Source organism: Rhinatrema bivittatum, chromosome 2 (genome assembly GCF_901001135.1).
Source record: "Rhinatrema bivittatum chromosome 2, aRhiBiv1.1, whole genome shotgun sequence".
NCBI lineage: Eukaryota > Metazoa > Chordata > Amphibia > Gymnophiona > Rhinatrematidae > Rhinatrema > Rhinatrema bivittatum.
The window spans coordinates 322,017,658-322,089,746 of NC_042616.1; the positions used below are offsets into that span (position 1 = coordinate 322,017,658).

General features: G+C 44.1%; 1 long non-coding RNA gene across 1 annotated transcript; it reads right to left on the reverse strand.

Moving 5' to 3' along the window:
• Nucleotides 1-30,163: 30,163 nt before the first annotated feature.
• LOC115086127 lies at nt 30,164-57,253 on the reverse strand. Its single transcript, XR_003855093.1, has 3 exons — nt 57,077-57,253; nt 41,558-41,816; nt 30,164-30,600 (listed from the first exon to the last, which is right to left on the reverse strand). It is a non-coding gene; the product is annotated as an uncharacterized LOC115086127 (long non-coding RNA).
• Between the last annotated feature and the right edge of the window lie 14,836 nt (nt 57,254-72,089).

The window sequence follows — 72,089 nt, forward strand, 5'->3', positions numbered from 1 at the left end:
GTTGTATTCGCTTTCAATTCCCATTAAAGTCAATGGGGGAAGTATTTGCAGCCTATTTTTGGCTGCAGAATTGGGGTTGTATCATCAATTCTGATGAAACTTCTAAGGAGCAATCATCAGAACAAGAGCTCCAAGGTACTTAGACTGTGGCAAAGTGGCACCAAAGTGGCATAAATAACCTAAGGCACTGTAAAGGAGCAAAGGGTTATCAGAATTGGCAAGCGTACCTTAACAGAGGCACAAAGCAGCAGCAAGAGTGTCAAAAACTCACCACAGCTTCAAAAAAGAGCACCGATAATAGATGCATGAACCCTCAAAGGCAGCATGACAGGCAAAGCGGCAAGACAAGTGGCATCAACATCCTACAGCACAATGAAGGGGGAACACAGCAAGCAGAAAGACTAGCACCAACACACTGAGGAACCATGATAGTGGCAAGAACACCACAAGGAATTGACTGAGTCATCTGGTGTATGGCAGCAAGGCAGAGTGGCAGAAACTGATGGGGGCAAGACAGGCTGGCAGTCTGGTCCCTGTGGTTTTGATAGGGGCAAGACAGACTAGCCCTGAGGAGAGTTCCCTTTCTTTTGAGCAGGAAAGGGCTCCCTAGAATGGGTTCGCCCCTAGAGTGGGGTGTTTCCATTGGCGTCTAGTGAGCTCTCGTGGTCTTTTAAAATCTGGTGGACGTAGCAGATATACAAACGAGAATTTTCAAGGCCGAGGCGGAGGAGGGTGCATGGGAACAGCGGTTCAACATGGGTCAGAGGGTAGATACAGGCTGGCTACATCCGGGGAGAGTTCCCTTTCCTTTAAGTAGGGAAGGGCTCCCCGGAGTTGGTTGGCCCCTAGAGTAGAGCACGACCCTTCAAAGCATGGTGACGTGGAGCAGGGTGCATGTGAACAGCGGTTCAACATGGGTCAACCGGTGCTAAGAGATAGGCTGCTACACCGGGGAGAGTTACCTTTCCTTTGAACAGGAAAGGGCTCTGCAGAATGGGTTGGCCCCTAAAGTGGAGCATGAGCTTTCAACGCATGGCAACGTGGAGCAGGGTGCCATGTGAACAGCGGTTCAACATGGGTCAACCGGTGCTAAGAGATAGGCTGCTACACTGTGGAGAGTTACTTTTCCTTTGAACAGGAAAGGGTTCCCTTGGAATGGGTTGGCCCCTAGAGTGGAGCACAAGCCTTCAAAGTGTGGCGACATGGAGCAGGGTGCCATGTAAACAGTGGTTCAACATGGGTCAACCGGTGCTAAGAGATAGGTTGCTACACTGGGGAGAGTTCCCTTTCCTTTGAGCAGGAAAGGGCTCTGCGGAATCGGTTGGCCCCTAGAGTGGAGCACGAGCCTTCAAAGTGTGGTGACGTGGAGGAGGTCTCACTGTGAACAGCAGTTAAACATGGGTCAACAGGTGCTAAGAGATAGGCTGCTACACCGGTGAGAGTTCCCATTCCTTTGAGCAGAAATGGGCTCCGCGGAATGGGTTGGCCCCTTATGTCCCTATGAGTCCAAATTGTTAGAATTTAAGCATCTGCAAACAGATCATGACACCATGAGCAAGATGCAGGAAATTCTCTTCTCTGCCCTGAAACAAAAAGAAAATTGTTTGTTTTATTTAAGGATCCATGCTGTGATGGATTAGTATTTTGAATTGCCGGAGACTGAGGTTTATTTTTGCAATGAGGGTTCAGCCATTAGGACCAAAAGAAGCACTGACATCATCTCCCACCCAAATCTACAATATCAATCTATGTTGACTTTGTACCCTACAGTGCCTCTGTAAACTATGGGAACACGGAGGATGAATTAAAGTGCAACTACCACCAGTATTCGATAGTACTAGAAACATTACTGTTGGCACCTAAGAAAGATTTCGGGAACATGGCCCATATTATAAAGGTCAGGAAAACTATTAATCATATGAAATATGCAAGCTCCAAACATCTGAAGTCATCTTTTTATGTTTTTACATTCCAAATGTGGACGGACAGGTACAGCAGTCGAGGTCAAGCCATATTAGGAACATAAGGCCTGGACGGACAGGCACAGCATTCGAGGATAGAGGTCAAACCCTTTTAGGAACATAAGGTCTAGACAGATAGGCACAGCATTTGAGGATAGAGGGCAAGCCCTTTTAGGGACATAAGGCCTGGACGGACAGGCATAGCATTCAAGGATAGAGGTCAAGCTCTTGTAGGAACATAAGACCTGGAAGGACAGGCAGAGCATTTGAGGATAGAGATCAAGCCCTTTTAGGGACATAAGGCCTGGACAGATAGGCACAGCATTCGAGGATAGAGGCCAAGCCCTTTTAGAGACATAAGACGTGGATGGACAGGCACAGCATTTGAGGTCAAGCCCTCATAGGGACATAAGACCTAGACGGACAGGCACAGCATTCAAGGTCAAACCCTCATAGAGACATAAAGCCTGGATGAACAGGCACAGCATTCGAGGTCAAACCCTCGTAGAGACATAAAGCCTGGACAGAAAGGCACAGCATAGGAGGTCAAACTGTCATAGAGACGTAAATCCTGGACGGACAGGCACAGCATAAGAGGTCAAACACTTTTAGGGACATAAGGCCTGGAGAGAGAGGCACAGCATTAAAGGTCAGACCCTCATAGAGACATAAATACTGGACGGACAGGCACAGCATAAGATGTCAAACACTTTTAGGCACATAAGGCCTGGAAAGACAGGTACAGCATTAGAGGTCAAACCCTCATAGAGACATAAATCCTGGACAGACAGGCACAGCATTAGAGGTCAAACCCTCATAGGGACATAAGGCCTGGACGGACAGGCTCAGCAATCGAGGATAGAGGTCAAGCCCTCTTAGGGACATAAAGCCTGGATGGACAGGCAGGCACAGCATTTGAGGATAGAGGTCAAGCCCTTTTAGGGACATAAGGCATGGACGAACAGGCACAGCATTCAAGGATAGAGGTCAAGCCCTTTTAGGGACATAAGGCAAGGACGAACAGGCACAGCAATCGAGGATAGAGGTCAAGCCCTCTTAGGGATGTAAATCCTGGACAGACAGACAGGCACAGCATTTAAGGATAAAGGTCAATCCCTTTTAGGGACATAAGGCCTGGATGGACAGGCACAGCATTAGAGGATTTCCTTTGTGCAGGTATGTTGTGGTTTGACATGTCACTTCTTCCTGAACTGGTTCACTGCCAGAAGAAAATGGCATCTTTTTCATTTCTGAAAGATAATTCAACAGAGGATGCTTTTAGAGCAATAGAGACTACCATTTGTGAAGCAAGAATTGAACTGGAGATTATTGTGAATAACCAGAAGCTATTATCTGTACTTATGCACTTCAGCTGATGACAAAGGAACATGAAGAGCTCTCAGAAATAAGAAAACCGTTACTCAAGCCCAAATCTACAATATCAACCTATGTTGACTTTGTGGTTTACACAGTGCCTCTGTAAACAATGGGAACACAGAGGATGAACTAGAGTGCAACTACCACCAGTTTTTGATACTACTAGAAACATTACTGTTGGCACCTAATAAAGATTTAGGAAACATGGCCCATATTATAAAGGTCAAGAAAAATATTGAGCATATGAAATATGCAAGCTACAAACATCTTAAGTCAGCTTTTTATTTCTTACATTCCAAATGTGGACAGACAGGCACAGCGATAGAGGTCAGGCCCTTGTAGGGACGTATGGCCTGGACAGTGGATGGACAGGCACAGTGTTTGAGGTCAGGCCCTTGTAGGGACGTACAGCCTGGATAGTGGATGGGCAGGTACAGCGTTTCAGGTCAGGTACATGTGCTGCAGTGCTTATATTATCTGGAGCATAAGAGGCAGTTGGAGATGCTGCAAGGCTTTCAATTGCTTTTATTCATCTTGCCATTCACAGGGAAAATTTGGAAACAAAAGCAAAGGCAGGTTTACTTTCAAAAACACTACATTTCCATCAACTCTGGTGCCAGCCTTGAGCATTGAGGGATCATGATATCTTCTGTCATTGAAAATACATGTTCACTGGGCACACTAGTTGGTGGACATGGCAGATATCACTGAACTATTTTGGCTAGGTATGGCCAGATAGTGGACTTGTGTGCCCAATATGTCAGCTGATCTGTCTGCATGTCCTCTGTGGGCTCTGAGAGATACGTGTCACTGACAGTTGTGCTGGTGTCTCCTTTGCTTGGGTGGCCTCAGAGTCACTCATGCCAGCTGCTTTCTCTCTAGCCCATATCACAAAAGATGAATCTTTATGAGCAACATGCCTTTGGTGTACTGAAGTGGAGGAGGAGGAGGTACTAGCTGTCGCTGACAGAGTGCTGCTCCTACTTGGGCTAGCACAACTCTCTGAAGTGCCCGCTGATTACTCCTCTGCTTCATGCCTAATCTGTCTTTTCCTATGGCGCTCCTGTTCACGGACGTTTGCTAACAGCAGGTCCTTCACCAATAGGAGACAATCGTACTGTAGGGCGAGTTTCCCTTTCACACGGGGATCACAGACTATGGCGAACATGTATGTGTGCTCTTCTATTAAAAGCCGTAATCTCTCTGGCACTTGCTGCTGCAAAACGTCCAGACAATGCAGCACCTCATCTGCCATTCCCTCTTCCTGTTTAAAGGCCTCTAAATTTTCATCCAGGAAATTAACTAAGAACATAAGAACATAAGAAAATGCCATACTGGGTCAGACCAAGGGTCCATCAAGCCCAGCATCCTGTTTCCAACAGTGGCCAATCCAGGCCATAAGAACCTGGCAAGTACCCAAAAACTAAGTCTATTCCATGTAACCATTGCTAATGGCAGTGGCTATTCTCTAAGTGAACTTAATAGCAGGTAATGGACTTCTCCTCCTCCATGCATAAACTATAGGGATGATGTCAGCCAAGGTGGCACTTCTGGAACTCAGCTCCTCCGTGACATCCTTGAAGGGCTGCAGGATTTTTACCAGCTGACTCATGACTAACCAATCATGATGCCCTAGGGGATTTTGCACACCTATGTCCATTGAACCAGAAAGTTCATGAAGAGGTTTCTGCAGTTCCACTAACCTCTGCAGCATCATATAGGTGGAATTCCACCGGGTGGCAATGTCTTGAATGAGACGCTTGTGAGGCATCTCCAAATCAGTCTGCTTTTGTTGGAGAACCTGCCCTGCCTTTACACTTTTGTGGAAGTGCCCTGCTATGTCCCTGAACTTGTGTATTAAGTCCTGCAGGAGTCCTCTTGGTGCTTGGACTCCAACCTCAGAGCTGACTTCACTACTAGATGCAGAGTGTATGCAAAATCACGGATGTTCTTAAAGCGCCCGTCAATTATTGCCTTAACCATGTTTGCACCATGCCCTAGGATTCCTGTCTCGCTGGTGTAGTTGCCAACCCTCCAGCAACTGTCTGATGCATGCTAGAATAGTGGCTGCGGTATGGCCCTGATCAGTCAGGTGGGTGTGCAGTAAAGCCCACCTCCACCCTGATACTTGTTTACTAATAGAGCTGCTGCCTGCCCCTGCCTCAACCAGGTCCCACCAGTGTGCTGTCAGGGAGAGGTAAACGTGTGCAGCATTCATGGTGGTCCAGATATCGCAGGTAAAATGCCCATTCCCCTCTGCCTTAGCTAATAGTGCTTAGATGCGACTGCGATATTCCTTGTACAGGCTGGATATGACCTTTCTGCTAAATGTGGTTCTGGAGGGGACTTTGTAATTTGGAACTAAGACCTTCAGCAAATGCTTGAAACCCACATTCTCCACTATCTGCAAAGGTGGATCATCAAGGGCAATCATTTCCCCAATGCTCCTGGTTACATCATTTGAGGCTGCCTGCCTCCTACCCCGGGATAGCATTACTGAACTCAACCCCATTTCCTCCACAGTGGGTTGTCGCTTCTGCCACATGTCAGGGGGTTGCTGACCTGCCGCCTGACTGCTAGAAGGTGTTGAGGGAGTGCGGTGACTCTGCTCCTTTTCAACCACTTTACGCTGCTTGGAAGGGGTCCCCTGACTGGTACTGCCACCATCCCCAGATGGTAGTACTGTTGTTGGGTGTTGCCTCTTCATATGATGTGTCATGCCAAAATTAGATAGATGTCCCCATTTGCTTGCCTCTGCTAATAGCTCTGCCACAGTAATTACACCGAGTAAAACGCTGGTCCTCTGTCACTTTAAAGTGGCTCCAGATTGCAGATGTATTTCGTGATCCTCCCTTCTGTATAGCCTTAGGGGTGGATGCTGGCACTGGAGCTGAAGTAGTGGGTGCAACCTGAGAAGAAATGCCAGGGGCATCAGTCACACTCTGTGCTTGTGCTGACTGCTCTTCATCTTCCTCCTCCTCATCATCAGATTCATCTCTCCCCTGCTGCACTGAAGTGGAGGCTGACAGGACTAACGAATCCTCCTAAAACTTTGTCAGCTATTACTTCTTTTGTTTCTGATGAGAATCCCACACAAGATGATTCTTCATCGGAATCAGAAGCAAACAGAGCCTGCGGTACATTGTCAATGCTAAATTGAGTCTGCTGTCCCACTGCTGCTTTTGGATGTTGACATTTTGTCTTGCATGACTCAGCCTCCCCTTCCCACACCTCCAAAACTACAGGGTCAGAAACAGGAGTGGCGATGTATCATGTTTAGATTTCATTTTTTTCCGGATGGAACTGCCTGCCCCTCCAAAGAGTTTAGATTGCAACAGATATCTTTTTATCTTTAATGGGGGACTGGCACTCCTTTTTGAGGTGTCTCCTCTCCCAGTCCCAATCACCCAACCACATCTAGCTTTCCCTGACATTATCTATTTAATGCCACTGCCTAATAGGGATTTCAATTAAAATATTTTTTCCAAAAGAGGCCCACTGGGGATTTGGCTTCACACACCACCACTGTCCCAATATACTTGAGTCTGAAAAACTGCCTGCCCACAAGCACAGTGCCTTCATGTACACTAATGTAGTGTATGTGCACACACCGAGCTTGTAAGTACAAAAGAGGCCCACTGAGGATTTGGCTTCACAGACCACCGCTGTCCCAATATACTTGACTCTGCAAAACTGGCTGCCCACAGACACAGTGCCTTGATCTACACTAATGTAATGTATGTGCACACTACAAAGTGGCAACTACAAAAGAGGCCCACTGGGGATTTGGCTTCACAGACCACCGCTGTCCCAATATACTTGAGTCTGCAAAACTGGCTGCCCACAAGCACAGTGCCTTGATGTGCACTAATGTAATGTGTGTGCACACACCGAGCTTGTAACTACAAAAGAGGCCCACTGGGGATTTGGCTTCACAGACCACCGCTGTCCCAATATACTTGTGTCTGCAAAACTGCCTGCCCACAGGCACAGTGCCTTGATGTACACTAATGTAATGTATGTGCACACACCGAGCTTGTAACTACAAAAGAGGTCCACTGAGGATTTGGCTTCACAGACCACCGCTGGCCCAATATACTTGACTCTGCAAAACTGGCTGCCCACAGACACAGTGCCTTGATCTACACTAATGTAATGTATGTGCACACAACAAAGTGGCAACTACAAAAGAGGCCCACTGGGGATTTGGCTTCACAGACCACTTCTGTCCCAATATACTTGAGTCTGCAAAACTGCCTGCCCACAAGCACAGTACCTTGATGTACACTAATGTAATGTGTATGCACACACCGAGCTTGTAAGTACAAAAGAGGCCCATTGGGTATTTGGCTTCACAGACCACCGCTGTCCCAATATACTTGAGTCTACAAAACTGGCTGCGCACAGGCACAGTGCCTTGATGTACACTAATGAAATGTATGTGCACACACCGAGCTTGTAACTACAAAAGAGGTCCACTGAGGATTTGGCTTCACAGACCACCGCTGGCCCAATATACTTGACTCTGCAAAACAGGCTGCCCACAGACACAGTGCCTTGATCTACACTAATGTACTGTATGTGCACACAACAAAGTGGCAACTACAAAAGAGGCCAACTGGGGATTTGGCTTCACAGACCACCGCTGTCCCAATATTCGTGAGCCTGCTAAACTGCCTGCCCTCAGGCACAGTGCCTTGATTTTATTTTATTTATTTATTTAAGAATTTTTATATACCGGGGCACGTTAAAAAACATCACCCCGGTTCACAATGTAACGTAACATAGCAACAGGCTTTACAATAATTTAAAATAGATAAACATAGATAAACATTATCTAGCTTTACAATAAATTAGAGTGGATAAACATTATGACAACTAATTCAACTTGGGACAGGTGGTTACATGATAAACTCTTAAGGAGAGTAGAAGAACTAGGGTTTTTTTTGTTTGTTTTTTTTTTTAACTAATCAAAGGTTACGGGGCGGTTATAACAGGTAGAAGGATGATGGGGAGGGTGAAAGGGGAGGAGGATGAGGGAGGAATAGGGATGTATGAGGGGGAGGGTGAAAGGGGAGGAGGATGAGGGAGGAATAGGGATGTATGAGGGGGCGGGGATGAGGGAGGGGGTCATGGTTGTTAAGTTCAATAGGGGCGTGTCAGTCGGGTATGTAATGTGTGTGCACACACCGAGCTTGTAAGTACAAGAGAGGCCCACTGGGGATTTGGCTTCACAGACCACCGCTGTCCCAATATACATGAGTCTGCAAAACTGCCTGCCCACAAGCACAGTGCCTTGATGTGCACTAATGTAATGTGTGTGCACACACCGAGCTTGTAAGTACAAAAGAGGCCCACTGGGTATTTGGCTTCACAGACCACCGTCCCAATATTCTTGAGTCTATAAAACTGGCTGCCCACACAGTGCCTTGATATGCACTAATGTAATGTGTTTGCATACACCGAGCTTGTAACTACAAAAGAGGGCCACTGGGGATTTGGCTTCACAGACCACCGCTGTCCCAATATACTTGTGTCTGCAAAACTGCCTGCCCACAGGCTCAGTGCCTTGATGTGCAATAATGTAATGTGTGTGCACACAAAAAGTGGTAACTACAAAAGAGGCCCACTGGGGATTTGGCTTCACAGAGCACCGCTGTCCCAATATACGATTATACGCGAGTCTGCAAAACTGCCTGCCCACAGGTACAGTGCCTTGATGTGCACTAATCTAATGTATGTGCACACACCGAGCTTGTAAGAACAAAAGAGGCCCACTGAGGATTTGGCTTCACAGACCACCGCTGCCCCAATATATTTGAGTCTGCAAAACTGGCTGCCCACAGGCACAGTGCCTTGATGTGCACTAATGTAATGTGTATGCACACACCGAGCTTGTAACTACATAAGAGGCTCACTGGGGATTTGGCTTCACAGAGCACTGCTGTGCTGTCCCAATATATGTGAGTCTGCAAAACTGCCCAGTACCCACTATCACTGATGCCCAGTGCACTCCCTTCTTTGATTAAAAGAGCACAGAGGAACAGTGAGTTCAATAAAAAAAAACTACTGCAGTTAACAAAATATCCTTGCTTGGCACAGCAACAAAATCGATGAAATATCTTATCCAATAGCAATTCTGTCAAACTAGCTAGAAATTGAATATATCTCCCACCCACAACACCCAAATGATGCTTACAACCGACCCCAGGGGGTAAAATAAGGAGCAAAAAGCCACTGCTAGTGCTAGCAGCTTCTCTCAGTGGCAGAGAGATACCGTCTCAGATCAATAAGAATATTTGCAGTAAAAACAAACAGGGCTAGTAGCTGGCACTGCAGCCAAATGCAAAACAAATATGTTTTTCTATCAAAGTAGCTAGCCTAGCTAGCAATTGAATACAGATTTGAGAACTCAGACTAGCTTTGAGTGCAGCCACCTTCTGCAAACCAGACCACCTCCCCAGACCACCCCTGCAAAGAAAGTGCGTGGCACGCCATGTGCTTAAGTATATATAGTGCTGGGTCATCAGCAAAAGCAACACCGACCACTAAGTGAGAGCACGATTGGCTGCATTGCCAAAATTCTTACTGCTGATACATTGCATTCTGGTCTCCTTGCAACCTATCTGACCCACTCTATGACAGGGCTGTGAGGTCACTGATGACTCACAGGAAAGGGCTGGTTTTTGGCTATCGATACACCCAAATGGCGTTCTCCCATTTCAAACAGCTGCTTAGCAATCACTGCGAGTGCGCCAAAAGCATAAAATGTATGATATGTTATATTCGTGGGGGATCGCAATATGTTTCACGAACCCACAAATACAACGAATATGGACCTATACAATGCGGATTGCCAATACGTTGCAAATGAATGCACACCCCTGCAAAACCTGTGCAGCTGAAATCTGTACAAATCTGTCAAGCAAACATATACAAATTGTGCTGCAATAATCAACATGACCAAGCACAAGGGATTGTAAAACAGTAGGAAACATATCTATTGGAGCAAATATTTCAATGGCCTAAGCTGTTTTAGATTTTAAGATGCCATATTTGCTAACTACCTAATATGAGGCTTCATACTAAGCTCTGAATCTATATATACCCCCAAACGTTTTATCTCTGTTCAAATAAGCAGATTTATCACTTCAATGTTTATAGTTAGGGAATTTCCTTCCAAAAATGTTCTTCCTACTCACCAATAATCTTGCCTTCAAAACATTTAATGCTAAGCTATTATCACCTATCCAATTTCTTATTTTATACATACTTTTTTTGAATGATTTTATGGGAATGGTTCCAATCACTTTACTTGGAATAGATTTCTGCAGATTGTCAGCATATGGATAATATATCACTCCCAAAGTCTGACATATAGAACACAAAGAAGCAAAGCACAAATTAAAAAGAACTGAAGTAAGAGCCGAGCCCTGAAGGACCCCAGTAGATAACTTCCACCAGGATGAACTTTGGTCCTTTACTCACACAGACTGCTTTCTATTATCAAGAAAGGACGCAAACCATTTGTATACTGTTCCTGCAATCCCAATAGTTTGTAACCAGGACAATAATATGCTATGACTCACTGTATCAAATGCACTGCAGATATCCAATTGCACCAAAATTCTAGTCATCCCATGTTCTAAATTACACAACAGTGCTTCAAACAATGATATCATCAAAAACCTCAGTATTATGATTCTGTCAAAAACTAAATTGGTTTTTATCGAGACATTCATGTTCCAGAAAAAAAATCCTCTAACTGTATCAACACATTTTATTCTAATAATCTTTGAGAGAGTAGGAAAATTTAATATAGGCTGATAATTAGTAACATTATCTACAGGCATTGAAGATCTTTCTGTATTGGCCTTGTAGTAGTTTGTTTTAACATATTGGGAACAATGCCATCCCTCAGGGAACAATTGACCACTCTTTGTATAATTTTTAAAGCATCATCTAGTAGATATTTTATTAAATAAAATGGACATGGGTCCAATGGTGATGAAGTACTCTTTAGTACGTTTACAATTGTACCTAGTTCCTTCAAAGATAAGGGCAAAAAAGCTGACCATTTAATTCCTATTTCATCAACTACTTGCTCTTCTCTAATATATATGTCCTTATCCTCCTGACTTGTATACACCTTAATTTTTCTTGAAAATAATCAGCTAATTGATTACTATCTAGCATTTTCTGTTCAGACTCTATGGTTATTTGAGTTAAACTTCTTTCAATAGAAAACAACTCTAATGGCTGGTTAAGAGAATTAATTAAAGACCGAGAATAATAAGTATGCTTTGCCCTACGGCAAGATCTCCTGTACTCTAACAGTAATATTTGATAATCTTCTCTCAATGTATCTGTACAATACTTTCTCCTTTTCATTTCAGCCCTACGTAGATCTCTTCTCATATCTCTTATGACCTCAGAGAATCACATGGCTGATCTTTCCTGAATACAAATCCATTTTTCAGTCACTTGGGCCAAATTATTATATATCTATGATAAACTGGTATTCCATCTACCAATTGTTCCTCCCAGTTTTGTGTTTCTACAACTTGTTTGCATCAACAGGAGGAGAGCTTATCTGTTTCCTTTTTCCTTTTTCCACCTCTTTCATGCTTCTCTAAGCATATAAATGAAAATGTTATCAGACAGTGATCCATCCATAATATTTCCTTAAGATTAAGGTCCAACATTTGTTTAACAAAAGATTGAGGACAAATTATTAAATTAAATACATGACCAGCATTATGTGTTGCAGTAGCTATTATTTGTTCATAACTCATGGTAGAAAGGGCTTCTAAAAACTCCTTGGTTCAAGAACAAGTGGGCCATGTATATGTATATTAAAATCCCCCATAAGTAATAGTTTCTGAAATCAAATAGCTAAAGACATTATAAAATCCAACAAACCATGGAATTCCTTAATTAGCACATTGGGCAGCACATAAAATAAACAAAAAGCCCAACCCCATGCTCTTATCAAACATGCCTTTACGCATTCAGAGGTATCAATCAGAATAAGAACATAAGAACATGCCATACTGGGTCAGACCAAAGGTCCATCAAGCCCAGCATCCTGTTTCCAACAGTGGCCAATCCAGGCCATAAGAACCTGGCAAGTACCCAAAAACTAAATCTATTCCATGTTACCATTGCTAGTAATAGCAGTGGCTATTTTCTAAGTCAACTTAATTAATAGCAGGTAATGGACTTCTCCTCCAAGAACTTATCAAATCCTTTTTTAAACACAGCTATACTAACTGCACTAACCGCATCCTCTGGCAACAAATTCCAGAGTTTAATCGTGCACTGAGTGAAAAAGAACTTTCTCTGATTAGTTTTAAATGTGCCACATGCTAACTTCATGGTGTGCCCTCTAGTCTTTCTATTATCTGAAAGGGTAAATAACCGATTCATATCTACCCGTTCTTGACCTCTCATGATTTAACCACCTCTATCATAGCCGTCTCTTCTCCAAGCTGAAAAATGTCCTAAACTCTTTATTCTTTCCTCATAGGGGAGCTGTTCCATTCCCCTTATCATTTTGGTCACCGTTCTCTGTACCTTCTCCATCGCAATTATATCTTTTTTGAGATGTGGCGACCAGAATTGTACACAGTATTCAAGGTGCGGTCTCACCATGGAGGCATTATGACATTTTCTGTTTTATTCACCATTCCCTTTCTAATAATTCCCAACATTCTATTTGCTTTTTTGACTGCCGCAGCACACTGAACCGACAATTTCAATGTGTTATCTAGAGATGTGAATCGTGTGCCCGATCGTTTTAACGATCAGGTTCAGATGGAGGGAGAAAAAAATCGGATCGTTAGAGATGTGAATTGAAATCGGTTCCGATTCCAATTCACATCGTTACTTTTTTAGTGAGGCCTGAGCAGATAAAAAAACCCCCACCCTGACCCTTTACAAATGACCCCTTTGCTCTCCCACCCTCCTGAACCCCCCCAAAATGTTAAATTACCTGGTGGTCCAGTGTGTGTGTGTGTGTGGGGGGGGGGGGGGAGGTCCCGGCACGATCTCCAGCTCTCGGGCCATCGGCGCCATTTTGGCTACCACTGATAAAAATGGCGCCGATGGCCCGATAAAAAAAAACCCACCCCGACCCTTTACAAATTACCCCTTTGCTTCTCCCACCCTCCCGAACCCCCAAAAACCTTTTACATGTATCTGGAGGTCTAGCGGGGGGTCCGGGAGCCATCCCTTCATTCATACCCTCGGTGCAGGACTGGTTTCAAAATGGCGCCGATCGCCTTTGCCCTCACCATGTCACAGGGAGCGACCGTCGCTCCCTGTGACAAAGCGAGGGCAAAGGCGATCGGCGTCATTTCAAAACCAGTCCAGCACCGGCACCGGCACTGGCACCGGCACCGAGGGTATGATTGAAGGGATGGCTCCCGGGTTTAGGGGTTGTTTTGGTGTGCCGGTTTTCCCCGCCCTCCCCGCCCTCCCCCCAAATAATTCCCGTACTCGATTTAATGATTTTTCACTATAAATCGAGGGAATTCCTATTGTATCGAGTTCCTTACCGATTAATGACGATTTTAAAATTTTCGGACGATAATTTAAATCGTTAAAAAACGATTCACATCCCTAGTGTTATCCACTATGATGCCTAGATCTCTTTCTTGGGTGGTAGCACCTAAAATGGAACCTAACATTGTGTAACCATAGCATGGGTTATTTTTCCCTATATGCATCACCTTGCACTTATCCACATTAAATTTCATCTTCCATTTCGATGCCCAATTTTCCAGTCTCACAAGGTCTTCCTGCAATTTATCACAATCTGCTTGTGATTTAACTACTCTGAACAATTTTGTATCATTTGCAAATTTGATTACCTCACTTGTCGTATTTCTTTCCAGATCATTTATAAATATACTGAAGAGTAAGGGTCCCAATACAGATCCCTGAGGCACATTCTACCTGTCTCCTCGTGACTTATTTATATATGTATATCCATTTGGATAAATGGTATTCAGTAAAATATAATCAAATTCATATAACCAAGATTCATTTATAAATACAATATCTAAATTGACTTGAGTTACTGTCTCCTGCAAAAATTCCTCTTTATTGCACACTGAACTTGCATTAATGCATCCCAGCTTTAATGAACTATACTCTGAAATTACTGCATGATATGTACTTGAAGACGCTGGTGCTATAGTTGACAAAACTTTTCCCCTCATCATATCTTCTTTTGCATGCAGGTAGATCAGCATACCTGCTCTTTCCCGCAATAGTTAAATTCTCACATATTATAAAACATTATCAATATAGTACGTGTAACTTAGTATTACTTACTATTTTAAATGATTCTATTCACAATTTCATTGTTCTTACTACATGAAGAGATGATCATAATTCTTAATTATTTAAAACAGGAATCAAGTCCAAGTTCAAAGGTCTCACTAAGAGGCTCACAAACGGGCAAGACCTTCTAGGCAGAGGCCCACCTAAGCAGTCTGCCTCTTCTTCCTCATCTTATGTCCCTTTTTGATGATGTCATGACACGTCTTCCTAGAAGCAAGAGCGCTAGCAGGTATTCATAGCCAATTTCTAGGTGCAAATGGTAAAAGTGCAGCTTGCTACAGTTCCAGGAGAAAAATATAACAAAGTATTGCTCTCAATGTCCTAAGTGGTCTGCCTCTTATAAGGGATCCAATGTTCCTATTTTGATGATGTCACTGCTCGGCTATACACTTCCCCAGTAGTGAGAGTATGAGAAGGATTTGTGGCCAATTTCAAGGTTAAAATGGTAAAAGTGCAGCGTGCAACAGTTCCAGGAGGCATCATGCATTATTTTTTCTGTTTTTATATACCAGCTTCCTGTAGCTGACTCATTGAGGGTGTGTCAGAAGTGGGAAAGAGAAGAGAGGACGTGAGTTCTTGGAGTTTAGAGATTGGAGTAGGAGTTATTTAGTGATTTCTGAGTGAGTTGTTCTGTTGTTTAGTGTTCTCATTTGTTTACCTTTGTCTCTTGTCTCTTGTCTTTATGTGTATGCAGGCCCGGCACCAATGGATGTACAAATTATGCATTTGTACAGGATGGCACACTTGGGGTGGGGGGGGGCATGTTTGGAATAGGGAGAGGCCCATGCTACCACTGGTGGACTCCATCCCACCAGTGGTGAAAGAAGCAGGAGGCCTGTGCAGCCGCAGATGGACCTCATCCCACCAGTGGCAGAAGAAGCAGAAGGCCACCCAAATAAGAAGATGAAGCCCGTTCTTCAGCTCCTCTTCAAGTGCTTGCCCCGGAGTATTCAACACTTTTGAATCTCGAGCTGAGAATACAGGAAATGCTAGCACCATGAATGTTGAATTACTGCAGTGCCGGCATGCAGGAGGAGCTGCAGAACAGCTGTTTTCCCCGAAATACAGGCTGGTGGTAGCAGTATCAGAGGAGGAATGACTCATGAACCCTGAATGCCTGGGTTGCATGTGTGTATGAGTGAATGGGAGACTGCCTGTGATGGTGGTGTGTGTGTGTGTGTATGAATGAGAGGCTGCCTATGGATGAGTGGGTATGTGATTGGGAGCCTGCCTGTAAATGGATGTGTGTTGGAATGGGAGCCTGCCTGGGATGAATGGGTTGTATGAATGGGATCCTGCCTGGAATGAGTGATTTTACAAATAGGAGCCTGCCTGGATTGCATGTGTGGTGCGAATGGGAGCTTGCGTGGGTTGGGTGTGTTGCAAATGTGAAGCTTTCGGATCCTATTGTGAGTCGCGGAGATGTGGTCGCTTCAGAAAGGAGCCCCAAGACACACCGTGAGAGGTGAGTGAGTACAAGCACAGGTGGAGCAGGAACGAGGCTGGACTGAAGACAAGACAAGGAACAACCGGAACAGGAGCAAGGCAGGCTTAGGCCTCCACTGGACCTACACACACCAATGAGACCCAGCAACGAAATGCTGGTCTCGAGAGTAGCCCTAGGGCCACTAGATAGCCCTTCCGGACCCGCCGCTTGGGAACGACAAGTGTGTGAGGCCATATGGAGGCTGAGGGCAGGAACAAGAAGACTCAGACGAAGACTCAGGATATTCAGAAGACTCAGACAGAGACACAGGTTACTCAGAGGACTCAGAGGTAGACCTGGATACTCGGACTCAGACAAGGATTCAGGTTGCTCAGAAGACTCAGACAAGGATTCAGGTTACTAGGAGGTCTCAGGCTAGGATTCAGGAGAAAGTACTGGGTGAGTGCTGCATCGCGGCGTGCCCTACACAGCCACCCATGGCTGGTCACGGAACACGCCGAAAGCGAAGCAGACTCTAGACGAGGCAATGGAACTTGAAGCCTGGACATGATGAAGCTTCAGTAGAGGCCTGCACTGGGGTGTGCTCTACACAGCCGCCTGTGGCTGGTCGTGGACCACGCTGAAGCGGAGCAGGTTCTAGCAGAGACTTGGGCATGGAATGAAGCAGGCACAAGGAACTCCAAAGACTAGGACAGGATTCTAGATTCAGGATTCAAGACTCAGGATTCAGAAGCTGGCATTAAAAACAGGAGTCTTCCGGAGGCTAGCGCTGCTGATGAGAAGAAGGCCTTGTACCACAAGGCACCCTACACAGCCCCCCCATGGGCTGGTCATGGACCACGACGGTAGCACGCAAGGAAAGGTGGACAGATGAAGAACCTTGGAAGTGGACGAAGGGCTGATGAAGAGACGGACGGAGTCAAGACAGGAACATTGGACATCAGGAACATGGAACATGGTACCTCTGGACATGGAACATCAAGACATCTGGACATGGAACATCTGGACATCAGGAGAACTGGACATCTGGAACATCAGGAACATGAAACAAGCGTCGAGGGAGTTCCAAAGAGGGACGAGACCAGGAACATCAAGGTGAAGAAGATCAGGAACACGAAGAACATGGAATGAAGATCCATCAAGGCATAGGATGACCACGGAAGACCTGGATCGGAAGGAAGATCACAGACACTGTGCAGACCAGATCCGAAGGCCCTGAGGGAATGAAGCAGAGTCCTTTTATAGGGCTGATCCAGGAACACAGAGATGATGCCATACATTGGGGCCACAGCCCATTAAATAGAAAGGAGATGCATGCACCCGCACATAGAGGGAGCCAGGAAGCAGGGGCCTGCAGCTGCGTCCATGCCACGTGGGAGGCCAGGCTAGAGGCATGAGCACTGAGAGAAGAGGATCACCTTGCTGGTGCTGAAAGGAATCAGTAAGTTTTTACTTGGGAAATCTTTTTTAAAAGTATTGGGATGAAGTTAACTATTTGGGAATATTATTTTGTGTGTTTCTGTGTGTGCTTTTGTGCTTTTAATAGTAAGGCAGGGAATAAACTGAAGTTAGACTGTTTGTATTTTTAAATAGTCAGTCAGTAAGGCAGCTAGTACGCAGTAGTTAGTATGTTTATTTTTAATAGTCTGTAAAGCAGCTAATAAGCAGAAGTTAGAGTGTTTGTATATTTAAAAAAACAAAACAAAACAGTAGCCAGAAGCTAGAAATAAGCTAGGGGCAGTGTATACCTATGTAAAAAGGTTAAAAAGTTCAGCACTCACCTTGGAAAGGTGTTACAGAAGTGTGATTTGGTATAAGTACATAACAACATAAGAAATTGCCATGCTGGGTCAGACCAAGAGTCCATCAAGTCCAGCATCCTGTTTCCAACAGAGGCCAAACCAGGCCACAAGAACCTGGCAATTACCCAAACACCAAGAAGATCCCATGCTACTGATGCAATTAATAGCAGTGGCTTTTCCCTAAGTAAACTTGATTAATAGCCGTTAATGGACTTCTCCTCCAAGAACTTATCCAAACATTTTTTGAACCCAGCTACACTAACTGCACTAACCACATCCTCTGGCAACAAATTCCAGAGCTTTATTGTGCATTGAGGGAAAAATAATTTTTAATTTTTATTTATTTTTTTAATTTTTATTTAACATTTTTATAGACCGACATTCGTTGGAAACATCATATTGGTTTACATGGAACATTAATGTAGTGTAACATGGATTTACAAGGAACAGAGATTAAAACATATAGGGGTAGATTTTCAAAGGGTTACGTGATTAGGTTACACGCGTAACCACCAAAAACCTACCCCAAACCCTCCCTGTGTGCGCCGAGCCTATCTTGCATAGGCTGCCGGCATGCGCAAAGCCCCAGGACACGCGTAAGTCCTGGGGCTTTCCTGGGGGGCATGTCGGGGGTGTGTTGGGGGGGGCGTGTCACGGCTGGCGAATCATCGGGGGGGTGTCGGGGGCATGTCGCGGCCGGCACGTCATCGCGGGCGTTCAGGGGGTATGGCCGCGGCCTCCGGACCAGTCCCCGGACCGGACCATGGCGCGCCGGCTGCTGGCCTGGCGCGCGCAAGTTACGCCTGCCTCGGGCAGGCGTAACTTGTGCAACAAAGGTAGGGGGGTTTAGATAGGTCTGGGGGGTGGGTTAGGTAGGGGAAGGGAGGGGAAGGTGTGGGGGGTAGAAAGAAAGTTCCCTCCGAGGCCGCTCCGATTTCGGAGCGGCCTCAAAGGGAATGGAGGCAGGCTGTGTGGCTCAGCGCGCGCAGGTTGCCAATTTTGGGCAGCCTTACGCGCGCCGACCCCAGATTTTAACAGATACGCGCGGCTATGCGTGTATCTATTGAAATCCAGCATACTTTTGTTTGCACCTGGTGTGCGAACAAAAGTATGCGCGCGCATAATTTTATAAAATCTGCCCCATAACAGAAGGATTATATAACAAAATCAGAAATATTATATAACAGTAATTAAGGTAATAATTAGGATATAGGGGAATGAGGTAATGGGAAAGTTAGTTAAATATAAGGTAACATTGCCTATGATTTAAAGTAATGAGGATATGGAAGCTTGATAATATAAGTAGATTAGGGTAGCGCCATTGTAGTTTTGACCAGAGACATTATAACAGGATTGTTAGAAGCAATAAAATATAATATAGGGGATTCACAGGGGGAATTAGTCTTAAATGTGCTACTTGCTAACTTCATGGAATCCCCCCTAGTCCTTCTATTATTAGAAAGTGTAAATAACTGATTCACATCTACTCGTTCAAGACCTCTCATGATCTTAAATATCTCTATCATATCCCCCCTCAGCCATCTCTTCTCCAAGATGAACAGCCCTAACCTCATCAGCTTTTCCTCATAGGGGAGCTGTTCCATCCCCTTTATCATTTTGGTTTCTCTTCTCTGTACCTTCTCCATCGCAACTATATCTTTTTTGAGATGTGGCGACCAGAATTGTACACAGTATTCAAGGTGCGGTCTCACTATGGAGCGATATAGAGGCATTAGGGGTGTGCATTCATTTGCAACGGATTGGTAATCCGCAACATATAGGGCCATATTCATTGTATTCGTGGGGAAGTGAAACGTATCATGATTCCCCAAGAACACAACAAATCTTCACCAAATTATTTGGCTGTCTAAAGGAGCAAATTTAAACAAACTCACCACCCTCCTGACCCCCGCAAGACTTACCAAAACTCCCTGGTGGTCCAGCAGGGGGTCCGGGAGCCATCTACTGCATTCATGCCATCGGCTGCCGGTATTCAAAATGGCGCAGATAGCCTTTGACATTACCATGTCACAGGGGCTACCGGTGCCATTGGTCGGCCACTGTCACATGGTAGGAGCAATGGATGGCCGGCACCATCTTGTGCTCCTACCACGTGACAGGGGCTGACCACACAGGGCCCAGCTGTGCATGGTCATGTACTATGGCTGCCTCAGGGGCTTAATTGTACGTTCATGGACTCTTGATTATGGAAGAGATATTAGTGTCTGTCTGATCCGCAACAATATTAGATCTTATTGCTTGTACAGTCAATCATATTCTCGTGAATACGATATATCTAATAGCTCCTGTTACAAGTGGAGACCCGTATCCATAAGTGGACTATAAGGAGTATTATTGATTGCTGCTGCATTATATGACCACTGTGATGGTTTAATCCAGGAGCTATTAGATATATCGTAGTACACGGCGAAACTCAGCCAGAGTCTGGCTATATCATTCTTTTACGTCTCTACTTCAATAAAGGAATTGAAAAAGACTAAAGGCATCTATCTCTTTTGTTTTTCCTAATGGCTTTCATAGATCACCTACCATTGTGTTGGTGGTCCTGTATGAATGCTATGGTGAGACATGACTCTTTGGAACAGACCATCATTATGAATACATTAAGCCTATCCACATATTTTTGGTGTTAGCTTTATTTAGTGTCTAATTTGTCTACTACTGACTATTGCACCTATTGCTCCATTATCATGATGTTGCCTAACTAGGCCTAATTGGTTTCTGTTACACACTGACCCAGAGGACCTTTGAGTAAAAGACAGAGATGAGACCTGTTAAAACCACTCTGCTGGGCTTTCTTCCATGGAAGGAAAAGGAGTAGATGAGAGCTAACCAGCAAAGTAGCATTGTGTGATGCTTTGTGAAAGCTGGCTACCAGTCCGTGTGGTCTCCCTGTCTTCTGCAGGAGGATATGGGAGAACCTCGGGTAGATCTGGAATGATGTCTACTGGGATACCATACTGTAGAGTCAGTTTAATGAATACACACAGCAGAGCAGATTGATCTCAGGGACTCTGGGTAGGACATACATTAAAGATCCCCCCATCTTTTCCAAATAGCAAAATTTACTTTAAAGAACGCTGAAGGTGTGTTCTATGACACAGTGTGTAGAACATAAAGTCTCGTTATATCCTGTCTCCGCTGATGTTTTGGGAATAGCGATGGGTATGAGAAGCCAGGTCTGCAAACATTTCCCAAATCTCCTGCGGCAAAGAGAGAACAGCTGCATCACTCACACCATCATGACTTTTTGATATCACTGCCAACCCCCAGAATGCTGGTACATACTAGTAGCTAAGCTATAGCTTGACATGAGCTTTAAAGGCTATTTCTGAACCCAAAGTCCATGTCGCCTTTTACTATGACACTATGGGGTGGATTTTAAATACTTGCGCGATCGCGTACTTTTGTTCGCGCACCAGGTGCAAACAAAAGTACGCTGGATTTTATAAGATACGCGCGTAGCCACGTGTATCTTATAAAATCTGGGGTCGGCGCGCGCAAGGGGGTGCACAGTTGTGCAACCTGTGCGCGCCGAGCCCAGCGCGCGCTGCCTGTTCCCTCCGAGGCCGCTCCGATTTCAGAGCGGCCTCGGAGGGAACTTTCCTTCGCCCTCCCCCCACATTCCCCTCCCTTCCCCTACCTAACCCACCCCCCGGCCCTATCTAAACCCCCCCCCTACCTTTGTCGGCAAAGTTACGCCTGCTGAAAGCAGGCCTCCGGACCAACCCTTCTTTCTATCCTATGAATCAATGTTCTATGGCCAATATAGTAAATGCCTCTTTGTCTGAAGGACAGATGCCTGCCACTTTAAAATAAGCTTCTATTCATCAAATATTTTAAAAAATGATGAATTATCAGCCAATTTTATTTCTGAAATTTTTAACCAAGGTGAAAGAAGCTGTAGAAATTATAACAATTGCAGAGTTGAATCAATGAACATGAATGCCTTGCCCCTTATCAATTTGGATTTAGACCTGCTATAACAAAGAAATGCTATTGGTTTCAAGTTCTGAGGCCTTTTTAAGGGGCTTTGATACAGTGGACCATTATTTTTTTTTGTATTATTGGATCTTTTGGCAGCATTTGGTACTTTAAATCATACAATTTTGATATCTTGTTTTAGCTGAATTGGGAATTGTATCATCTGTTTTGTCTTGGTTTACATCATATTTGGCTAATCAGAGTCAGCAGATTGTTTTTGCTTACACTGTCTAGTTGAAATTCCCATTACGTTCTGGGGTATTGCAAAGTTCTGCCTGGTTGGATATGCTCTTTAACTTTATCTTTGTCCTATCAGTTTTTTTTTTGCTGGACTGGAAGTCGGCTATCATTTATATGCCGACAATATCCAATTTTTCTCTCAGTGATTTCATCATTTGATAATGCTTTGCTATGAGTAAGCAGATGTTTGGCTCTGATTAGCTCTCGGATGATGGTAAACAGATTGATTTTAAACATGGTAAAACAGAATGGCTATAACTAGCTAGATATCCTTCCCCTGACTTGCTGGCCATTCTTAAAGTGAACAGTTAATATTACTATTTCTCTTCAAGCTAAGCATTTAGGTATCATCATTGATTCCTCCTTGTCGATGCATCCTCACATTAGATCTGTCATCAAATCCTCCTTTTTAAAGCTCTGTTTATTACATAGATCAGGGGTGACGGCCCCCCTGGGGGGATATAAACAATCCTGAAGGGAGCATGCTACCTAACCAATAAGGGATGAAAAAAATGGCTGTGCTGTTGAGTCTTGGTGCAATTGAAGAACAACAAGCTTATGAGGGAGAAAGCTGGCAGAGTGTAGTGACATCACTATGGGGTAGATTTTAAGACTTGCGCACGGGCTTACATGTGCTCGCGCTATCCGGTGCGCGCAAGTTATAAAATCGGGGGTCTGCGCGTGCAAGGGGGTGCATACTAGTGCACCTTGCTTGCACCGACGCCCGCGGGCTTCCCCCGTTCCCTCCCCCTAACCTAAGCTTCCCATCCTTTCCCCTAACCTTCCCCCAAATTCTTATCAAACCTTTTTTGCCTGCCTGGAGGCAGGAGCAGGTTGTGAGCACCAGCACGCGATCCTCCGACACAGCGGCAAATGGCCGCTGTGTCGGAGGCCTCTAGTCCTGCCCCCCAGACCGCCCGTGGATCGCCCCTTTTTGCAAGCCCTGGGACTTAGATGTGTCCTGGGGTTTTACGCGCTTCGCCGGGCCTTTATAAAATAGGCTCGGCGTGCGTAAGGTGAATTACGCGTAGAGCTTTTAAAATCTGGCCCTATGTGTATGAGAATGTACGTGTATGTGTGGTATATATGAAGGCTTTTGTCAGTCTGCTACACTGTCATGTCTGTATTTGGCCACCAGGTGGCACCCAGAACAGTAGAAAGTGCATACGCAACAACAGTCATACCCCACACATGAAGGCACACACACACACACACACACACACACACACACAGTCACAGGTACACAGACAAACAAACAGGGTTGCATGCACACCCCCACACACACACACAGACAGGACCTCGCACACACACACAGGCACATGCCCCCTCCTCCACATACACACAGGCAAAGGCACCCAAACTCACAGGCACAAACACACACACACACACACACACACACACACAGGCACATTCACACAGGAACACACACAGAAGCACACACAGAAGATGTTAGTGAACAGACCAATCCAAGCAATGCTAGGTACTGTTCATTAATAAGCTCTATCTGCGAAGTCCTGTCTCTTACCCTCCTACACTCAGGGACAGACAGGCATAAGCACATACACATAGGTGCATACAAGCTCATGCAATTGCACACATGCACGCACAAGCACACACCCTGGTTCACCACCCATGCACACAGGCGCGCACATGCATATGCACATACACAGGCAAGCACAGTCATTCACACATGTAGACACAGACAGACGAAAATACACAGAAGCACAAGCAGACACATACATACAGTCTCCCCCAAACACACACACAGGCGTAGGCCTCCACATCCATAGGCACAGGCACACGGATGTGCACACACACACACACACACAGGCTATATATATATAGCCGTTACAAACTAGCTCTTAGGCAGATATCGGTCTATCGGTCCAACATTTCTGAGTGGCAGCATATGGTTTAAAAATTAATTCACTCTTTCATTAAGGGGTAGATTTTCAAAAAGCGCGAATAGGCCTACTTTTGCTTGCGCATCAGACTCAAGCAAAAGTACGCCTGATTTAGTAGATACGCGCGGAGCCGCGCGTATCCACTAAAATCCCTGGATCGGCGCGCGCAAGGCTATTGATTTTGTATAGCCGGCGCGCGCCGAGCCGCGCTGCCTACCCCGTTCCCTCCAAGGCCGCTCCGAAATCGGAGCGGCCTCGGAGGGAACTTTCCTTTGCCCTCCCCTCACCTTCCCCTCCCTTCCCCTACCTAACCCACCCGCCCGGCCCTGTCTAAACCCCCCCCCTTACCTTTGTCGGGGGATTTACGCCTCCCGGAGGGAGACGTAAATCCCCGCGCGCCAGCGGGCCTCCTGCGCGCCGGGCCGCGACCTGGGGGGGGTACGGAGGGCGCGGCCACGCCCCCGGGCTGTAGCCACGCCCCCGTACCCGCCCCCAAAACGCTGCCGACACGCCCCCGAAACGCCGCGACGACCGGGCCCGCCCCCGACACGCCCCCGACACGCCCCCCTCCGAGAACCCTGGGACTTACGCGAGTCCCGGGGCTCTGCGCGCGCCGGGAGGCCTATGTAAAATAGGCTTCCCGGCGCGCAGGGCCCTGCTCGCGTAAATCCGCCCGGTTTTGGGCGGATTTACGCGAGCAGGGCTCTGAAAATCCGCCCCTAAGCGTGGAACATTTGAGCTTGGGAAATGTCTACACTGTGTCATCAGTGGAAATTTATGAAGTAATTATAATCTTCAAATCAACTATTGTAACTTTGTTAGTTTGTACATTAAGGAAATTGAGATCTCCTGACGAAGCCTGCTGATGGGTGAAACAAAAGCCTTTGTCAAGATTGGCATCTAGCATGTGGAGACTGAAATTTAGTAATTGTAATTATGTCAGTTGTGTGGATACCATTAATACTTGTAGAAAAATTTGTTATGTTAATGTCAGAGATTGGGATCTAGCAGTTGGAAATTGTAATCTATTATCGGTCATTATACATTTTTGTAGAATTGTGGTGTAAAACATATAGTATATCTATATGATGCAAACTTGCTTTCTTTTCTTTTGTTTTTCTTTAGATTATTTCCAGTTAGCAATCTAGTTGTTTTTAATAGTGAATTTGAATGCTTTTGTCATGAGTATGTGTGACTTAGTATGTTTGATTGGTTTGTGTGTGATTCTACGGTGAGCATTATATAATTGACTTTATCTAGTAGGGCGGTGTCTTTTGCAGTATAAGACAATTTAAAAAATATCTATAAATAAACTGTAACATTTTGATAAGTATCACATTGTTGTTTATTGTATGGGTATATTCATATATCTTTACATATATCCACACGGATAGAAGAAACAATTTGGTGAGCTTTGTTGCAGTACAGATTTTTGTTACGATATACTGCATATATATATATATATATAAAATTAAGTAATCCATCTGAAGGGAGGGCCCAACCAATTGCAAGAATGCAAGGATGGCCAAGGTTCAACAAATGTATTCACCCCTTACATAGATTAAGGCCATTTTTTGTCACTGAGCAGTTTCATATGGGCTTTCAGAAACTTGTGCTGAATGATCTAGATAATTGCAATTCCCTTATCTTGGACTCCCTGCTTCTACTTTACAACTTTGCACATGGTCCAAAATACTGCACTTTACATCCTGACAAGCACTTCACTGAGGGTATACATTTCTCCTGTACTATGTAGGTTACATTGGTTACCTATTTAAAATGTAATTGATTTTTTTTAAGGCATTAAGTAAAGCATCTTCAATGTATTTAAATACTGTTCTCAAACTATATAAACCTCGGACCATTATATGCACTGGGTAGAACTTACTAGATGTGCCTTTTTGCAAATGGTTTGGCTAGCAGAGTCCTGTGAATGAATGTTCTCAGTGGTTGGCCCATTATATTTAAATACTCTTCTTGGTGAGTTAATAACTGAGCAATCATTTACAATTTTTAGAAAAAAGCTTAAGGCGATATTGTTTACACAAGCATTTGGTACATAGCTACTGGCCTTTGCTTAGTCTGAGTTTATGCCATGCACTGCCATTTGGGAAGCATATATTCTCTGGATGTATTGAGTGATACAGTTAGAAGAGTAATAACCTTTATATAATAACCTCTGTAATGTGTTATATGTATTGTTTAAATTTATTAAGGATGATTTATGTTTTATCCATTTAAATTCGTAGATAAGTGGACTATAATTTTGTTTAAACAAATAAATGCAAATGAAACAAAGCAATGAATGCACATTCCTAACAGGCCAAAGATCCAAAATAGGGGTAAATGGCAGCAACAAGACTGGCAATAATTCCACAAGGCACCAGAAGAGGGGCTATTGGCTCTAGCAACAGCTACAAATACACTCTATGGCACCAAAAGAAGGACAATTCTGCACAGTTTACAAAACATAGTACAGTTCTGCTCTGAAAGTATGAGCGTATATTTCAGTATGCATGAATATTTGAAATGGAATGAAAGTGCTTACTTTATCTACCTATTTATAAATATGTATATGTATATTTTGGGGTAGATCTTAAAAACATACGCGTGCATGTACTTTTGTTTGCGCACCAGGCGCGAACAAAAGTACGCTGGATTTTATAAGATACACACGTAGCCGCGTGTATCTTATAAAATCCAGGGTCGGCACGCGCAAGGGGGTGCACATTTGTGCAACCTGCGCGCGCCGAGCCCAGCACGCGCTGCCTGTTCCCTCCGAGGCCGCTCCGATTTCAGAGCGGCCTCGGAGGGAACTTTTCTTTGCCCTCCCCCCACCTTCCTTTCCCTTCCCCTACCTAACCCACCCCCCCCGGCCCTATCTAACCCCCCCCCTTACCTTTGTTGCACGATTTACCCCCCGGGCCCGCCCCCGCAACACCGCATCACGCCCCCGAAATGCCGCGTCATTCCGCATTGCCCCCCGACACGCCCCTTTTACGAAGCCACGGGACTTACGCGCGTCCCGGGGCTCTGCGCGCGTCAGCGGCCTATGCAAAATAAGCGCCAGCGCACGAGGGCCCTGCGCGCATAAATCCGGCCGGATTTACGCATGCAGGGCATTTAAAATCTGCCCCTTTGAGTGCAGAAAAAAATACATGAACACATAAAACCCTGATTTATACACAGAGGCAGGTACATGCACGTACTTGAAATCACCAGTTTGCCGATACTGCCACTAGTCCATCTCCAGTTCACCTAGACCCTCCAGCACTTCATCCTGAGCCCTCTACCAGTTCACTCAGACTTCTCACCCAAAATTGCAGACAACAGACAAGTCCAATATTAATTGAGTTAGTTAATTAGCAGGAGTAAAATTGCAAGGATAAGTTAGATAATTTTTACATAAATGTCTTATAAAATAGCAAATTCCACACATACCTCTTGATTCCACCTGAACAGCCCTAGATCACTCCTTTTGTATGCCAATAAATGTGCATGTGAGACTGAAAATACATGCATACTTTCAATGTTTATTAAATCTTATAAATGCAAATGCAGGCTACTTAAATGTATATATGCTAATTTTCCATGTGTAACCCCTTTGAAATATTTATTCATAAGTGATGGTAGGCAGCAAGAACATTGCCATTAGAAGTCCAAGACACAGAATGAATGGTCAATTGTAACCAACTTAGAATTGTATATTAGTGGACTATAAATATTTTAAATAAATATGGGCCTGATTTTAGAAAGCATTTATTCAAATACAACTGTATTTTACTTGAGTAAATGTACTTTACTTGAGTAAGTGGGCTTTTGTAAACTGCTACAATATATGCCATTGAATTGTCCATAGGATTCACTCAAGTAAGTGCACTTTACTTGAGAAAATGGCTTTTGAAAATTGCTGTGATAGTATGTCACACATATACACGAAACTCATTTGAAAATTACATTCTAAGGTAACAAGTACAGTGGTATTAAACACCTCAAGGCATACAGTAAGGACAGTCCCCAAAAACAGCACGGTAGATGGTCAAAGCCAGGAAGCAAGCAAAGTAGGAGTTGCCCAATCGCCTTAGGTGATTCCTTTATTTGTTTAAATACACAGAGAGAAATATGCCTGACTCAGGCAGAGTTTTGCCCAAGAATTGGGCTGCGACAGGAGCTGCAAAACATTAAATTATCGACTAATTAAAATTGAATCAAAATTAAAAAAGAAATTAAAAACAAATTTGAAAACAAATATGGTCTAGCTCATGTAAAAAGTATTTAATAGTATTGTAATGACCATTACAAATTGGACATATAAAAACAAAACATGGCAAAATATATATATAAAACAGCACAGATACAGATATGGAAAAAAATTGCACATGTATTCATATTGGGGTAGATTTTAAAAGGGTGCGCGCAGACAGCCCCCACCCCCAGACCTCCACCCCCCCCCCCCCCCCCCCCCCACATACACACGTCCCGGGGCTTTACGTTTTTAAAATAGGCCCAGCACGTGTGTAACCTTTTTAAAATCCGGCCCATAATGCATGCATGCATTTCAGGTTTATATATGTAATATACAAAAAGGAGATCACTGCTCTTCAAAGCATTAACCACACATGAAGGTACAGAGCAGAAAGTATTAAACAGTCCAAACACTGGGACCTGGTTGAAAACTACTGTACTGCATTTATGACTTTTGGAGTAGCCGTTTTGAAAAATATATATTAAACAACGAAATATATATTAAACTATATATTAAACTATATATTAAAATATATATTAAACAACAAAATCTGCTCTCTACCTTCATGTGAGGTTTATATAAGTAAAAATAATAAAAAATATGTGTGAAGAGAAAATAAAGAAAGAGAAAGAAATTAAAATTATATAGAGTATTGTTTTGATATCTTTGTCCACTAAAAATCCACGAGTTCACACATAAGTATTATTGAAATATTACCTTGCAAATCTTATCAATTACTAATAGATACAGAAAGTTTCTCTTCAAAAGAACAGCTTTCCTGAAGTCTGGTAAACTTCATCCAGGGTTTGTCTCACCGTCGGTATCACCAGAGCTGGAACTGGAACTTTTTTTTCTCTTTCTTTCTTTTCTCTTCACACACATATTATTAATTTTTATTATTTTTACATATGTAACTCGGCCTGAGTCAGGTATATTTCGCTCTACGTATTTAAACAAAGAAAGGAATCTTCACACCTAAGGCGATTGGTCAATTCCTACTTTGTTTGCATACAGTAAGGACAGGGCAGCAATTATGGTGGCATCAAAATCCCAAGGCATAAGGTGAGGGAAAAAGAACATGAATAACAGTGGCATGAAAAGTACAAGGCACCAAGAAATCAGAAAAATAGCACCAACATTGCATGAAAATCCTAAGGCACTATAACAGGGGCAAAACAGTACCAGTAGTGCCAGGAGTTTTCAAAGGCATCTTGAGAGGGCCAGAAGCAGGCTGGACCTTAGTAGCAACAGAACTAAACATCAGGGAGATGAACCAGGGCATGAGAAGTGGGTCGTACAGCAGTGGCAAGAGTGGCAACTGGCAACAACATGGCAAGGCGTTGATAGCAAAAATTGTGGATATTGGTTCCCTGTGGCCAGTCTTCCTGCCACATGCATGGAAATTCAAGGAAACCCATCACAAGGATGTCTATTTTAATAAAGACCAACCTTTCCTCCAACTCTGGCACCAGACATGAATGGTGTGGACTCACAATGTCCCTTGCCAAAGAAAATACCTATTCACTAAGCACACTGGTTGGTGGGCAGAGATGAAATTCCATGACACCTTGGTCAGGTCTAGCCAGACCATAGTTTTGTGTGCCCGATATGCCACTAGATCTGTGGTTATATCCTTGGTGAGATCTATTTGCCAAAATTAATTTGACAAAAAAAAAAAGAAAAAAAGGCTCCTGATGAAACATAATTTAGTCAAAAAACACCCCTATAACAAAATAAAAGAAAACTAAATTGTTTGGCCTGCTTACCAATACAATGGGGGTGGCAGAAACCTATTGTGGTGTACCCTAGAATCAAAATGAGGCAGCTGGAAGAATCATGCAGATAATTTATTATTAATGTAAAAACATTAATTTCCCGCCTATATCAAACCAGTTGTGCTAGGCAGGTAACAATACAATATACAATATAAACACAATAGAATATAGAATATAAACAAAATATAATCAGACAAAATAAGTGTAATACATCTCATAACATAACAAAAAAATAAAATAAAATAAATAAATCCTGTGCATTAATATAAAACACTCTAAATGATTACTTTAACACCCATAAGTTTCCAAAAATAAAAGTATTCAGTTGTTTTGAAACAATTAAAGATCAGACAACTCACATAATTATCTGGGCACATAATTCCATACTATTGGACCAATAACTTAGAAGGCCTGTTTTCTGGTCTCTGATAAATGAGCCTCTTTGATCGAAGGAATCTTCAAAAAAAACATTTTCTGCAAGCGAAGAGAGTAGCCTGGAACATAAGGATTCAAAAGACTCTTTAAATATGACCCATCCATTTTCAAAGTTTAAACAATTATAACCAAAAGTTTAAATTGAATATGGGTAACCAACATAATTTGCATAAAAGAGGAGTTACATGATCCCAAAGCTGGCCCCGCGTTACTAGTCTCGCTGCAGAATTTTGTAATACCTGCAATGCCCAGATGCTAGCTCTTGGCAAACCCATTTATAAACCATTGCAATAGTCTACTGAGGAAAGCACAAATGACTGCACCAAAGTGTGAAAGTCATTACAATACAAAATATACCTCCTATGACGTAATGTCCATCATTTGAAAAAGCCTGATCTTACTATGGACTTTAGTTGTGGGGAAAAATTTAAACTTTCATCAAATAACACCCTGAAATTCCTTAATCTTCAGCTTCTCTAGTAGTTGGCTGGCTGCTGCACAGAGAAAAAGGTAGCACAGCCTGAGCCTCGGAGTGTGGTGGCGATCTCCAGAGCAGCTATGAGAAATATGCAGATGAACTAGAACCTCCCAGGTACCTTGCCAGCCATTGCAAGGTGCAAGGGGTGACGGCAGCCAGAGCCTGGGTGAGTTGTGGTGACTTTCAGAGTGGACAACAGAGCCAGCTGTGAGAAATATACAGATGAACTGCAAATACCCCCTACCCCCACCCAGTACTTGGAGTATAATCAGTGAAAACTATAGTTGACAATGGCTGTGGGAATATCCTAAATGTAAAAAGCCTATTTCTACATTTTAAGATTCAGTTTCCTACCTAGTACCCTTTTGCTAAAAGCATATTTCCAAACTAAAGTTTCCATTGCCTTGCATTTAATTAGACTGAGAACATGTTAAACAATGCTGCGATTTCACATGAAAAAATCCAAAAGTATTTCATTGTGAGCAGAACTGCTAGTGTGGCATGTTAACTAAAGGTAGTCTTATGTAATGCAGACAAAAAAACGGAGCCATTAAAGCATTACAAGTGCTCTCAATTATATCCCAGAAACAATTAAATCGACAGCGCTATATTTATACTTATGAAAACTCCCACTCTAAAAACATTCTAGATAGAAGAACCATCTTATTTGGTTTAAAGTATATTCTTATCAAAGCAATGTATTGTACCCTACTAAAAAATTACAGTTAGTTATACAGTATATTTTCCAAATTCCAAATTTTTCCAATGTAATTTTATATGCGTTCTTGTTTTGCTCAGCATGATTCTTTCAGATAAAACAAAATCACAGAAATAGTGCTGCCTTGACTGTTAAGATAAGCAATGTACATGTTTATATGAGCTGTACTCATTATAATTACAAATAACAGATTAGTATAATGCATGATTTGAATGTTCATTTCTGGAATGTATTAATGTCCTGCACATTCTGAAGCTTACGGCAAAGACTGTAATTTATATGTGAAGCAAAAAAGATGGCTATAAAGTTCCTTTTCCTAATTTTTCAGAACATATATTAGTTAGAAACATTTCTAAGCCACCCCTTGGAGCTTTTTTTTTTTTTTTTCATCTTATTGGAAAAAATAATTGCTTGTGCTCTCTATGTACATGTAAAAACAAATTATTTAATTTTTCTTTGTGGACATATTTGATTTGTGAATATGAGCATGTGTACAGAAAGTATAACCAAAACTTTCTTCCAAGAAAATGACATACAAATTAGTGTTAAAATCTTCTAAAAAAAAAGTATTTCACACTCACAGATGGCTAACAGAACCCATTGACTCGAGAGTTGTATAGCTTTAGGCAAGGACCATAGAAACATAGAAACATATAAATGATGGCAGAAGAAGACCAATAGGCCCATTCAGTCTGCCCAGCAAGCCTTCACACTTATTTTCTCATACTTTTCTGTTACCCCGACCTCTGAGTTCAGGGCCCTTATTGGTAACTTTTTTATTCCAATTTCCTTCCACCCCCGCCATTGATGCAGAGAGCAGTGTTGGAGCTACATCAAAGTGAAGTATAAGGCTTAATGTTTGAGGGTAGTAACCTTCATGTCTTCTGTTGTTCCTAAGAGCCAGCTGCTAGCAGTTAGATTTTCAAAGTACAAATGAGCTTGTTTTTTGAACTTGACTCAAAAGCATGGGAAATATCACCTATCCTCTTATCTTTTCTTTCATTGGGGCCTATGTTCTAAGAGGTAGATTTTAAAAGGATTGCTTTTGCAAAAATACTCACATATGTGCATATATGGGCTGCACATGAGCAATGCGGTTTTTAAAAAGCATGATGTAAACGCGTATATACCTGTGCGCATATCAAAAGTAAGAGGATGGGAAAGGGGCGGGGCATGGGTAAGGCATGGGTATTCCAGGGTGAAGCCAACAGTTATGTGCATTGGCTTGTTATCCGTGTACATTTACTGCTGCTTCAAATGAGGAGCAAGTCTGTAGATCTCAAGCTTTTGGGCTTACAGGACAGGGTGAGGGGTCTGGGTCAATTAGGGGACGTGTAGTCTTGAAGACCTCGATATTAACTGGGCAAACTGGTGAACTAATTGAAAAACTGGGTTGTCCTTCGCGCAAGCATGTTTTAAAATCTGCCTATATATGAGCATAAAAGCTCGCAAAGTTCAAGGAAAAATTTGCGAAATACGTTTTCTCAAGCAATCTCTTAAGATTTGGCACATACATTTGTGTGGGAGATGTATTTTAAAGCATACACGTACATATGCACGCACAATTTATAATTGCAGCATATCTCTGCTTGCATGCTGATATGTGCATGCATAGTCACTAGAGATGTAATTTGGTTTTGTTTGGCTTTGTTATCAGCCCGCGGCGGGCTGATAACAAAGCCGTGAAGGCGAAAATACGAAATTAGAAGCCAAATGTCCGATCTGGATTCTTTATTGGACAGAGACACAAAATTTTCAAACAAGCCCGACTCAGACCAAGTTTTGCCCTCTTACAATGGGGCTGCATCAGGGGCTACAACATACAACAAATGAGACATACTAATAAATAGGGATGTGAATCGTGTGCCCGATCGTCTTAACGATTGGGTTCGGCTGGAGGGAGAAAAAAATCTGATCTGTGGAGATGTGAATCGGAATCGGTTCCGATTCACATCGTTAATTTTTTTTTAGTGAGGCCCAACCCTTTAAAATTGACCCCTTACCTTCCCCCACCCTCCCAACCCCCCAAAAACATTTTACGAGTACCTGGTGGTCCAGAGGGGGCCCGGGGACCGATCTCCCGCTCTCGGGCCATCGGCGCCATTTTGGCTGCCACTCAAATATGGCGCCGATGGCCCGATAAAAAAAAAACCCACCCGATCCTTTAAAAATGACCCCTTAGCTTCCCCCACCCTCCCTGATCCCCCCAAAACATTTTAAAATTACCAGGTGGTCCAGTGGTTGTCCCGGGAGTGATCTCCCATTCTCGGGCCGTCGGCTGCCACTCATAAAGATGGCGCCGATGGCCATTTGCCCTTACCATGTGACAGGGTATCCGTGCCATTGGCCGGCCCCTGTCACATGGTAGGAGCACTGGCTGGCCGGCACCAGCTTTAAAGTGCTCCTGGCCCTTTCCTCATCTCTGGCTATCCGCTCCTCGGAGGGCCTTGCGCCTAGGACCGCTGCCTGCCCCATTCCCCGGGGCTTCCTCTGGAACTATCTCTACTTCAACTGTGAATAATTTGCTTGTGGACCATTACCGTATTCTTTCTACTGAGGAACCCTCATCGGTGTACCCCACTCTGCTGACCACTACCATATCATCGCTACTGAAGAACTCTCATCGGTGTACCTCACTCTGCGGACCATTGCCATATCATCTCTACAGAGGAATCCTCTCTCTTGGGTATAGCCCACTCCACAGACCCTGTGGCACCTCTGTGTCTGTATGACTTTCTTGCTACATTCCCCTCTCCGCGGGCAGTGTCTATCTCTCTCTGCTCTCTCTCCAGTACCTGCTGTTCTGCTCACCCAGCAGCTGAGACCTCGCCTCCCGATGGTGAGGTTTACAGGGCTCCTCCCCGTATGCGGTTCCATCTCTCACTCAGCCCAGGGTCCAGAAACCCACAAATCCTAACAATAGGTTTTCTTTTTAGTAATTGTTATTATCTGCAATCAACTCTTCTGTATTATCTGGCTTAATTAATTCTCTGTATTTTATTGCTCAAATAAACTTGCTGTTAAGTTCTTGGAACCACAGTATACTGAGTGTGTGAATGTGTGTGTGTGTGTGTGTGTGGTGGGCAAGTGCCAAGAGAAAGTGCTGTGGGCGTACAGGTCAGCCCCTCTGTAGATCTCACCTTTGATCTGGCCAGTGAGTGTGTTTACATTGGATAAGCTCCTGAGGTTAGTCCTGTGGGCATACAGATGAGTCCCTAGGTTAACTCCTTGTGTGTGCAGTCTGAACCCAGAACAAAATTGGCGATGAGGGTGGGACGCCAGTATTTTTTTTGTTCATATGAGCAGTAAGGTATCACTGAGTGGTTGGTTGTATTCGTGTTATTTTTTTTTCCTTTCCATTTATAACTGGTAAGAGAAAATTAGTGGGGATAGAGATAAATATGAAGAGAAAGAATTGGGAACAAAACAGGTTAGGTTGGTGGCAACGAAGAGCAACGAACTAGAGCATCCCTCATACTACATTTCTTCATTGGTGCCTCTTCACCCCCCTCCCCCCCCCCTTTGGGGCATAGCACCATCTGTGAAACACCCTATCAGAATATATTTGAACAGGGTACCTTTCTTCTCAGGGAGCATTAGGAAGTGTGTCCATTACAGTGGCACTGTATAAAAACAGGAACACTTTCTGTATAGTTCTCGATCTGTACCTATGTGCCCCTTCCCACCATTAATTCAAGCAATCAATGCATTTGTATATTTTTGATCTCTTAGAGTAAAGCAAGGAAATTGTCTCAGGGAAAATAAGGAACAGCAGTTTACATTGTCTATATGTGCTCATGTTCCTCCTATGGCAGTAAAGTGAATGAAAGCTCTTGAAAAAAAGAAGGGGTGCACATTTGTTTTTGACCTATTGGCAATCTGCAATGTATATGTCCCTATTCGTTGTATTCGTGGGGAAGCAAAACGTATCCTGACTCCCTCATGAATTAGGGATGTGCAGCCAAAAAAACTTCATTGCATTTGTGATACCTATTCGTCGGGGGTCATTTCCATTGCATTCGGACGTATGGAGAATCCGATACGTCGATATGTCAATACGTTTTCGGTTCCCATTAAAGTCAATGGGGGAAGGATTTCCAGCCTATTTTTGGCTGCAGAATTGGGGTTTTATTATCAATTTTCAAGAAACTTCTGGGGAGCAATCATCACAACAAAAAAAGAGCTCCAAGGTACTTAGACTGTGGCAAAGTGGCACCAAAGTGGCATGAATAGCCTAAGGCACTGGAAAGGTGCAAAGGGGTACCAGAAGTAGCAAGAGTGCTTTAACAGAGGCACAAAGCAGCAGTGAGAATGTCAAAACCACACCACAGCTTCGAAAGAGAGCACTGATAGCAGATGCATGAACCATCGAAGGCAGCACGACAGGCAAAGCGGCAAGACAAGTGGCATTGACATCCAACAGCACAATGAAGGGGGAACATAGCAAGCAGATAGACTAGCACCAACACACTGAGGAACCATGAGAGTGGCAAGAACACCACAAGGAGTTAAGTGAGTCATCTGGTATATGGCAGCAAAGCAGAGTGGCAGAAAGCTGATAGGGGCAAGACAGGCTGGCAGAGTTGAGGTAGTCTGGTCCCTGTGGTTATGATAGGGGAAAGACAGGCTGGCCCAGGAGACAGTTCCCTTTCCTTTGTGCAGGAAAGGACTCCCTAGAACAGGTTCACCCCTAGAGTGGGGTGTTTCCGTTGGCGTCTAGTGAATACCGTTGGCGTCTAGTGTATACCGTTGGCATCTAGTGAATACCGTTGGCGTCTTGTGAATTCTGTTGGCGTCTTGTGAATACCGACTATACTTACGCACTTCAGCTGATGACAAAGGAACTTGAAGAGCTCTCAGAAATAAGAATACTGCTACTCAAGTCCAAAACTGCAATATCAACCTATGTTGACTTTGTACCGTACAGTGCCTCTGTAAACAATGGGAACACAGAGGATGAACTAGAGTACAACTACCACCAGTTTTCTATAGCACTAGAAACATTAATGTAGCAACAAAGAAACAGCTTGGGAAAATGGCCCGTATTATGAAGGTCATGAAAACTATATCCTAGCTCCATTCATCTTTTAAAATTCATCTCTATTTCTGTGAGGTTTCTAATAAAAATCACCAAGAGATGTATTGCAATCATCAACAGAAGTGAGGAAAGGGGGAATCACTCTCTTGTATTTCTACTTATTTGAAAGACTTAGGAGCAAACCCCATTTACCCTAACTGAACCTTAATAATATATTCAACCTGTTCTGTTCTAATTTTCCTCCATCATAAACACTTATTTCCTGGTCTTGTTAGATATATCTTTGGCTTTTAACAATTAAGGGGACAACTTGTATAATGCAACCAGAGTCACAGGTACGTTGTGCCTATTGACCTGCAAGTTCATTTTCAAAGGGAAACGCCAAAAGAGTTGAAAATATGAGCAAACAGGGGAATGTGGGTTATTTGTACCCATACTTTGCAGTTGTTTTGAATTTATGCATGTGAAAGTCCACATGGGGATATAAAATTGAAATCCCAGTGCATATTTTCTCTTTCCAACCTAAGACCATCCATTTTACATGTAATCTTTTTATATAAGTCAACAAATAGCTTTGCAAATTAACCTCCCCTTGTTTAGGAAGCTAAAGAAAAACAATGGATTGCATTAATTATGTAATTGATGGAGAACTACTAAAGGTGTTATTAACTAAATGCTACCTGGAGGATAGTAGTTATTTATCTGAGTGACACATATGTACTTGGCAGTGATGGGCACCTTTCAATAATGTACAGCCCTTCAAGCTAAAGAACAGTAACTAAACTCATGGCTATAAACAACTCATTGTACTGCCAAAAGCAGCTCATTATTTAATTTCATTTTAAACTTTCCCTCAAAGGACTTCAATAAAATCTACTCTACTTTGCATAATCAAATTATTTTCCAGTCACATGAAAGCAAGTGCTTTCTTCCAAATAAAGTATTTTAAAAGAGAAAACATTTGATGCTAAACTCTTTACTAAAGACCATGAAAATGTTATGGAATACTTTCTTCTACTAATTGTATTTTCATAGAATATCAAGACAAAGAATAAGGGTTCCCTTAGTCTAGACAAATATTTTCACTGCACCTTAAAAGAGGTACCATTTAGATGCATATCATATATGTGCAGGGCAATTGTCTATAAGGCTCCTAAATTCGATCCCTGATTGTCAAATAGCTGCTCTGTGAGCTCTACTGTTCCCAAAATTTGATAATGTCCAACTAAAAATCAATACATTTAGTGGAAATGTGCACACAAGTATTTTGTATAGTAGGTTTTGCTGTGCTTATAGTTTATGGTTCCTGCATGCAAAGAGCTAAGAGCAGCTAAGAGCAGGAAAAGAATGAAATTCTACTTGCAGTGCCCTAAGGAGCTGTTCCTGCCAGAGGAAGGCCAGCTGTTCCCTTGGCTGGGACAGCAATGATAGGCCTGCCTGGTGGCTCTATCAAGGATTTGTGTATTTTTGGTAGTATGTATATAGTGGTCATGATCGGATGATTCACAGTCAGAAATTCAATTTCCTTTTTTGTAAAGTATCCAGCTGTATTTGCCAAAGATAGGATGGAGTCTATCTCTTGTTTGATATCTTTAGTAGGATCTTTGGTCATCCTGGAGTAGAATGTGTTATCATCAGACAGTTGTCTATTTACTTCTGTGATATATTGTGTATGGTCCATGATTACTATACCACCATCCTTATCAGCTGGTTTAATGACAATATCCAAATCATTTCTTAAGTCGTTCATGGCTACCCATTCGGACTTAGTGTTGTGAAAAAAAAAATAGTTTTTTTGCTTTTCTTGTTTTGCCAGATCTTGTAGTACTAGTTTTTCAAAAGTGTGGATAATTGGGTTAATAGTGCCATTTGGATTCCATTTGCTCTTTGGTTTAACTACAGAAAAATCCTTACTTGTGCTTTCTTTATTAGAGAATAAATCCATAATCTTTAGCTTTCTAATGAATTTAAAAATGTCTACTCTAGTATTGAAGGCATTATATTTTGAAGTGGGAATAAATGAGAGTCCTTTATTTAGAATAGATAGCTCATCTTTGTTTAATGTACATCTGGAAATATTGATAATTCTATTATTTTCAGTTCTAGTTCTATTTAGTAATTCTGATTGTAGAACTCTCTCCATCTGCCCCTCCCTCTCCTCCTTCCTCTTTCTCTCTGAAAAGGGCTTTCCCATCTCTTGTCTTGCACCACCTTGGCTGGGAGACAGAGAAACCTATTCACTATCTCCACTTACTGATATGTCCTTCTCTGACATTACAGCTTATGTACCTCATATCCTTGGAAGCTAGAGGACATTGAAGAACTAGTCCTGGAGGATTGGCCTTGTTGCTCAGTGACAATGCCATGCATTACATTGTGGAAGGCCTTTGGTTCAATACCCAAGGTGGGCCTTCTTCTCCCCTAGTCATCAGGAGCTGGGGATGCTCTAAAGGTAACTTTCACAGTACTCAGGGAGTGGGAGTTGTGGTTGTCAAAGGGCAACACATAGTTGGCTGATTCAGAACTCATGATTTCAGGGTTCTAGAAGGAGTTCCGGTGCATGATCATTGGCCCAGGACAATCACTCAAAGACCAGATTAAGTACATTGAGGGGGGATATAAAATAAGGGAGAAAATCTCTTGGTAGTTGCGAATTAAGACTCATGGCACCAGAATCTCATTCCTATTTCTTATTTATTTAAACAATTTATATTCCACTAATCCACAAATCTCAGTGGATTACAAGTAACATATACAAAAATATTTAACAACAACACATCACTCTGTTTTACAGATGTAATAAGTTGTGATTAATCAAGAAATAATAAATAAACATAATACATCACGAAATAGAAATTGATTACAAAACAAATAGTGAGAAACAATAAAACAGAGTCATTAATCAGCAAACCTAAGTTATGTCAGGAAACACAAGAGAGAAAAATACATTTTTAGCTGCTTTCTGAACCATAACAAATCATTCTCTGCTCTGACCTCACTTAGGGGACTATTCCAAAGTATAGGCCCAGCTATACTGAGAATTTGTTTATGGGATACCAATAGATGGGTTTGTTTGAGAGAGGGTATTTCAGCAAGATTTTGAGTAACTGAGAGGAGACACTGAGTAAGAAAGTACCTGCGTATGAAAGAGACATTACAGGGGGGTGCCAATCAACCAGAGTACAAATCTTAAACTTTATTCTTCATTAGACAGGAAGCCAATGGAGGTCAGCTAGAACAGGAGAAATATGGTCATGCAGTGAAGAACTGGAAATGAGATGAGCAGCAGAGTTTTGGATAAGTTGGATGGCCTTCAAATGACTCAGGAAAACCCAAGATCAAACATTGCAAAAATCCAAAGAGGATAGAATGAAAGATTAGGTAACAGTCCGGAAATCCAAGTTAGATAATATAGGCTTTAAAGAATGCAACATCTGCAGTTTGAAGTAAGGCAATTTAAACAGAGTATCTATGTGAGGACTCAAGGAAAGTGGGAAATCAACTATAACCCCTAGATCCTGAGCTTTAGACTGAATAGGAATGGTGTGCTCCTTGAATAAAAATTGCTCAGGAACATTTTTATTTTCTATTCTTGATAGAAATACTATGTCTGTTTTTTTAATACTAAGAGCAAGCATATTGCTTGACAGCCAATCCTTTATGGCAGAAAGGCAAACTGTCAGTTTGCCTAGTGCAGAGGCAAACATAGAAGAAACAGGGAAAGAAAAATGAATATCATCTGCAAATAATTTAAATGAAATGACTAATCTGGTTAGAATAAGCATAGAGGAGCTAAATAAATAGTAAAAAGAGTAGGTGAGAGTAAGAAACACTGAGGGACGCCAGTAATTAAAGGATGTAATGAAGAAGTAGTGTTTCCCATTGTAACGCAAAAGGAATGATTAGACGGGAAAGAAAAGAACCAGGAGAGAACTGTACAGGAAATACCCAATGCTTCCAAACATCCCAACAGAATCTTATGATCGAGCATGTTAAAAGCCGAAGATATATCTAACAAGACCAGTAAATAATTGACCCCAGCATCAAAGACCATGCGAATACTGTCAAAGCTAGACAACAATAAAGATTCTGTACTGTATATACATGTAACCCAAATTGGGTATTATCCAAAAAATGGTTATTGTCCAAATATTCTTGCAATTGGCCCAAAATAATCTTTTCAAGAACCATAGAAAGGAGTGGAAGAGATGAGAGTGGGTAATTAGTTGGATCTGAGGGGGTCTAGGTTTGCCCATTTAAGTAGTGGGTGGACTGTAGCCACATTCAACAGGGATGGCAGTTCACCCTTGGAAAGTGAGGCATCAGCTAGATTTGAAATAAAAAGGACTCACTTCAGCCTTTAAGACATTGATCAGAGGAACATGAATTGAAGGAACAACAATTGTCCTTCATATTATTTAGAATGGAAACTACCTCCACATTTATGGATGGGGAAAACTCTGCCAGTAACTGAAATGCAGAGTTGGTGAGAAGGATCCATTTAGCCCATCAGGAACAAAAGGCCTAAGGAGCAACGTTCTTTTATTTAGGAAAGTAGATGCAAATGAGTCACATAAGGTGTGAGGCAAAATTGTGAATGAAAAGCTTAGTGGTGCCATACATGAATGAACAATCCTAAATAATTCCTGTGGCTGAGATGCCGTGGAAGAAATCAGACTGGAAAGCCAAGAACATTTAGCCTGATCATTAGCCTCCTTATAGCTTTTCAACTTTGTATGATAGGTCTCTAAAGTAGAAGCAGCTTTACTTTTACTGACTGACCTGGAGACCCAATGAAGCAGGTGGAAAGTCATCCATGATGACATCTTCGTCATTCCATTTCTGAACATATAGCTCATACTGAACTCTGACTTAGGAACTCTTATTTCTGAAAATATTGATACACAGTCTCTCTGTTATCTTTCTCCTCTTTTTTCTGGATGCTTTATATTGTTGGTGCATTCCTCTTTTCTTTGGGTGTATGTTGTTCATGTTGTGTATACTTCTTTCTCTGGTTAAGATATTCTCCATCTTTTTCTCACTGTAGAAAAAGGGAGAGGAAACCAATTGAAAGTGAAAGATGCTTTTCATCCTTGTAAAGGCCCTTAAAATATCTGGAGAACTTTGGAAGTATCACACAGTGTATTATATGTATTTTCTATATCAATCACTAAAATCAGAGAAGAGCTACTATCGACGGGTATACTCATACATGTTATAAGAGAAACTTTCACAATATAGAATTGTCATCTGCACCGTTTTAGAAGAGGCTCTCTAGAAGCTACAGAATGTGGCTAAGCATTGGTACAATTTGGTTTCTTATCAGGCACATCTTTCTCTTCTAACAGATATGACAAGCATGGATACAGGCACCCGGAGGATTCCTTCATGACCTTGACTCTACCAGAACTTCCCTTCTCCTCCTCAGGACCTGCTGCCTTGCACTTTCTTGACTATCCACTGTTCTCTCTTTTTCTCTTCTCCTCCCTGTACTTGTGCCCCTCTCCCTGAAAATAACTCCATAGGAACATTCTCAGTTTGGTCACCGTTGAATTATAAGGGAGTTCTGATCACTTTATATTTAGAGGCTATGGAGGAGATCCTTTTGGCACACTCCACATATTCTGGAGCATCAGCCCAATAACAACTGACAGCTGCTCCTGCTGGACCTGGTAGAGAAGCAATCACACCTCCAGAGGGTATGTGGTTTTATACAAAAAGCATGGCTGGAAAGGAGAAGATCCTCAACACCTTTGTAAACAAGTGACCTCCATAGTTAAATATGGCCTGATTTGTAGAAGCATTTACATGCTTAAAATTGGGCTTTATATATGTAAATACACTATACACTTTACCTGTGTAAGTGGGCTTTTGAAAATTGCTATAATATATGCCATTGAATTTTCCACAGGATATTCACATGTAAGTGCACTTTTTGTGCATAAAAGCATTTTTAAAATTGCTTTGATAATATGTTACATTTACACGTGTAACTTCCTCTTAAAATTCACCTGATAGTGTCTTCCTCAGCACCAGAGCACTAACCCCTCAAGGGTCACGCCGCCTGTGAGTTGGCACAGGGATCACTTTCTTGCTAATTTTAAAAGGCCTACCATGCAAAAACTGTGAGATACACACGTGACTCGGGCCAGCGTGCACCGCATAGATTTTAAAAGGTGCGCACTGTGCGTGTATCTCCCGTTACATACACAAAAATATTTTGGGGGAAAAGGGGCGGGGTGTCAGCATGAACTAGGCAGGGCATGGGCAGGCTGGGTCTGTACCATGATTCTAGCAAGTGTCTTTACATTCAAAAGTGCGCACCTGGCTACCCTATTGCGTGATTTTACTTCTGCTATGGATGGCGTATAAGTTGTGAAATAAAAAAACAGAGGCTAGTCAGTAGGGTTTTAAGGCTCAGGGCTAATAGTGTAAAAGGAAAGATAACTAGCTAACGGGTTTAGGAAGTCATATCCTTTACTGGGGCGAACTGGGATCGGAGTGGGGAGCCTGCTAACTATATCAGGGTGGTAGAAGTGGCATTTGTGCGCACATGCGTGTGTCTATATAAAATCTTGCATACATGCATGCATGCATGCATGCATAAGGCCAATTTTATAATGTATGCAAATGTGCACATGTATGCGGGCAAGTTAGAAAATTGCTGCATCGGTGTGTGCGAGCCAACAAATGCACACACGTGCAACAGAGCAAGGGTCTTAAAAATTGACCTCTTTATGAGCATGTATGGCTTACAGGCCTCAACCTACAACCTTCAAAGAACTGGCATGGCAACATCACAATCCAGAGACATTGAGGTTGCCATTACCTGTTGCAGAGGTCTCCTTGTGGCCCTTTTACTAGGGGTGTGCATTCGTTTTGAACTTAAATGTAAAACGCAACTTTTTTTTTTTTTAACTTAAAAAAGTGATGAGGCGAAAACGATCGGATTTCCAACTTATTCAACATAGCTATGTTGAATAAGTTGGAAATCGCGATTGTTGATCCTAAATAAAAATTTAAACCTCTCACCCTCCTTAATCCCCCCCCCCAAGACTTACCAAAACTCCCTGGTGGTACAGCAGGGAGTCAGGACGCCATTTCTGAACTCCTTTGCGAGGAGCACGTGACGTCGGCGTCACGTCGGAGTGACGCGGCGTCACGTGATTCCCCGCGCGATCGCTCCGGGACCCTCGTTGCACCCAAAAGGAACTTTTGGCCAGCTTGGGGGGGCCTCCTGACCCCCCCAAGCTGGCCAAAAGTTCCTTACCCCCCAAGCTGGCCAAAAGTTCCTTTTGGGTGCAACGAGGGTCCCGGAGCGATCACGCGGGGAATCACGTGACGCCGACGTCACGTGCTCCTCGCAAAGGAGTTCAGAAATGGCGTCCTGACTCCCTGCTGTACCACCAGGGAGTTTTGGTAAGTCTTGGGGGGGGGCGATTAAGGAGGGTGAGGGGTTTAAATTTTTATTTGCACGTATGGACATAGACTCAACTTATGGAATTCTCCATATGTCCATATTGACCGCAAATGGGACCCCCTTTCGACTTATGGACTTATGAACATAAACTTTTGCTCTGCACATCCCTACCTTTTACCCCTCTTTATATTCCTAGCTATTAATATAAATATTTGTCAAAAAATACAGTCCTTATATTTTGCTGCATTCTATACATAGTCTTTAGGATTAACTTTCAAATGGTATCTTTGTATAAAATCAGCGTATATGCATGTACACACGCACTATATATGCTATTTTGGAAACATCATGCATACACGCATACATAAATGTTAACAGTGAAAAAAGGGTGGTTTAAGTGTGTTCAGGGGGCCTTTCTGAAGTATATGCACGTTCAATTTCATAACTGGTATTCATTCTTACGTTACCAAACTTGCCCATATGCTTTTACTTCTGCTAATTAAATCATGGAAGTGAACTTCTTAAAAAATGGCGCAGGGCCATCCATTGCTCCTACCATGGTAGGAGCAATGGCACCGATAGCCCCTGTCACATGGTGAGGGCATAGGGCCATCGGCGCCATTTTGATTGGTGGCAGCCGATGGCCCGAGAAGGGGAGATTGGTCCCGGGACCCCGCTGGACCACCAGGGACTTTCAGTAAGTTTGGGGGGGGGGGGGGGGGGGGGGGTCGGGAGGGTTGGGGGTTTCAATTAATTAAATTTGAAGGCTTGGGGTGGGTTTGTTTTTTTTTTGTTTTTGTTTTAATGTGCCCTTTCTCCCCTCCCCAAAAACAATAAGAAAACCACACGAAATTCCATGGGTTTTCCTATCATTTCATTGCCCCCCCCCCCCCCAAATCATGACAAAATAGGAAATATTGTCTCTATTTCCTATTTTGTCACAAACAAATGCACATCCCTAGCAGAGACTGTACCGAGGGGCAGGGCTGCGTAGCGAGAGAGGCTCTGGTGTGATGATGTAGGCTGTCCCGTGGAGTGGGGAAGCCCAATCTCTGAAGTAGTGACGTAAGCAACCCCGAGGAGTGGGGCTGCGCATGATAGAATCTCTGATAGAGAAACGAGGGCACCTCCCTGAGGAGTGGGGAGGTGCGGAGTACAGTCACTTGGTGTAGAATGTAGGCGCTGTCCCGAGGAGCGGGGAAGCACAGGTACAGTCACTGGTGTACAATGTAGGCACTGCCCTGAGGAGTGGGGAAGCGCAGGCACAGTCACTGGTGTAGGCACTCCCCTGAGGAGCGAGGAAGCACGGAGTCTCCAAAGCAGTAAGGCAGTTCCGAGGGACAACCCTGAGGAAAAGGGAGGCCGGCAGGCAGGAGCTGTGGAGCGCAGGGCTAGCCCTAGAAGCGGGGAAAGCCCGGAGATGAGGTCTCCAACTGGAGCGCAAGCAGGGCCCTGAGGGGCGGGTACCTGAGCCAGAGTCCAGAGTTGCAGGTAGATAAGAATCGGGAACCATGGGTCTGAGGAGGCAGGAGCTAGCACCAGTAGCAAATGAACTGGTGCCAAGCCAGCTAGCAAGGGGCGAAGGTGGTGCTTAAGAATCCCAACCTTGTGATGTCATCAGTCGGGGATGCCCTTGAGGTTCCTGTCATTGGGCCTTCGAAGGAAGACCCGGTGGTGCACACGCGTGCGCCTAGAAAGGCCTGGAGTCAGCGTGGTTGGCGGCGGCTTCCTGACTGCCATGAGGATCCCTGGGAACCCGGAGGAATGCGGCGACAGTGGCTAGCCTGTCTGACTATGAAAGAAATTGAGGAAGTCCCCATTATTATGCCAAAATGACACCTTTCTTTCACTACTAATTGTGTTTATTCTAGTAAGCTCTGAGCTTAGGTGAGATAAGCAAAAGAAGCTGTATCATTCTGAAAAAAAAAATCCCAACATCTTGACATCTGAATCCTGAACTGTGTATCCTATTATTCCATTCAACTTAAAGTTTTTAAATTTTAATGATGAAATAGATTTAAAAGGGATTTAGCAATTGCCTTATAATATTAGCAATATTCTAGGGGGCATTCCATGAAGTTAGCAAGTAACACATTTAAGACTAATCGGAGAAAATTCTTTTTCACTCAACGTACAATAAAACTCTGGAATTTGTTGCCAGAGGAGGTGGTTAGTGCAGTTTATTTATTTATTTATTTATTTCGGATTTTTATATACTGGCATTCGAGATAGCAATCACATCATGCTGGTTCACATAGAACAGGGGTGCAAAGTAAAACATTAACTATAACAATGGTGCGGAAAAAGGCAGTTACATTTAACAGGGAGACTAGAACTTGGCGAAGAAGGAAGAGAAAGGACAGATTATTAATTCAAAATAGGCTAACGATAGTGGATGGAGTTGAGGGATGACGTTGAGGTGTTAAATCAATTGGAGTCCGGGAATGCTTGTAAGAATATCCAGGTCTTTAGTCTTTTTTTGAAGGTTGATAAGCATGGTTCCAGTCTGAGATTAGGGGGGATGGAGTTCCATAATGTTGGACTGGCTGTAGAGAACGCCCAGTTAGTATAGCTGGGTTCAAAAAAGGTTTGGATAAGTTCTTGGAGGAGAAGTAATTAATCAAGTCTTCATTTGGGGGGGGGGTTCGGGAGGGTGGGGGATTTGTTTTAAAGGGTCGGGGTGGGTTTTAGGGTTGTTTTGGTGTGCCGGTTTTCCTGCCCTCCCCCGATTTACGATTTTTTGGCGATAAATCGGGGGAATTGCAATTGTATCGCAGCTCTAACGATTTTTGACGATTTAAAATATATCTGACGATTGTTTTAAATCGTCAAAAAACGATTCAAATCCCTACTATTCAGAACAGGGTCTGCTAGTTCAGTCTCCCTCTTATTACCCCACTGCTGGAGAAAGTTCTGACATCCTGCTAGAAGGAGAAAGAACAAATCACAGCCAGCACAAAAATAAAAAAAAGCAGGTGCTACAGCAACTTTATTATCACTTTATGACAGACTGACAGCAGAAGAAAAGAAGACCTGGAGAGGACTATCTTTTATCATCAGTTTTTTTGGTTTGTTTTTTTTTTTTGCTGCTCTGCTGGTCATTAGGGAAAGTTCTTTGCCATACTAGTAAGGCTTCTGTGTGAGCTGACCAAGCTGATCTCAAAGAAGGGCAATGCAATGGGCTATGGGCACAGTGAGGGTCCTGAAAAGGGAGGAGGACATGCAAAAAATGGCTAATGCAGGCTGGGTAAGGGCTAGCACCAAGTGCAGAACTTTAAAGGATGCTGCTGCAGAGCCCTTGATTAGCCAATCCAGGGGAGGGGACACTCATTAAATGAACACTTGAGCAGTAGTAGAAGTGTGTGTGTGTGTGTCAGAAAAAGACGGTGTATGTGTGTGTCAGAGTATCTGAGAAAATGTAACTGCCAGAAAGTTCTGAGAGAACAAGAGAAAGTGTGTAAGAACATAAGAACATAAGAACATAAGAACATAAGAAAATGCCATACTGGGTCAGACCAAGGGTCCATCAAGCCCAGCATCCTGTTTCCAACAGTGGCCAATCCAGGCCATAAGAACCTGGCAAGTACCCAAAAACTAAGTCTATTCCATGTAACCATTGCTAATGGCAGTGGCTATTCTCTAAGTGAACTTAATAGCAGGTAATGGACTTCTCCTCCAAGAACTTATCCAATCCTTTTTTAAACACAGCTATATTAACTGTACGAACCACATTCTCTGGCAACAAATTCCAGAGTTTAATTGTACATTGAGTAAAAAAGAACTTTCTCCGATTAGTTTTAAATGTGCCCCATGCTAACTTCATGGAGTGCCCCCTAGTCTTTCTACTATCCGAAAGAGTAAATAACCGATTCACATCTACCCGTTCTAGACCTCTCATGATTTTAAACACCTCTATCATATCCCCCCTCAGTCGTCTCTTCTCCAAGCTGAAAAGTCCTAACCTCTTTAGTCTTTCCTCATAGGGGAGTTGTTCCATTCCCCTTATCATTTTGGTAGCCCTTCTCTGTACCTTCTCCATCGCAATTATATCTTTTTTGAGATGTGGCGACCAGAATTGTACACAGTATTCAAGGTGCGGTCTCACCATGGAGCGATACAGAGGCATTATGACATTTTCCATTTTATTCACCATTCCCTTTCTAATAATTCCCAACATTCTGTTTGCTTTTTTGACTGCCGCAGCATACTGCACCGACGATTTCAATGTGTTATCCACTATGACACCTAGATCTCTTTCTTGGGTTGTACCACCTAATATGGAACCCAACATTGTGTAATTATAGCATGGGTTATTTTTCCCTATATGCATCACCTTGCACTTATCCACATTAAATTTAATCTGCCATTTGGATGCCCAATTTTCCAGTCTCACAAGGTCTTCCTGCAATTTATCACAATCTGCTTGTGATTTAACTACTCTGAACAATTTTGTGTCATCTGCAAATTTGATTATCTCACTCGTCGTATTTCTTTCCAGATCATTTATAAATATATTGAACAGTAAGGGTCCCAATACAGATCCCAGAGGCACTCCACTGTCCACTCCCTTCCACTGAGAAAATTGCCCATTCAATCCTACTCTCTGTTTCCTGTCTTTTAGCCAGTTTGCAATCCACGAAAGGACATCGCCACCTATCCCATGACTTTTTACTTTTCCTAGAAGCCTCTCATGAGGAACTTTGTCAAACGCCTTCTGAAAATCCAAGTATACTATATCTACTGGTTCACCTTTATCCACATGTTTATTAACTCCTTCAAAAAAGTGAAGCAGATTTGTGAGGCAAGACTTGCCCTGGATAAAGCCATACTGACTTTGTTCCATTAAACCATGTCTTTCTACATGTTCTGTGATTTTGATGTTTAGAACACTTTCCACTATTTTTCCTGGCACTGAAGTCAGGCTAACCGGTCTGTAGTTTCCCGGATCGCCCCTGGAGCCCTTTTTAAATATTGGTGTTAAATTTGCTATCCTCCAGTCTTCAGGTACAATGGATGATTTTAATGATAAGTTACAAATTTTTACTAATAGGTCTGAAATTTCATTTTTTAGTTCCTTCAGAACTCTGGGGTGTATACCATCCGGTCCAGGTGATTTACTACTCTTCAGTTTGTCAATCAGGCCTACCACATCTTCTAGATTCACCGTGATTTGATTCAGTCCATCTGAATCATTACCCATGAAAACCTTCTCCATTACGGAGAAGGGCAATCCATCCCTCTTTCCCTACTAGAGAAAGTTTTTAAGGGCAATCCATCCCTCTTTCCCTACTAATAGACTCACCAACTATGCTAAAGCCAGTGAACACCAAGGGGTAAATTTTCAAAGGGTTACGCGTGTAAGATACAGCGTAAACCCTGAAAACCTACCCCTGCGCGCGCTGAGCCTATTTTGAATAGGTTCGGCGGCGCGTGCAAGCCCTGGGATGCGCATATGTCCCGGGGCTTCAAAAAAGGGGCGGTCCGGCGGTCTGGGATAGTACGGGGGCGTGGCGGGGGGCGTGGCGGTGGTCCGGGGGCAGGGCCGAGTGCTCCAGCACAGTGGCCTGTGCCGGGGCATGGTGTGCCGGCAGCTGCCCGGCAGGCGTAACTCGACGAAATAAGGTAGGGGGGGATTTAGGTAGGGCTGGGGGGTGGGTTAGATAAGGGAAGGGAGAGAAAGGTGGAGAAAGATGAGGGGGACCAAAAAAAAAGTTCCCTTCAAGGCCGCTCTGATTTCGGAGCGGCCTTGGAGGGAACGGGGAAAGCCATCGGGCCTCCCCTAGGGCTTGGCACGTGCAAAGTGCACAAGTGTACACCCCCTTGCGCACGCTGACCCTGAATTTTATAGCATGTGCGCAGCAGCACGCGCATGCTATAAAATCGGGTGTACATTTGTGTGCGCCAGGTGGCGCACACAAATGTACCCCGCGCACATAACTTTTAAAATCGGTCCCCATGGTTTTAGCTAATTTTTACCCGGTCTGGAGACTTTTCACAGTAGATCTAATGACTTTTTTTCAAGTAGGAGTTGGCAACACAGTTGCTGTCCCTTCTTTAACTGGACGGAGGGAGTCACAACATCTTCTTGACCTGCCAAAGGAAGGGGAACATCTTTCTCAGGCAGGAGCAGGTCTCAGAAAACAAAATCTCAGAAAACAAAAACAGCTCTCTCAAAACTTCTTCACACTTACAAGACAATCCCTTTCCAGACTGTGGAGTACTGAAACAGGGCAGAGTCCTTTTTCCCTGGATCAGGCTGTAGGGCCTAAAAATGGAGACCTCTTCCAACAACTCTCCTACTTCCTCAAAACTCTTAACTCAAAAGCCACACTCCTCTGCACAGCCTGCTTTTATAGTGCACTGCTGACCAATCCAGACAAATCTCTGTGGAGAATGCCGGAAGGAATGATCTGTAAGCCACTGAATCTTAACCAGGTGTTAACTAAGTATAATTTGGCAGGTGGTGACCTAGTGAGTTCTCACATGTGGCACCCCCACGGGAAGCCACATGTCACTAAGTCCCTGCATAGAATCCACCTCCTATGAGCCTTCTATCCCTCTCAGCCCCTCCCAACTGCATACCTGGGAACTTTTGCTCTCTGACTGCTGCATTCTGGTATCTGCCATACCCTGGCTACTCCATTCCAAGTTTTCTTTCTGGCTGCACACCTAACGCTGCAAAGTAGCTTGCTCCCTTCTACAGAGACACACCCTGCCCCACATATAGCTCTTTCAGCCAACTCTGGCAGCTTTTCCAAGGCCACACACTGCTCAGCAGAGCCCTGCTGCACTGGTGTTTCTTTCAATGTTTTTTCAAGACAAAATATTTTTCAAAAAGCCTGCTTCACCAGCGATAACTTTCTCACTGTTTTTCCCTGTCCATCTCCCAGCAGGACTTCTCCCTTTAGCCAGTTCACCTCTAAACCTCCTAGTTGTCCCTTCAACCAGGCCCATACAGAGTTTCCTCTCTACCTGAAGCTTTAACTTTGGAGTTTTTTCTTCAGTGCAGCTTTGGCCACACCCTTCCACAAACAACCCTGCACTCCTGCACTCCATGTGATCTGTACTTAGTTTCAGAGCCACAGTCTCCCTAGGTTGTGTACTGCGTTTAAAACCACAGGTCCTCTTCACAATTCTCTGCACTTTACTCCCTGTGCAAAGCTTAGAAAAATCCCATGCATGACAACATATCTGGGAAGGAGCGGTGATTCCTATAGGCCTGGAGACAAACTAGTCTGATTCCAGCCTTCTTAAAACAGAAACTCTTTATTATAATTTCACACATATGCACATCCATAGACTGCCTTCTCCTCAGACTGTGTACACTCTTTTTACTTACAGTTAGAATGATCCAATAATGTACGCGAAAAATGGGCTCAGTGTTGAGCGCTCAGTTTCCTAATGCACACCCAGCCACCTCTCCTGGGCGTGCGATCGAATATTTAAATGTGGGTTCACGCTAAAAAGGAGGTGCTAGGGACAAATGGTTAGCCAGCGATGGTGTTAAGGTATGCCATGCTCAAGGGCGCATTGAAAAAAAGGAAAAATCCTGCTTTCTTTGATTCCTCCTAATAGTATTGTAGCAATACTAAGTAGGAGGAACCAAATAAAACAGTGATTTATTTAAAAAAAAAAAAAAGAAGTCTTTGAAAAAAAAAATCTGGATAGCCAATACACACGCACAAGATATACGGGCCAAGCCATGTACCTTGTGTATGTATATGCCAGTAGCTTGAGAAAACAGATGCTCATAGATTGAGCATCCATTTTCCCAACCCACTAGATAGCCACCTCTCTTGTGGCTATCCACTTGTCCCTAGCACCTCCTATTAGCTATTTGGTGATTTAGACATGCGTTTTGGACGCGCTAATCCCCATATTGGATAGGGGATTATGGACACGCATCAAGCTGTGCACAGTAGAGATGTGCAGACCAAAGGTTTATGTTCATAAGTCCATAAGTCGAAAGGGGGGGGGGGGTCAATTTCGGTCAATATGGACATATGGAGAATTCCATAAGTTGAGTCTATGTCCATATGTGCAAATAAAAATTTAAACCCCTCACCCTCCTTAATCCCCCCCCCCCCAAGACTTACCAAAACTCCCTGGTGGTACAGCAGGGTGTCAGGACGCCATTCCTGACCCCCCCAAGCTGGCCAAAAGTTCCTTTTGGGTGCAACGAGGGTCCCGGAGTGAACGCGCGGGGAATCACGTGACACCGCGTCACTCCGACGTGACGCCGACGTCACGTGCTCCTCGCAAAGGAGTTCAGAAATGGCGTCCTGACTCCCTGCTGTACCACCAGGGAGTTTTGGTAAGTCTTGGGGGGGGGGGGATTAAGGAGGGTGAGGGGTTTAAATTTTTATTTAGGATCAACAATCGCGATTTCCAACTTACTCAACATAGCTATGTTGAATAAGTTGGAAATCCGATCGTTTTCGCCTCATCACTTTTTTAAGTTGAAAAAAAAAATAAGTTGCGTTTTACATTTAAGTTCAAAATGAATGCACACCCCTAGTGCACAGTGGCTAGCAACGGAATTGGATCGCCCTGTTAGTGTTGATTAATCTCAGCTCAAGGTTTGGACAGTTTTGCATACAGGAACTGCCTTCCTCTGGAGGCCTGGCTTGCTCTGGTTATCCCCAACTGGATCCCAGCTCTTTTTCCCCCAGTCTCTGGTAATGCCCATGGAGCCCCACCTGCCCTGCAGGATCCAGCCCATAGTGTGTATTCTTGTTAAGGCATTTAAGGTAGACCAGGCGTCAAGCCTGGTCCCACACAGGAAATTAAGGGAACACTAGAGGCGCTGTCTCAAAAGTGTTACATGCATATGATTTTATAAACCTCTATCCAGGGGAAGTTCTACCATTAGGCAGAGTGAAGCAGACAACTCAGCTGGCAAAATTTTGAGGCGGCAGCAATTGCCTTCCAAAACACCTCTGCTGTGGTGTGATAAGTATAGTGTAGTAGGGTTGCAAACATGACTATGGCAGATGAAGGGTGAGTAAGACGGAAAGGAAGGGGAGAAGATGAGTGAGAGGGGTAGGGGAAAGGGAGAAAATGGAATGGGAAGGGAGAAAGTGAGTGAGAAGGAAGGGATATAGGAGGGAAAAGAAAGGGCAAATGTGAGTGAGAAGTAAGGGAAATGGGGGTGAGTGAAGGGAAGAGAAGGGGCATGAGAGGGGAAGGGAAATATGAGGAAAAAGGAAGGAGAGGGGAGTATTATTGATATGGATGGGAAAGGAAGGGAAGTGAGCAGGGACAGATTATGTTTTTTGCTGCCTCTAGGCACTATCGCCTGAGATCCCCTCCCCCCCCAACTCAGCTTTTCCCACCCCCATTAACCCTTGATTCTCCAGCCATTCCCTCTTGCCATCCTCCAATTTGATTCCCAGCCAGCCTGGACCTGCAATCCTTTCCCTCCCACCACCTTTCAATAGAATGTAGATCTCTGGTCCTACCTACACTGTTATCATAAATCAATGAATGTAAGTCCTGAGTAAGGCTGAGCCATGTTCTCATACACCTTATCTCCTGTTGACATCTGTGTGTGTGTGTGTGTGTGTGTATGTGGGGGGCCTATGAACACAAGGCTCAGCCTGACTCAGTCCCCATACTCACTGATTTCTGATAACAGTGGAGGTAGAGTTGGAGCCCTGAGCTCTGTAGAGGAGTGGTGGGAAGTAATCGGGTAGGTAATATAGTGACATGGTAATGATGGGCAAACAAGGACCAAATGGTCCATCCAGTCTGTTCAACAAACTTCTTATGGCAGTATCTGCTGTGCTGTGTGGGTTACCCCCATGTTTCTCTTAAGGGTGGCAACTGCCGCTCTGTACAGTTAATCCAAGTCATATGATAACCCAGAAAAAATGTACTGCTAGCAATAGTTTCACTTGGTGATGAGCCTTCTTGAAAATTCCGACAGTGCTGCTTGACATGCTTTGCTTATGGACTTGGCCATAGAATCATTCCTGTGCTTTTTCCCTCATGTCTGCACATCAGTATCCCAGACCATATGTCAGGGCCCATGTTGTTTGTTGTCTGAATCCAATTCCTCTGCCCCACTTCCACTTGCCATGAAAGTGGAGAGAGATGTTACACTTCTGCCTATCAGATCCTCAGACTGTAAAAGTCAGAGCCTTCAGATGTTGTCAAAATCCAATTCTCCTTTTCCCTCTGTCATTGAAATAGAGAGCAATGTTGCAGTTGCATCAAAAGCATCAATGCTTATTGGTTAAGGGAAGTAACTGCCGCACCAACAAGTTAGCCCCATGTACCCTTTTCTTCATTTCCATCCTCTAACCTTTAGGGATCCATAGTGTTTATCCCTTTAACCCTTTGAATTCTTTGACTGTTTTTGTCTTCACCAGCTCCTCTGGAAGAGCATTACAGGCATCCACCAATCTCTCCATGAAGAAATATTTCCTGACTTACAGGTCGATACAGTTATGCCGTGTTAGAAAGAGTGCGGCAGTGCCAGGCGCACCCTCGTTCCCCGCACGCACAGTTCTCTTCACCTACCGCTCAATACTCTCTTCAAATTGCATGCAAATGCATGCCGCGTCTGCGAAGCATTAGGCGAAGGTTAGGCCCGCGCAACCCATTTTACTGTATAGAGCGCCTATACAGTATCCTGGGTGCGTGGGCCTAACGCTTCACGGCCACGCTGGTATCTGTCATTTCAAATGTCATTTCAAATGACATTTGAAATGACAGGTACCAGGAAGTGGACAGTTATGTTCTCCGATGCTCGGCAAACTTTCCCCCAGCCCTCGCTCACCTGCCCTGGCCGCGTCCGGTCTCTGGTGCAGCCCCAGTCCTGTCCCCTCCTCCCGAAGCAAAAAAAAACAAAAACGAAAAAGTAGCAAGAGAGCGAGGGGAGAGACGGGCAATCCTAGTCTTGTGCCTGCTAGTCCCTTCTCCTCTCCTCCCGAAGCAGGGCGCGAAAAACAGCCTTGCTCCGGGAGGAGGGGGGGGCAGTTTAAAGCGATGAAGCGACTTACTTTTGCAGCCCCCCCCTCCGGACATCAGCAACGACCGCGGCTCCAGCCTACAGCTGTCAGACAGATGCATCGCACGTGGGAAAGTGGCCCCTATGCGTGCAATTGGCTGCTCATCTGTTATATCTCTGATAATTTCTTTATCACAACACATACTTTATACCTTTCCTTCCTGAATTATCTGCCCCAACTGTGCATTGCAGCTTTCAAAGGGGGGCATGAGACAGATCAGATCTCCTGCTGATCCAAACCTCTTTTCCCTCACCCTTCAATCCTGAACCTTTATTACTTTTATACTTTCAAATTTATTTAATACTGAACTGAGGTTACTGACAAGGACATTTTATTAGTGTTGAAATTCAGAATCTGAGCTACTGAAATCTGAATCTGAAAGGACGTGTTATCTATAAAGTGATGATAGTGCATCCACTAGGAGGCACTATGCTATTCTACCAGTTGTACAATATTTGTTATTTTAATAATTCTGTTGTATACTAGTTTTTACTTTTCAGGTCTACAGTCCTCATGTCTTAAATAAACTTCAGTTTTATTTTCTTTTTCTAATTTTTATACAGAATTCTGAACTTTTATTTTTCAAACATTTTTCAAACACCTTTTGATTTTTGATCTTTGATCTAATTTTTTTTGATAATTTTTTGATACGAATTTTGAGCTCCAATTATGTGTTTTCTGTTGTCTGTCTTGATGTCAAGAAGACGATAAATGAATATTTGTAGGATGGATGAATATGTGTCAGTCTTGTGTAACATATGATTAATGTAGGGTCTGATATACTTGTTGTTTGTGGTTCAGCCTACTGCAAATGACTTTTCCTTTAAATGATTAATTTGAATCTGCATGTAACCGTTGATACTTTCTCGCATTTTCTATGGGCCACACCCCAAAAAGGGGAAGCAACCAAACATGTTATTAATCACTGTATTAATACATTCTCGATAATGGGATTACCCTCTGTTCTGAAAACTGATAATGGCTCTGCTTACAGCAGCCATTCCTTTGCTGACTTTTGCCAACAATGGAACATTAAGCATATATTTTGCATTCCCTACAGCTCCACTGGACAGGCTATTGTGGAGCGAGCCAACCACACCCATAAGACAGCCCTTGACAAACACAAACAAAAGGCAGGGAATGCCCCTGGACTTCCCCCTAAACAAGACTGGCTGAACAAAGTATTGTTTACTTTGAATCATCTAAACATATCAAATTCAAATCAGACCACAGCCATGGATAATCATTATGGGACTAGGGTTAGTCACCCACAGCCGTCAGTCTTGTATAGAATGTTACCCAACCCTGTCTGGCATGGTCCCGTTCCCTTGTTAACATGGGTACGGGGATATGCTGCTGTGCTTGCTCCCACAGGTCCACTTTGGGTCCCGAGCAGCTGTGAAAAGCCGTGGAAAGATGGCATGGCATCAAGGTCTACAGAACCCGATCCTAAACTTCTCCCTGAGCCTCCACAACCCTCAGAAGGACAGAGACTGAGCTCCCTGCAACAAGCAACACAGATGACCTGGGGACAAATCAAAGCGTTATCCAGCCAATCTACACAGCTTTTGGAACAGCAAGAACTTGAAAAAACTCCAGAGAACATTTTGCTTGTTGCATTCTCTTGCTTGAATGCCAATTCATTGACAATTGTGATGTGCATCTTCTTATCTTGCATTCTCCCTCCTGCCATGGTGATTTCTGAACAAGGACTATGGCAGAACAACATGTACATCACCGATACACAGAACTTATCGCACCTGTTGAATCGAACAGACTGTTGGATCTGCATGCACATGCCGACCCATACCTGCAGAGGACTAGATACATGCCGTACCATTCAATCTTACAAGATGGACAACTCACCCTTTTCAGAGAGGTGTTTTCATTAACTCTCCAGTTGAGAATACCATACTACACATCGGTAGACGCATTCAAGAGACTACTGCACTTTCTTGGGAATATGATCCAGACAATGGTAAAGGGGTACAGGGTAAAGGGGTTCAGGTGGGGAAATATTTGCAGGTGGGGAAATATCCATATTGTAACCGCACCATTGTACTGCAAGAAACCATGAACAGAACATATTATAACGCAAGCACATACAAGCAAAATATCACTGAACACTTGCATAATTTTAGCAAAGCTATGTGCAATTGGCTGATCTCCAGATGTTCAATGGGAAGAAGAGAAAATTATGAAAAAGGAGATTACATAGCATATGAATTTTACCTTTGTGGTTATGCAGCCCAAACGATACAACAAATTAAAAATACCAATGACATGTCCACTAACCAGTTGTGGAACATTTGGATGCTATGCGGGTGTAGAGCATATATGCGCATCCCCCCCAGGTGGACAGGCCGATGCACTCTAGGCTATGTCATCCTTTCCTTTTACACCGTCCCCACACTACCCAAAGCCAGACTTCGAAACAAAAGAGAGACGATCACAAATCCCATGGGAAGGGGATCAGGAACTATGGTGTATAGAGGCATGTTCCCCCCATTAGGCGCAACATTGAATTACAGAGATCTGCTTACCCTTGCCAACTGGACAACTTCCCTATTGAATCAGACAGTCCTCTCGTTAAAACTACTCACAGCAGAAGTCTCTCAAATGAGAGAAGTGGTATCACAAAACCGCTATGCTATAGACACCATCTTGGCTGCTAAAGGCGGTGTTTGTGCATTAATTGGATCTCATTGCTGTGTATACATATCAGATTATAAAGCAAATTTCACACATACCATAGAGCAGATGGAAACCATGGTTTCTGATGCACCACTTTCAGACAAGACACCAATTTCTCCCTGGGACTGGCTATGGTCCTGGCTTCCTGATATTTCTGGTCTCAAAAAGGTGATTCCTATTATAATAATTGTAATTGTCTTACTTATTTGCCTGTGCTGCTGCATTCAGTGCATACCCAATCTCATATCCATACTGAAACCCCGCTTTCAGCCTGGATACAAAGATATTTTGTATGCTGCTTAAATTAAAACAGAAAGGAGGAGATGTAGGGAATCAGCTGAAGCAGTGGCTGGCAAACCATGCTGACTCAGCAATTTCAACACATCTTCACTTCCTTATCTCTGACCTCTGCACTGAGCGCAGTAAGATTAGCTCATCTTAAAGCTCTAGCTTATAATTAACCCCCACTGCCTAAAGACAGGATGCCTGTCTGCCACGTACACAGCTGCAGGCAAAAGACAGACACATATATGGTATAGGCTTCAGCAGCCAATGAAATGATCTGTACGCACCTCCTGAACCAATGATCTAATGACACATCTGTATGCTATGAATGTATGTACAATAAAAGGAGGCCCCCGAGGGTGTTCGGGAGCCTCGCCGAGCCTTGGCCACGAATCCTGCCTGTTGTGTCTTCATTGCTGTAACACCCTGCACACTTGATCTCCCATTTTACACACCTGCTCTAACCTTTCTCATTGCCACCTCCTCTTATAATCTTGCTCTACCCTCTTTCCCCTGCTCTTGCTTTCTCCATTTCCCATTCTTACTCTTCTCTCACTGCCCCATCAAACTCTCCTCATTCTGAACACTTTCTATTTATTGCCCCTCCCATGCACTCTTGTTTTTCCTCTCTGCCTTTCTTCCAAACATTTGTGCCATCCCACTCTCTTGCTCTCCCCTTCCTTGCTTCCTTCCCATCCTTGCTCTCTGCTCCCTCCCACACTGTTGCAGTCTGCAAGAACAGGAAACGGTGCTTCCCCCACCTCATGCTGATTGGTTCCCGTGAGCAGAATAAGCCAATCAGTGGTAGGAGCCAGAGGAAGCAGCAATAGGTTGAGTGGTGCTTCCTGTCTGGTACCTACTTCAGCGGTTGTCCCAGTGTGTGCCCGGCATGGGCTCTGTGAAAATGCACAGGTGGTTCCAGAATGGTAAAGGCAGTTATGCTGGGAGGGCCTGGAAAAAAATTCCCAGGTATGGTAATGCATAGGGATTAAACATATAAGAGCAAAGAAAAACATGTGTAATTACACAGTTACAAAATAGAAAGGGGTGTAGCAAAGTTCTGGTGCTGGTCTGTATGGTCTTGATCAGATTGTTTCTGGCCTGAAGGCAGGATACAATATTTGTTTTGTCTTACCCCTGGGATTATCACTCTTTTGTGATAAGGCTTTTATTTTCTGTTTTGACAAATGAGCATCTCTATCTTTGTATTTTGCACAGTACAGGAGGAAACATTTCTAGTTTTAATTCTGTTGCATTGCATGCAGAGACTGGCTTCCTAAGGGTTTCAATTTAGTTTTTGTCTGCATATTTGTTTCTAATTTTTGATCCCTTACTTTGTATTTGAGAGTATGTGCTGTATATGTGTGCATGACTTAAGATGAAGTATTTTGTTATTGTGTAGTTTGTAGGGATCGATAAGTTCAGCTGTTTTGGTTTTTCAATTTGCACCTCCTGATAGGTGTATCAGTGTTTTGGGATCTGGCGGTAATATTTGCTGTTGTGGTTTGGCATGCCTACTACAAAGGTACAGTTTTGTTTTTTTGTAGGGAATCTGATAGGTTGCCCCCAGGTTGTCTTGAAAGCACAATGCAGCCCTTTCAGTGCTCCATGCAGATTCATTATGCTTCTCTTATCAGTAGGGATTCTTTTTTCCATGTCTTTATGAATTCTGTTAGCATTTATCTCCAAGTCCTCCTCTGAGAGGGTGTTCCAGGCAGCTACCTCTGTGTAAAAAAAAAAAACCAAAACAAATATTTGAGCCTTACCCCTTGGAGCTTCACATCATGAGTCCTTTGGAAAAGATTTGCTTTAAGTTAATTAATATATGTAAGGTATTTGTCTAATATCCTACTTCACACTCCCATCTCTCCTATCCTTAGGCTATATATGTTTGTCCTTCTGTCTCATCTCACACAGCTTTTGATGCAGAACCTGTACTATTTTGATTGCTTTTATTTGGACTGCCTCAAGTCTCTATCCTTACTTAAATATGGTTTCTGGAATTGAATGCAGCACTGTTGGTGAGGTCTCACCAATGTCTTGCACAAAACAATTCTCACCTCATTTTTACTACAGGTTATGCCTTTCCCTGGGCACCCTGGCATCCTCCTTTCTCTGGCCACTTCCTTATTACACTGTTTTGCTACCTTGTGATCATCACACTATTACCCTGTCTCTCTCCTCATTAGTACACATCAGTGTTTCACTCCCAACTGCATACAGCTTATTTGAATTTCTGCATCCCAAATGCATGACTTTGGTCTTTTTTGCATTTAATTTTAATTGCCAAACATGTGACCACTCAAGATTTCTCAGATCACTTCTCATTTTGTCTGCTCTTTCAGGGGTACCTTATCTATTGCAGCTTTTAATGTTATTCACAAATACACAATAACCTTATTGCCTGTTGTGGTCCTGACCGTGAGCACCGCGGCCAGGCCCTTACCTCTTGATTCCTGGACCTGCTCCCGCCTCCGGAGTCCTGGCTTGCAGCCTGTTTGGCAGCGTCCCCGCGGGGGCAGCACCGCCGTGAAGGTGCCGATGGATGCCCTGCTCCTAAGCGCACGCACGTGCCACTTGGGTGCCTTTGTAGCCTGTTTCCCGCCAGTGCCGACTCCGCCCAAATCCTGAAGTCAGATGCCGTGGCCTTGATAAGCCGGCCGCGGCCATCCAGCCTTTGCCTTGCAACGGGTTAGCATTCTGGTTTCCTGTTGCGTTGTGCCCCGGAGTGACTCGCTTGGCTACGTCGCTCCGTTCCTGCTACAGTACCTGCTTGGTTCCTGCCTGCTTGCTACAGTTCCTGCCTGGTCCCAGTACCCGAGTCTTGCTACAGTTCCTGCCTGGTCCCAGTACCCGAGTCTTGCTACAGTTCCTGCCTGGTTCCAGAAGCCGAACCCATTTACAGTATCACTACTGTCTTAGTCTGGCTCCAGTTACCTGTCCTGATCCACAACCCGCCTAAGTCCCAGCAGCCGGGCCCCTACAGGGTGAAGCCACTTAAGTCTCAGTGGTTGGGCTCCTATGGGCTCCTCCCGAGGGAGCACCAGCTTCCAGGGTGAAGAGCATCTACGTCCTGCCTGACATCTGCCTCCCGGCCTTGATATGGGCTTCTCCCCTTTGGGAAAACAATGATTCTTCACTAACGGACTTACAATTGTTCATCACGAATTTTTGCCAGGCCTTTGATGAGCCCGCCCGAGTAACCACGGCTATGTCTGATCTGCTGCAACTGCGTCAGGGGGCTCGCTCCTTGGCAGACTATGCAATGGAGTTTCGGACTTTAGCTCAGGAAGTTGGTTGGCAGGATGGTAGTCTTAAAGCCATCTTCCTGGAAGGCCTCTCCGGACGCATTAAGGATGAGATTGTGGCTCAAGATCTGCCGGAGGACCTTAACGCCTTGATCGAGATGGCTGCTCGCATAGACCGCCGCCTACAGCAATGGGCCAAGGAGCAGCGCTCTTCTCGCCATAGTCCGGCTCGTGGGCCGAGACCTGTGCCCTCTCCCACGAGTTCTCGTCCAGTCGTCCCCACCAGTGAACCCATGCAGCTGGGGCAGGCCCCACTTTCTCTTGAAGAAAGACAACGTCACCGTTCATTGAAGTTGTGTTTATATTGTGGCCAGAAGGGCCACTTCTTGGCACGCTGCCAGGAGCGTGCGGAAAACGCCAAAGCCTAGGAGGTTGGGAGGAGCTCCTCCTAGGCTGTGCTACAACTCCTCAATGAACTGTTCCTGTTACTCTGGAATACCCCGGAGGTTCCTTTGAGACAATGGCATTCCTGGACTCTGGAGCCTGAGGTAATTTCATCCCACACGACCTAGTCTCCCAGTTGCGAATCCCTACGCATAGACGGGAGGTCCCGTTGCAAATTACCTCAATCCAGGGGACGCTCCTTCCTGGTCCCATCCAGCTGTCCACGGCACCCATTACGGTCCGCACCGGGGTGATCCATTCGGAGGAGATAGCCTTCCTGGTACTGGATAAGGCTGTCCACCCTGTGGTGCTAGGATTGCCGTGGTTACAGAAATTTTCGACCACGATTCAGTGGGACACGCTACAGATTGTGAAATGGAGTCCTTTCTGCCTAGCTAATTGTATGAAGTTGCCTAGGACTCCCTCACTTCCGTTGATGCACTCTGCGGTGGGTCCCCCTGCACCTTATGAGGACTTCACTGATGTATTCTCCAAGACTAAGGCGGCGATCCTTCCTCAGCATCGTCCATATGACTGTGCTATTGACTTGCTACCTAGTACTATGCCCCCTCGAGGAAGGATTTACCCCTTATCCATACCTGAGACCCAGGCAATGTCCGAGTACATTGCAGAGAATCTGGCCAAGGGGTTTATCCACCCGTCCAAGTCGCCTGTAGGGGCGGGTTTCTTTTTTGTCAGCAAGAAAGATGGCTCACCGAGGCCGTGTATAGACTATCGAGGCCTAAATTTGATTACCAAGCGAGACCGCTACCCGCTCCCATTAATCCCGGAGCTCCTTGATCGGCTTCAAGGAACAATTTTCACAAAGTTGGACTTACGAGGAGCCTATAATCTGGTCAGGATCCGTCCTGGAGATAAGACGGGCATTACGAGTATCTCATGATGCCTTTCGGCTTATGTAATGCCCCGGCGGTTTTCCAGCACCTGATGAATGAGGTGTTGCGGGACCTTCTGAACACCTGTATAATTGTTTACCTCGATAATGTGTTGGTTTACTCCCAGGACCTGCCGACACGCCGTCAACATGTCCGCCAAGTGCTCCAGATACTTAGGGAGCATGGTCTATACGTGAAACTAGAAAAGCGCAGTTTTGAAAATACCTCCCTGCCATTCCTAGGCTACATAGCCTCTGCAGCAGGCTTTCTAATGGATCCTGAGAAAGTGGCGGCTATTAAGAATTGGCCCCAGCCCAGGGGTCTTAAAGCATTGTAACGCTTCCTCAGCTTCTCTAATTTCTACCATCACTTTTTCCTCAATTACTCTCGTATTGTGGCTCCGTTAACCGCTCTCATCCAAAAGGGGGCTAACGCGGTGGACTCCCTCTGCCTGCCAAGCTTTTGAGGCCCTCAAAGAAGCCTTCTTATTAGACACCTGCCTTCATCATCCGGATCCCAGCCGGCCCTTCGTGGTGGAGGTTGATGCCTCCAATGTGGCCGTGGGGGCCGTACTGAGCCAGTACTTGGATTCTGGTCACTTGTTGCCCTGTTCATATTTCTCAAAGAAATTCTCCCCGGCTGAGAGCAACTACTGTGTAGGTGATAGAGTTGCTAGCCGTGAAATTTGCCCTGGAAGAATGGAGACAGTGGTTGGAGGGAGCCAACCACCCGGTCACGATTTACACCGATCACAAAAACCTAGCATTCTTGAAGCAAGCCCAATGCCTGAATCCAAGACAAGTCCGATGGTCACTGTTTTTTGATCGGTTTGACTTTACCTTACGCTACCAACACGGCTCTAAGAATGTTCGAACTGACACGCTCTCGCACTCTTCCGAGGTCATGGAGACCCCTGATACACCTCAGTATATCTTGGACCCTGAAAAAGTAAGTATTGCTGCTACCTTGATGCCCTCCCAAGAGAAGACTGTCGTCCCGCGTCGCTCCAGGAGAGCAGTCCTCGCTTGGGCCCATGACTCCCTCACTGGGGGCCATGCTGGTTGGAAAGGGACATTAAAATTGTTAAACTGTTCCTACTGGTGGCCAACGGTGAGACAAGAAGTCCAAGCCTTTGTGGGCTGATGCCCTACTTGTGCGGTTCAAAAGTCACTCCTCGGGAAGCCCAGGGGCCTGTTGCAACCATTGCCAATCCCGGTGGAGCCTTGGATACATATCTCCACTGATTTCGTTGTGGATCTTCCTGTCTCAGGAGGTAATTCGGTCATCTGGGTAACTGTGGATCGATTTTCCAAGATGGTGCACTTTGTTCCCTTGCCAAAACTTCCTTCTGCTCCTGACCTAGCTGGCCTGTTTGCCCAGCACATCTTTAGACTTCACGGTCTTCGCAGGATATCGTCTCCGATCGAGGACCATAGTTTTCAGCCCGCTATTGGAAAGCTCTATGTAAGCCCTTTAATGTGCAACTTAGACTTTTGTCTGCATTCCATCCTCAGAACAATGGGCAAACGGAATGAACCCTGAATACGTTTCTCCGTGCCTTTGTGAACGAACGACAAGATAATTGGGCCAAGCTACTCCTGTGGGCGGAGTTCTCGTATAATAATCACACACATGCTGCCACGGAAGGCTCCCCATTCCTCATTTTTTATGGGAAGCAACTTCAACCGTCCCTGCCTTCGCCTGAACCTAGTGCACTCCCGGCAGTGCAACTCTCTGCTTGTCAGCTCCGTGCCTTGTGGAGCTCTACCCAGGAAAAGATCTGTAAAGCCGTCCTATCCGTGAAGGAGTGGGCGGATAGGCATCGTCAGCCAGCACCTATCTTCCTCCCAGGAGATCGTGTCTGGCTTAGCACAAGAAATCTACAGTTACGTATTCCCTCTCGAAGACTAGCTCCGAAATTCTGTGGGCTTTTCCGAGTTGCCGAACGAGTGGGAGCGGTCTCATACCATCTATGCCTGCCCTCCTCCATGCGCATACATGATGTGTTCCACGTGTCATTGTTGAAGCCTCTTGTGTTGTCCAGATACCACTCCAAGGCTCCTGAACCCTCAGACCCTTCAGTACCGGACGAGGTTACATATCAAGTACATGAAGTTTTGGATGTCCGGTTTCATCAACGTCGATGGGAATACTTGCTTGCCTGGGAGGGTTGCGGATTGAGGACAACTCGTGGGAACTGGCCTGTAATATCCTCGACAAAGATTTATTAAGGCAGTTTCATTTGGATCACCCTAATAAACCCGGACTAGCTAAGAGGGGGCGTAAGAGGGGAGGTACTGTTGCGGTCCTGACCGCAAGCACCGCAGCCAGGCCCTTACCTCTTGATTCCCGGACCTGCTCCCACCTCTGGAGTCCTGGCTTGCAGCCTGTTTGGCGGCGTCCCCGCGGGGGCAGCGCCGCCGTGAAGATGCGGTGGACGTCATGCTCCAAGGCGCGCGCGCGCACCACTTAGGCGCCTTTGTAGCCCGTTTCCCGCCAGTGCTGACACCGCCTAAATCCTGACGTCAGACGCCGCGGCCTTGATAAGCTGGCCGCAGCCATCAAGCCTTTGCCTTGCAACGGGTTAGCATTCTGGTTTCCTGTTGTGTTGCGCCCCGGAGTGACTCACTTGGCTACGTCGCTCCATTCCTGCTACAGTACCTGCTTGGTTCCTGCCTGCCTGCTACAGTACCTGCTTGGTTCCTGCCTGGTCCCAGTACCCAAGTCTTGCTACAGTTCCTGCCTGGTTCCAGTACCAAAATCCTGCTATAGTTCCTGCCTGGTTCCAGTACCCGAGTCCTGAAACAGTTCCTGCCTGGTTCCAGAACCCGAACCCATTTACAGTATCACTACTGTCTTAGTCTGGTTCCAGTTACCTGTCCTGATCCACAACCCACCTAAGTCCCAGCGGCCGGGCCCCTACGGGCTCCTCCGAGGGGGGCTTCAGCTTCCAAGGGTGAAGCCACCTAAGTCCCAGAGGTTGGGCTCCTACGGGATCCTCCCTGGGGAGCACCAGCTTCCAGGGTGAAGAGCATCTACGTCCTGCCTGACATCTACCTCCCGGCCTGCTGTTCATCAGAGACAGTGTCCATCTTTCCTAGTCTCCAGTAGGTCAGCCAAAGGGTCCACTAAACTGAGACTCCCACAACAATTGCCTACTAGACCTGTCCATTACAGTAGGGATTTCCCTATTCTTCAGCTGATGGAGACAAAGGTCACACCCCCTTAATGAATTCACTGACATAAAGTGGTTATAGACCTTGCCAGTAGTCTGTTTTGGGTATGAACAGTTGACAGAAGCTTCCAGAGTCTTGATTTGGCTCTGGCCTGGTTGAGCCCATTGAGATCCTGGGAAAACTGTCTGGGATCTTTCCTTGTAGGCCACCCTGCTCCTTAGGGACTTGGACATCCATGAGAAAACCATCATTCCTTAGGGAGTAGAATAGGCCACAGACAAAAAAATGAATTGATTTTTTCCCCTCTAGATGTCTGAAGATCCCTCTTTATTTTTTTTACACCTACCCCACTCTCCCTTTTTAGTTTCCTTCAGCTTGTCTTAACAGGAGCAATAAAGCTTAAAAATAGAGATGTGAGAGTCTTTGAAATTTTATGTGGTTATGCAATGGAGTGCATATCTGATCCCAGAATCGTTCCTGATTTCTCCCTGTAGGGTGCAAGAAAATAGAAAAGCCATGGGCTACCAGGGGTCAAATTTTGCTGCTGCTCCTTGTGACCTTAGGCAAATCACTTTACCTTCCATTGCCTCAAGTACAAACTTAGGGACCGATGCAATACAGTGTGCTCAGCCGAGCGCACTGTATAACCCTCACTCCGCGGGTTAAATAGGCGCTATTCCACCCCCTAATGCAATAGGGGGATTAGGGCCTATTTAACCCATGTCGGATGTGGAGTTAATGTAATAGCACTCATCACATGCAAATGCATGTGAATGAGCCTATTACTCATTCACTCCGCATGCAAAAAAATAAATGTGCTTCTGTCGCACATTTATCGCTCAGCTATTAACGCCTGCCTGGAGCAGACATTAATAGTTGAGCACAGGTAAAATTACAGAAAAGCAGAAAAAACTACTTTTCTATACTTTTTTTAAGTTAATAAAAAAAAAACAACTCGGCAGATCTCCGAGTTATGAAGACTGACGCCAGTAAACTCTGCGCCGGTTTTAATAACCGGCTGTCTGCCAGTAATCAAAATGGCCACCGATAAACTCTGCATCCGTTTCCTTGCTGGCAGATGGCAGGTTATGAAAATCGACGCAGAGTTTACTGGTTTCAGTCTTCATAACCAGCAGCCGTGACCCCCTAATTTTAATATTGCATGGCGCCCCCCTTGCGGGCGTCATGCATGCGTTAGGAAAGCGGGCGCTGACTTTTCAGCGCCTGCTTTCCACGAAAATATATTGCATTGGCCTCTTAGACCTAGATTCATCAAAAAGCTATAAATGTAGGGAAAATAGCACCTGTGATAAAAGGATGTGGTCATGCTAATTTTCAGGTTCCTGCATCGCATAGGTAAATAATGCATAGTGCATTGCATCACCGTGTGCTGCGTCAATTTACATGCCTTGTGTAAATTAGTGCATGGTGTTTCTTCAGTTTATATCCAGGCTTCCTGCAGTTGCCTCTTTGAGGGTGTGTTAGGCGTGGGAGAGAGAGGAGAGTTGGTGAGTGGTTTAATGGGAGTAGGAGCTTTTTTAATTTGATTACTTGAGGGTTGTCTGGTCTTCTCTTGCCAACTGTTTCCCTTTATCTTGGTCTTTTGTCTTTCGACAAAAACTTTCATTTCAACAGTTTCTTTTGGTGTGGAGGGGTAGTGAGTGGGTGACATGTGGGAGTAGGGATAGGAGGGAAGGGGATTGGAGGTGGGAAGGAGGATAGGTAGGCTAGGGATAGAGAGGGCAGAGGGGAAGGGAGATGGCATGGCAGGGACAGGAGGGGGGGAGCAAGATAGTGGAAGCAAGATAGTGGCCATCCAGTGCTCCTACCATGTGACAGGGGCTGGCCAATGGCACGGATACCCTGTCACATGGTAAGGGCAAAGGGCCATCGGCGCCATCTTTATGATTGGCAGCTGTTGGCCTGAGAATGGGAGATCACTCCCGGGACCACCATTAGAGCACCAGGTAATTTAAAAATGTTTTGGGGGGATCGGGAGGGTGGGAGAAGCAAAGGGGTCATCTTTAAAGGGTCGGGTGGGTTTTTTTTTTAATCGGGCCATCGGCGCCATTTTCGAGTGGCAGCCAAAATGGTGCCGATGGCCCGAGAGCGGGAGATTGGTCCCTGCACCCCCACTGGACCACCAGGTACTCGTAAAACGTTTTTTGGGGGGTTCGGGGGGTGGGGGAAGGTAAGGATTAGTTTTATAGGGTCGGGGTGGGTTTAGGGGTTGTTTTGGTGTGCCAGTTTTCCCGCCCTCCCCCCAAATAACTCCCGTTAGTGGACACTAACGGGAGTAACGATTTTTCACGATAAATCGTGAAAATTTCTATTGTATCGCGCACTGTACCGATTTTTGACGATTTAAAAAATATCGGACGATTTTTTTAAATTGTCAAAAAAGATTCACATCCCTACTCAATATACAAATGAAATATAAGGTAGCGCTTTCTATCATGCCTCTTTGCCACAGACTAAAGCTTCTAGGCAAGTGAATCCAAATAAACTCTCAGTTGTGAAGTATCATAAAAAATATATTTCTGATTTTGACGGGTTATTTCGCATTTGCATGGGAATCTTATCAACATTTTTCCACCTTTGACTTCTACTTGATTTCTCAATGCAAGAAATTGTTTTCTCCTAACCTGTGTCTGGCGAGACAGGTCAGGATAAATCCACATAGGGGCTCCATGAAATTTTTCAAACCTCTTCCTCATAAATATGCGAAAAACTGCATCCCTATCAGCTGAGAATACAAAGGAAACATGCAATGTAGCTCTGGTTTCAATTTTCATATCTGCTGATGCTTCAATTATCTCTGATAAATTTAGTTGTACCTCCACCAACTTATTTTCTATGTTCCCTTTCTCCCTCTTTGTTGCTACATAGCAAATCTTTGCAATAGGATGGATAGTTTTTTGTGGCATTTCTAAAATAGTACTAAGATATTCTTTAAACATTTCCAAGGGCACAATCATGTCATGTCTAGGAAAATTTAAAATTCTTAAGTTTAAATACTTCAAAGAATTTTTAATGGCCTCAAGCCTTTTATCATATAGAATCTCTATTTTAGTAAGCTTCTGAGAGCTACTTTGCAGGCCATTTATTTTCATGTCCATTTCTTGTTGTTGAACTTCCATTTTAGACAACACAGACTCTATTTTATTGAAGCGTTGATTAGATGTTTCTGTAATGATCGAGGGGTTACAGGGGCACTTAGAGAAGATAAGGCCATCGCGGAAAGATTAAATTATTTATTTGCTTTGGTGTTTACTGAAGAGGATGTTGGGGAGGTACCCGTAATGGAGAAGGTTTTCATGGGTAATGATTCAGATGGACTGAATCAAATCACGGTGAACCTAGAAGATGTGGTAGGCCTGATTGACAAACTGAAGAGTAGTAAATCACCTGGACTGGATGGTATACACCCCAGAGTTCTGAAGGAACTAAAAAATGAAATTTCAGACCTATTAGTAAAAATTTGTAACTTATCATTAAAATCATCCATTGTACCTGAAGACTGGAGGATAGCAAATGTAACCCCAATATTTAAAAAGGGCTCCAGGGGCGATCCGGGAAACTACAGACCGGTTAGCCTGACTTCAGTGCCAGGAAAAAATAGTGGAAATTGTTCTAAACATCAAAATCACAGAACATATAGAAAGACATGGTTTAATGGAACAAAGTCAGCATGGCTTTACCCAGGGCAAGTCTTGCCTCACAAATCTGCTTCACTTTTTTGAAGGAGTTAATAAACATGTGGATAAAGGTGAACCGGTAGATATAGTATACTTGGATTTTCAGAAGGCGTTTGACAAAGTTCCTCATGAGAGGCTTCTAGGAAAAGTAAAAAGTCATGGGATAGGTGGCGATGTCCTTTCGTGGATTGCAAACTGGCTATAAGACAGGAAACAGAGAGTAGGATTGAATGGGCAATTTTCTCAATGGAAGGGAGTGGACAGTGGAGTGCCTCAGGGATCTGTATTGGGACCCTTACTGTTCAATATATTTATAAATGATCTGGAAAGAAATACGACGAGTGAAATAATCAAATTTGCAGATGACACAAAATTGTTCAGAGTAGTTAAATCACAAGCAGATTGTGATAAATTGCAGGAAGACCTTGTGAGACTAGAAAATTGGGCATCCAAATGGCAGATGAAATTTAATGTGGATAAGTGCTAGGTGATGCATATAGGGAAAAATAACCCATGCTATAATTACACAATGTTGGGTTCCACATCAGGTGCTACAACCCAAGAAAGAGATCTAGGTGTCATAGTGGATAGCACATTGAAATTGTCGGTTCAGTGTGCTGCGGCAGTCAAAAAAGCAAACAGAATGTTGGGAATTATTAGAAAAGGAATGATGAATAAAACGGAAAATGTCATAATGCCTCTGTATCGCTCCATGGTGAGACCGCACCTTGAATACTGTGTACAATTCTGGTCGCCGCATCTCAAAAAAGATATAATTGCGATGGAGAAGGTACAGAGAAGGGCTACCAAAATGATAAGGGGAATGGAACAACTCCCCTATGAGGAAAGACTAAAGAGGTTAGGACTTTTCAGCTTGGAGAAGAGACGACTGAGGGGGATATGATAGAGGTGTTTAAAATCATGAGAGGTCTAGAACGGGTAGATGTGAATCGGTTATTTACTCTTTCGGATAGTAGAAAGACTAGGGGACACTCCATGAAGTTAGCATGGGGCACATTTAAAACTAATCGGAGAAGAAATAGAGATCCAAGATGGCCGCGGAGAAATGAACGGCTGAACGCTGAGCTCCGGAGCGTAATACAATTTTGGCTTTATTTCCTGGAACATTTTATCTTTCTTACTGGGTTTTGACGGCAAGATGCCCCATACAAAACGTAAAGCCAAAATCAGAGAAATTACATCTACACCGATTTCCTCTATCAGACAGCTCCGTATTGAAGAAGCTTCCACTGGACTAGTGTGTGAACACCCGGCGGGAGGAGCCATTGGCGGCTTTGGCGGAGAGCAGACGCCGAGCCCCCTGGCTCAAGAGACATCATTAAGCCTGGGTGCGCCTTCTACGCCTGACCCACCGCTCGGGAGAATTACTTCCGAGCAGAATTCAGCTATTTCGCCACAGGAAAGAACTGCTGAGGGGGTCATTGTCCAGAGAAGGAGCGACGAAAGTTTCTCTCCTTCGGTGAGTCAGAGCATGCCTGGCTCCAGAGACCGACCAGACCCAGCATCGAGGCGAGTTGAGGAAGAAGGTGAGCCTTTGGATAAGAGTAAAGGTGACGAGGGAATCCATGTTGTTTGCGGGGCTCCTGAATTTAATCCTAACAATATAACATTAACTGAGATTATGAAAGCCATTACATCTATGGAAAAATCTATCTTGCATTTGACTATAATGCTAAAAGAAAGTATTGAAAAACATCAAGATACAGAAAGAAGAGTGGGAATTCTAGAGAATTCTGTTAAGGGATTTGAGCAAAAAATGATATATGTAGAAAAAATTCAGGGGAACCTGATAAAATCTGAAAATATACAGATGGTGAAAATGGAAATTCTTGAGAATCATCTAAGGAGAAATAATATAAGAATATTGAATTTTCCTAAACTAAGGTTATTATCGCATCGTGAATTATTCAAAAGCTACCTTCAGAATTTGCTTAAAATTCCTGAGCAAGATTTTCCAACGATTGTTAGAATCTACTACTTGCCTCAGAGGGATAAAGAGAAAAATCCAGATCAAAAGGAAAATTCTTCGTATGACTTAACGGACATATTAGAAAAATCCCACGAGTTAATAGTGGAGGAAAGAGCTACTCTTTTTATACAATTTGCAACGTCAGCCAACAGAGATTTAATTATGAAAACTTTCTTCCGCAATCAACATCAGAAATTTTATGGATATCCATTAAAGATTTTCCCGGATATAACGAAGAGTACCCAAATTAAAAGGAAAAAATTCATCGCCATGAGGGAAGAAGTTATTGCTAGAGGTGCAAAGTATATTCTCAGATTCCCATGTTACTGTTTGTTAATTTATCAGAACTCACGATATATCTTCAGAGAACCAGAACAACTACGAGCTTACCTCGACTCCCACTCTGTTTAGTTCCAAGGGTTGAAGGTATAAATCTAGAGAAGACACT